The sequence below is a fragment of the Ranitomeya variabilis genome, chromosome 1 (assembly GCF_051348905.1).
Source record: "Ranitomeya variabilis isolate aRanVar5 chromosome 1, aRanVar5.hap1, whole genome shotgun sequence".
Classification (NCBI taxonomy): Eukaryota; Metazoa; Chordata; class Amphibia; order Anura; family Dendrobatidae; genus Ranitomeya; species Ranitomeya variabilis.
In genome coordinates, this window is record NC_135232.1 from 204,121,074 (window position 1) to 204,193,162 (window position 72,089).

Sequence of the window (72,089 nt, forward strand, 5' to 3'; positions counted from 1 at the left end):
ATTCATTAACAGATTACATTGGTTGCTTAGAATGTTTAGTTTGATAGCTCTCTGGCTGACTTTCAAATTTTCAAGGAAGTAATGAAGAAAAATGGCATTCATTAGAAATGTAACTTATTTTCTAATTGTGTCAGTTTGGTCCATCTTTGGATGCTTGTCACCTTCGATTGAGAACTCAACCATTAGAGTATACATAGAATCACCTTGATGTGTGATAGACTGTGGCTTTGTTAAACACGATCTAGCACCCTTATTTCAAAAACAGTTAAGATCTTTGTCTCCCAGCCCATGAAATTGCTCATTTTCCCTGTGAAATTTCTCATCTTCTCTCTTTGATTTGTCACAAGATGTGTATCACAATGTTTCTTAGAACAAATTTTATAAGCTGTGGCTTGGAGACATGAAAACATTTCTGTAGGAACATGTTTAGCTATGCCCTCTCCATGCTCACTATAATGCCATGAAAAGTGTTTACAATCCTATGACTAAACTTGAAAAAGTCCCAGTATCTTAATCAATTTTCTATGTAGGATTACTAATCCAAGTACCAACTATGGGAAAAAGTGGTTTGGACAGTTATCAGCCATATCATATTGACAGAAATATTCTTATTATTGTTAAAGAGTAACTGTAATTTAAAAAAACAATTGACATGTCATAGTGAGATGTTAGAAGTTTCAAACAGTATGTTTTGGTTGTTTAAACCTCCGACAATCATTAGAGAGCTGAAATTAGGCAATGTTAATAAAAAATCTATGAGGAGGCCAGAAGGTCATTAGCTAGACCTTCCTCTCCAGACTTCTGCCCCTTCATTTCTGGAATCAGATAACCAGTGAACACAATTTCTGACATGTCACTTACATGCCACAGTTTTTTTTAAAGTGCACATATGTTTGGTGGATTGTTAAGTGGTTGTTTTGTTAGTATTTTGCACCTGTTCTGCAATTGCTTTTATCATGGGGGCTGCTGCATACTAATAGTGTATTTGTGTTTGGATATACTGTCATTAAGTATGGCTGTCTTATTTCTATGATGTTTTTTATTGATTTATGTCCTTTTTTCAGTGAAAAACTTTTAATTTAGCATATCAGAAGAGGAACATTTGTAGAGCACCAATCAGGTGCCTTAATACGAGGTCAGCTTGGCACAGTTTTACTCAAACATCACCTGTCCACATGGGCCCAGGAAGGCACAGGTAGGGATAGAATGTTGCCCACGCAGTCACTGACGTGGCACCACACTCACTCACAACCCTGACAAGCTGAAAGGGTTCTTTGACTAGCACAAGGCAAACAGCTCCTGATCAGCCTGATAGGACTAACATCAATTCCTCGTTAGATATAAGCCCGGTCCATTAACAGGCTAGAAACCAGCCCTGGTAGCATGGAAAGTTAAGCCAAAACATGGGTGTGTGGAATCGTGGATGAAGATAAAAGTGCTCTTTTTGCCTACGGTTAAATTATATATTTAATAGCCTTAAGGGCACACTAGACAAAACCCGATATACACAATGGTATAATACATATACAATGGTCAGATGTGCAAATACAAATAGTGGTAGTACAAGAGTATAAGCAGATTATAAAAGTTATTTACAAGTCAGATGAAAGGTCTGGCTTCCAGGGGAGGAGCTGCCACATGGAAAGCTGGTGGTCCCCTGAGATCCTTGACTTCTCCCCATACGATTTGTTTTCGCTACCTTCCTAGAGAAAAAGAAATAGGCCATGCTTTACAGGAGAACTTAACCACTTTTGATCACTCCCCTCCTGCCCCCTGGACTGAACCTCAATCCTCTTCCCTTGCCTCTTGGCACTAAAAACTCTAAAACCTAAGATGAGCCATAACTCTTTAATCTAAATGTAATCAGATCCGGCTGAGCCCCTGCTACGCGTTGAGATCAAACACAGCTTTCCTAGCTGGCCCCAACTAGTCATTTTACATTTCTTCCACCCTGGGATGCTAGAACGGGTCGAGATCCTGGAAGACGTTCAGCCCATTCCAGAGATCTTGAAAATGTAACCTGTGCGTGGCGAAGACGTATGATTAGTGATGAGGGAACATGCTAGGATAAGGTGTTATCAAAAAAGCACAGAGAATTGACATACTGCAGATTAGCTCCTGCACCAAATCTGCAAGTCTAAAATACTTTACGTGTGCATGACACTTTAGGTTTTTTGTTCACTTTGATGACATCAGGTTTTGTGACAAATCCAGCCTGAAAAACCCAACAAAAATGCAGAAAATCTGCAACGTCTGCACACAGCCTAAAATTTTTAACAAGTTTTTTTGTGGGTTATATAGCAACAAAATGTACTCCAGACCACAGAATAGCCTATGGGTGAGCAATATAATACAGATGATGGTATTTGCACATATTGAGTAAAGTTTCTGAACCATTCTGCATCTGGCAGGAAAAACACAGCTGCAAAAACGCACATTTTTTGAGCGTTTTTGATTGATTTGAGCGAAGATAAAGGCAAAAAATGCAGGCCACAAATGCACAGAGAATTGACATGCTGCAGATTGCATTCTGCACCAAATTTGCAAGTTTAAAATAGTTCACATGTGTCTGACACTTTAGGTTTCTCATTCATTTTGCTGGCATCACTTTCTGTGACAAATCTGTACCGAAAAAACGTGACAAAAATGCACCAAATCTGCAATGTGTTCACAGAGCTTAAAATTTTGAGGGTTATGTACCAACTAGGGATGAGCGAGTATGCTCGCTACTCGGTTTTCTCCCCACATGTATTCAAGCTATGCAAAATTAGAACTCAGCCACATATGAATCCAAAACTGGATACAACAAAAACTCCCCAGCTATGTATTCAAGCTATCTAGCAGCCGCAAATCATACAGCTGTGTCGACAAACTAAATCTCCGAGAACGCTGAAATACTCAGAGACCACAAGAGCATGCTTGGAAAAACCCAAGTAATGAGCATACTCGCTCATCACTAGTACCAACTAAATGTATTCCAGACCATGGAATTATCTAAGGGTGAGAAACATAATGTTGATACATTTTTCAACAAGTTTTTTGAGGTTTATATAGCAACTAAATGAATTCCAGACCACAGATTAGTCTATAGGTGAGCAATGTTATACCGATACATTTTTCAACAATTTTTTTGAGGCTTATATAGCAACAAACTGTACCCAAGAAGATGTAATATCCTATGGATAAGCAATATAATAATGATTAAAATAAAAGTTTTTTTGAAGGTTATATACACAAGATCACATAATACTGTATGGCTGAGAAATGTAACCCATAAATTTTGAATACGTTTTTTTGAGGGCTATATTTCTTACCAACTAAATGTACTCCAGATCACAGAATAGTCTAGGGGTGAGCAATATAATACCGATACATTTTTGAAAAAGTTTTTTGAGGCTTATATAGCAACGAACTGTACCCAAGAAGATGTAATACCCTATGGATAAGCAATATAGTAACAATAAAATAAACATGTTTTTTGAATGTTATATACCAACAAAATGTACCCAAGAACACAAAATACTATATGGCTGAGAAATGTAACCCAACAAAATTTAAAAAAATGTTTTGTGTGTTATATATTGTAAAAATGTACCCCAGATCCCAGAAAAGTGTAAGGGCAAGAAATGTGTACAAACAAGCAACATTTTCAAATGCTTTTTTGTAATGTTATATATAGAGATGAGCAAATTTTTCAATATTCAGTTTGGATTACAATCGCCGAATTCACAATGTTCAACAAACATTGCCGAAAGCCATTGGAGTCAATGGGAGTAGATAGGAGCAAATAAGTTTGAAAACTATCGCCAAATATAAATTCGGCATGAATATGACACAAATATGGCACATTCGGATTCGGTGATGGTTTTTCTAAACATATTCGCTCATCTAAAGCTACAGTGGGGAAAAAATTATTTAGTCAGCCACCAATTGTGTAAGTTCTCCCACTTAAAAAGATGAAAGAGACCTGTAATTGACATCATAGGTAGACCACAACTATGAGAGTCAAAATGAGAAAACAAATTCAGAAAATCACCTTGTCTGATTTGGCAAGATTTATTTTGCAAATTATGGTGGAAAATAAGTATTTGGTCATTAGCAAAAGTTCATCTCAATATTTTGTTATATATCTTTTGTTGGCAATGACAGAGGACAAACGTTTTCTGTAAGTCTTCACAAGGTTGGCACACACTGTTGGTGGTATGTTGGCACATTCCTCCATGCAGATCTCTAGAGCAGTGATGTTTTAGGCCTGTCACTGGGCAACATGGACTTTCAACTCCCTCCAAAGGTTTTCTCTGGAGTTGAGATCTGGAGACTGGCTAGGTCACTCCAGGACCTTCATATGCTTCTTACGAAGCCACTCATTCGTTGACCTGGTGGTGTGCTTGGGATCATTATCATGCTGAAAGACCCATCCATGATTCATCTTCAATGTCCTTTTTGATGGAAGGAGGTTTGCACTCAAAATCTCACGGTACATGGCCCCATTCATTCTTTCATGTACACGGATCAGTTGTCCTGGTCCCTTTGTAGAGAAACAGCCCCAAAGCATGATGTTGCCACCCCCTTGCTTCACAGTAGGTATGGTGTTCTTTGGATGCAACTCAGCATTCTGTCTCCTCCAAACATGATGAGTTTTGTTTCTACCAAACAGTTCTACTTTGGCTTCATCAGACCATATGACATTCTCCCAATACTCTTCTGGATAATCCAAATGCTCTCTAACAAACTTCAGACAGGCTCAGACATGTACTGGCTTAAGCAGGGGGGTACGTCTAGCACTGCAGGATCTGAGTCCCTGGTGGCGAAGTGTGATACTGATGGTAGCCTTTGTTATGGTGGTCCCAGTCCTATGCAGGTCATTGACTATGTCCCCTCATGTGTTTCTGGGATTTTTGCTCACCGTTCTTGTGATCATTTTGACCCCACGGGGTGAGATCTTGTGTGGAGCCCCAGATCGAGGGAGAGATTATCAGTGATCATGTATGTCTTCTATTTTCTTATTATTGCTCCCACAGTTGTTTTCATCACACCAAGCTGCTTGCCTATTGCAGATTCAGTCTTTCCAGCCTGGTGCAGGGCTGCAATTTTGTTTCTGGTGTCCTTCAACAGCTCTTTGGTCTTCACCATAGTGGAATTTGGAGTGTGACTGTTTGAGGTTGTGGACAGGTGTCTTTTATACTGATAACAAGTTCAAACAGGTACCATTACTACAGGTCATGAGTGGAGGACAGAGGAGCCTCTTAAAGAAGTTACAGGTCTGTGAGAGCCATAAATCTTGCATGTTTTTAGGTGACCAAATACTTATTTTCCACCATAATTTGCAAAATAAATCTTGCCAAGTCAGACAAGGTGATTTTCTGGATTTGTTTTCTCATTTTGACTCTCATAGTTGTAGTCTACCTATGATGTCAATTACAGGCCTCTCTCTTCTTTTTAACCCCTTAAGCCCCGAGGGTGGTTTGCACGTTAATGACCGGGCCAATTTTTACAATTCTGACCACTGTCCCTTTATGAGGTTATAACTCTGGAACGCTTCAACGGATCTTGGCGATTCTGATATTGTTTTCTCGTGACATATTGTACTTCATGTTAGTGGTAAAATTTCTTCGATATAACTTGCGTTTATTTGTGAAAAAAACGAATATTTGGCGAAAATTTTGAAAATTTCACAATTTTCCAACTTTGAATTTTTATGCCCTTAAATCACAGACATATGTCACACAAAATACTTAATAAATAACATTTCCCACATGTCTACTTTACATCAGCACAATTTTGGAACCAAAATTTTTTTTTGTGACGGAGTTATAAGGGTTAAATTTGACCAGCAATTTCTCATTTTTACAACACCATTTTTTTTTAGGGACCACATCTCATTTGAAGTCATTTTGACGGGTCTATATGATAGAAAATACCCAAGTGTGACACAGTTTATAACGCAGAGCCGTGAAAATAAAAATTATTTTTTTTTTTCACAAAAATGATTTTTTAGCCCCCAGTTTTATATTTTCACAAGGGTATCAGGATAAATTGGACCCCAAAAGTTGTTGTCCAATTTGTCTGGAGTACGCTGATACCCCATTTGTGGGGAGGGACCACTGTTTGGGCGCATGACAGAGCTCGGAAGGGAAGGAGCGCCATTTGGAATGCAGACTTAAATGGATTGGTCTGCAGGCGTCACGTTGCATTTGCAGAGCCCCTGATGTACCCAAACAGTACAAACCCCCCACAAGTGACCCCATATTGGAAACTAGACCCCCCAAGGAACTTATCTAGATGTGTTGTGAGAACTTTGAACCCCCAAGTGTTTCACTACAGTTTACAACGCAGAGCCGTGAAAATAAAACATATTTTTTTTCCCACAAAAATGATTTGTAGCCCCCCAAATTTTTATTTTCCCAAGGATAACAAGAGAACTTGGACCCCAGAAGTTGTTGTTCAATTTGTCCCTAGTACGCTGATACCCCATATGTTGGGGTAAACCCCTTTTTGGACGCACGGGAGAGCTCGGAAGGGAAGGAGCACTGTTTTACTTTTTCAACGCAGAATTGGCTGGAATTGAGATTGGACGCCATGTCGCGTTTGGAGAGCCCCTGATGTGCCTGAACAGTGGAAACTACCCAATTCTACCTGAAACCCTACCCCTAACCGTTTACTGAACATTTTCTGACAGTCATAAGTGCCACGTATATAAGTGCCACGTATATAAGTGCCACGTATATAAGTGCCACGTATATAAGTGCCACGTATTTAAGTGCCACGTATTTAAGTGCCACGTATTTAAGTGCCACGTATTTAAGTGCCACGTATTTAAGTGCCACGTATTTAAGTGCCACGATATTTCAGTGCCACAATATTTCAGTGCCACGTATTTCAGTGCCACGTATTTCAGTGCCACGTATTTCAGTGCCACGTATTTCAGGCACTGAAAAATACGTGGCACGTAAATACTTCAGTGCCACGATATTTCAGTGCCACGTATTTACGTGCCACGTATTTCAGTGCCACGTATTTCAGGCACTGAAAAATACGTGGCACGTAAATACGTGGCACGTAAATACGTGGCACTTAAATACGTGGCACTTAAATTCGTGGCACTTAAATACGTGGCACTTAAATACGTGGCACTTATATACGTGGCCACTGAAATATCGTGGCACTTATATACGTATATACGTATATAAACGTATATTTCAGTGCCACGTATTTCAGTGCCACGTATTTCAGGTTAGGGGTAGGGTTAGGGGTAGGGTTAGGGTTTTTTGTTTTTTTCTTGTTTTCTTGTGTTTTTCTATAAAAACGCATGCGTTTTACCGCGTTTACATGCATTTTTTCACACATGCGGTTTTTTTAAAAAACGCATGCAGATAAAAACGCAAGTGTGAAACCAGACTAAAAGACGCTTTTTATAGCAAAAAAGTTTTTGCGTCTCCACATTTTGAGACCTATAATTTTTCCACATTTTGGTCCACAGAGTCATGTGAGGTCTTGTTTTTTGCGGGACGAGTTGACGTTTTTATTGGTAACATTTTCGGACACGTGACCATTTTTTATCACTTTTTATTCCGATTTTTGTGAGGCAGAATAACCAAAAACCAGCTATTCATGAATTTCTTTTGGGAGAGGCGTTTATACCGTTCTGCGCTTGGTAAAATTGATAAAGCAGTTTTATTCGTCGGGTCAGTACGATTACAGCGATACCTCATTTATATCATTTTTTTATGTTTTGACGCTTTTATACGATAAAAACTATTTTATAGAAAAAATAATTATTTTGGCATCGCTTTATTCTGAGGACTATAACTTTTTTATTTTTTTGCTGATGATGCTGTATGGCGGCTCGTTTTTTGCGGGACAAGATGACGTTTTCAGCGGTAACATGGTTATTTATATCCGTCTTTTTGATCGCATGTTATTCCACTTTTTGTTTGGCGGTATGGTAATAAAGCGTTGTTTTTTGCCTCGTTTTTTTTTTTTTTTTCTTACGGTGTTTACTGAAGGGGTTAACTAGTGGGCCAGTTTTATAGGTTGGGTCGTTACGGACGCGGCGATACTAAATATGTGTACTTTTATTGTTTTTGTTTGTTTTTTTTAGATAAAGAAATGTATTTATGGGAATAATATTTTTTTTTTATTATTATTTATTTAGGAATTATTATTTTTTTTTTTTACACATGTGGAAATTTTTTTTTTTACTTTTTTACTTTGTCCCAGGGGGGGACATCACAGATCGCAGATCTGATAGTGTGCACAGCACTCTATCAGATCTGCGATCATACTTTCATCGGAGCAGGCTGCAGCTTTCATCTGCAGCCTGCTCCGACCCGGAAGTGCTCCCTGCAGGACCCGGATACAGCCCCTCGGCCATTTTGGATCCGGGGCCTGCAGGGAGAAGACGTTCGGTACGAGGTGAGTACATCACCTTGTACCGATCGTCTCAGGGAAGCCCGCAGGGAGCCCCCTCCCTGCGCGATGCTTCCCTGTACCGCCGGTACACCGCGATCATGTTTGATCGCGGTGTGCCGGGGGTTAATGTGCCGGGGGCGGTCCGTGACCGCTCCTGGCACATAGTGCCGGATGTCAGCTGCGATATGCAGCCGACACCCGGCCGCGATCGGCCGCGCTCCCCCCATGAGCGCGGCCGATCGCGTATGACATACTATACCGTCACCGGGAATTAAGGCCCACCCCACCTCGACGGTATAGTACGTCATATGGGATTAAGGGGTTAAGTGGGAAAACTTGCACAATTGATGGCTGACTAAATGCTTTTTTCCCCACTGTATATACCACCAAAATGTAACAAAATGTGTAATACTTTATAGATACGTAATCTAATCCTGAAATATTTTTCTACACTTTTTGTAAGTTTTACATAAAACCGTAACGCAACAATAACCATGTTAAACTGTATGGATGAGTCATTGAATCCATAAAGAAATTTTGAACGAAAACATTTTGAAAGTCTAGTTGATGTACTTATGCAGTCATAAAGGTTTTGCAGAATGTGCAAAGCCAAACAGAATTTATGAGGAGAGTCATCCATACACCCTTAAAAGGCAATAACTGGTGGACCTCATTTCAATATTGAATATTACAAACACTTTATGTGCTGCACTCAGGTGGTGTGGAAAGTGTGGGCTAATCCAGGCTTTGTTCATTTTTATGAGAGTGAGTCTGTCTTCATTCTGAGTTGACAGGTGAAAATGCCTGTCTGTCATGACCTCCTCAGTGGCACTGAAAACCCACTCAGATGCGATGCAAGTAGCAGGTTAGCACAACATCTCCAAGGCATTGAGGTGCCTTGAGGTTCAAGCCAGTTGACCAGCTTTGAGACCCAATAGTTGAAAGTTGCAGCGGAATTAGGGAGTACACTTGTTAGGTCAGCCAGGTATTGCTTGACCATCTTTAAAACCTTTTCCCTTCTTGTCAAAAACACCCGGTCATCAGGCCCTGGGTGCTTTGCTGGTGTCATGAAATTGGCTCACGCCTTTGAGAATGTTTTCAACATATTTTCCACAATGACCTTCTGGTATAGCATCATTTTAGAACACCTATCCACCTCAGAAAGAAGAGATGCGTAAGTTTGTAATGTAGCATGGGTGTAGCACAGTGAACAACCAGTACTCGTTTTTGGCCAAGATTATTATTATTATTATGTATTGATATAGCACCATTAATTCCATGGTGCTGTACATGAGAAAGGGGTTACATACAGGGTTATAGATATCATTTATAGTAAACAGGTTTACAGTGACACACTGGTACAGAGGGGAGAGGACTTACATTCTATGGTGAATGAATGTAAGATTGCAAGATGAATGTAATGCAAGGGTGACAGGAAAGGCAGTGGCATATGTGCCAAGCTCCATACATCCAACACTTTCCAGTCTCCACCATGATGATGACTCACCATCTCCTCCTACGCCCTCTCTTTTTCCTCATTCACATCCTCATCCCATCCACGTAGGAGACACAAGATGAAGGTTGTGTGGCTACTAACCTCTATTGCGCTAGCCACCATCACCTGTTCCTCCTCTTCATCCTCTTCAGTGTCCACCTTCTCATTGATACCCAGTCCATGCTGAACAGATGAGATGAGGCTGGACTGGCTACAATCTCTCAGTGTTATGTCTTTCTCCATATCCACCTGCTCTGCATGCAAAGCTTCATGTGTAATTGTGAGCGACTGTTTAAGTAGGCACAGAAGTGGGATTGTTGCGCTGACTATGGTGTCATTGCCGTTCACCACAATTTTTTTGGAGTCCTCAAAGTTTTGGAGAACTGCACAAATGTCAGATATCATTTCATACTCTTCAGTTGTTATATGCGGAGGCTGACCAGAATGACAAGAGGCGTGTTGGAGCTGGTACTCAAGCATTGGACTTTTCTGCTCACAAAGCCATGCCAGCATGTGTAATGTGGAGTTCCAGTGTGTGGTGACGTCACACACCAGTTGATCTGACACTTGAAAGATGCCGAAGCACTGCCAGAGCTGTGGCAGCTGTAGCCGACTGCGGAAATGGGCACTGAGGCAGTGTACATTGACCAGAAGATCTGGCAAATCTGGGTATGTTTTCAGAAACCGCTGAACTACAGGAACTGCTGTAGAATGTGTAGGAAACCCTGACAAAATTAGGGTCAGCAATCCTTGATGTCGGGAGCAGAGATGCCGTGCATGGGTGTGACTTGGCCACAGCCTCCACAATGTTAACCCAGTGTGCAATCAGGGAAATGTAGCATCTCTGTCCATAAGTGCTTGTTCACGTGTCAGTGATTAAGTGGGCCATGCCAGTAGTTGTATTGGTAAGGGCACAAGTGATGTGCCTGGACATGTGCTTGTACACGGCACTTCCAAATCCTTGTCCCAGCACAGCATTCAGCTGTTCCTAACCCAGGCTTTGGAATGAAAAATAAAGTTCCCAGCCAAAAAAAGGCCCAAATGCTAATTGGGCAGATTTCCAGGCTTATTTCTGTGGAAATGTTGCCATTTAGGTTCGTAGGCACGGAGGATTTTTGCTGACTCATGTTGGCAGCCATTCCTTTGGCACTCAGTTCTCAGCTGCCACTTTTTCTCCCAGTGTGTGTGAATAATCATGATTGGTTAAAGCAACCAATAGCTAGACAGCGTATAATTCAGTCTCTTGAATGAGACCAATTGGGGCTAGACTATTAAGTGTAAATATCCATTTAGATTCAACTTCAGACATTTGTCCCAGATAGTCCTCTTCATTTTTTCAGGGACAGTTTGGCAAAAAAACAGGTTTCTTTACATGATTCATAGTGCTGTGATAGTGGATGGCATTTGAAACCCTTATTAATTAAGGCTGTTGAATTTAACTAAAGAACTTGAAGATCTGAATATTCAATCCATGTGTTCATCATCTAGCAAATTCACACAAATAGATTTTTGAAACTTATACAGTACTTCAATTGGATATCCATGATGAATCCAACAATTTGTGAATTTGAGTAAACAGAAGCTACCGTTATGATGTCTTGTTTTCACTTTACAGCTGTGACAATTCAATCCTGTAAAATGAACTCTTACATTAAGTGCCACAGTTTTTAAAGTCTAAAAATTTCACCAGAATTCTGGCGTAAAATGTTTTGAAAAATCATGTATTTTTTGCTGAACTCAGAATTGATCAAAATTGTTGTGACTCTTCGCATTTTCACGCCAATTTCTCCCTACTCCCAAAATGAGTGGAGCTGGGGTGAAACAGGGCAGCGATGAAGGCACGATACCATAGCTGGTCTAATTCATGATAAGTTGTGGCATTCCTTAGGTCAGAAATCTTACTTAAAGGAAAGGTGCCGCAATTTTGTTTTTGTATTAAAAATGATTGTTTATATAAACAATTATCTTTAATACAAAATTATTTTTTTTAACCTTAATATCTTTTTTATTATTAATAATTTTTGCAGCCACTGGGCGCCGCCATTTTGCTTTGCAGGAGTGTAAGAGTCCCAGCACGACATTTACACTCTGCATTTACGGCAGCCCTGTGCATAGGACTCAGCAGTCGGGAGCCGACCGCGTTATCTCCTGCTCTGATCTGGCCACGCCCCCTGGGCTGTCTCCACATCACAGCAGAGGCAGGAGGTCGGCGCCATGTTTCTTCAGCCCACAGTGTGTGAGCTCCACTGTGACTGAGAGCTGTGCTGTTGGAGGGGCAGCTCCAGCTGCCTCTCCTTTCACACTGTCAGCAGTCGGCCGTTCCCTGTCCTCTGCTGCCTGGTGCCCTGGCTCAATCTCTAGAATCGCTAGAGAGGGTGAAGTGCTGGGGTCTGATGTCCTCTATCAGGAGCTGCAGAGAGGTAACAGGGGGGGGAGGGGGAGAATCTCTGTGCTGCTCCGACCCTGCCTCTCACTGTAGCCACTGATCAAGGACATCAGACCGTGTATCTATCACTACACTGTGCTGAGCCATGTATCTAATCCTCTCCTGTATGATAGTCTGCTGTGCCATGTACCTAATCCTCTCCTGTATGATACTGTCTGCTGTGCCTTGTACCTAATCCTCTCCTGTGTGATACTATGCTGAGCCGTGTATCTAATCCTATACTGTGTGATACTGTCTGCTGAGCCATGCATCTAATCCTATACTGTGATACTATGCTGAGCCATGTATCTAATCCTATACTGTGTGATACTGTCTGCTGAGCCATGCATCTAATTTTATACTGTGATACTATGCTGAGCCATGCATCTAATTCTATCCTGTGTGATACTGACTGCTGAGCCGTGTATCTAATCCTCTCCTGTGTGATACTATGCTGAGCCGTGTATCTAATCCTATACTGTGTGATACTGTCTGCTGAGCCATGCATCTAATCCTATACTGTGATACTATGCTGAGCCATGTATCTAATCCTATACTGTGTGATACTGTCTGCTGAGCCATGCATCTAATTTTATACTGTGATACTATGCTGAGCCATGCATCTAATTCTATCCTGTGTGATACTGACTGCTGAGCCGTGTATCTAATCCTCTCCTGTGTGATACTGACTGCTGAGCCGTGTATCTAATCCTCTCCTGTGTGATACTGTCTTCTGAGCTGTGTATCTAATCTTATCCTGTGTGATACTGACTACTGAGCCGTGTATCTAATCCTATCCTGTGATACTGTCTGCTGAGCTGTGTATCTAATCTTATCCTGTGTGATACTGACTGCTGAGCCGTGTATCTAATCCTATCCTGTGATACTGTCTGCTGAGCCGTGTATCTAATCCTATCCTGTGTGATACTGACTGCTGAGCCGTGTATCTAATCCTCTCCTGTGTGATACTGTGCTGAGCCGTGCATCTAATCCTCTCCTGTGTGATACTGACTGCTGAGCCGTGTATCTAATCCTCTCCTGTGTGATACTGACTGCTGAGCCATGTATCTAATCTTCTCCTGTGTGATACTGACTGCTGAGCCGTGTATCTAATCCTCTCCTGTGTGATACTGACTGCTGAGCCGTGTATCTAATCCTCTCCTGTGTGATACTGACTGCTGAGCCGTGTATCTAATCCTCTCCTGTGTGATACTGTCTTCTGAGCTGTGTATCTAATCTTATCCTGTGTGATACTGACTACTGAGCCGTGTATCTAATCCTATCCTGTGATACTGTCTGCTGAGCCGTGTATCTAATCATATCCTGTGTGATACTGACTGCTGAGCCGTGTATCTAATCCTCTCCTGTGTGATACTGTGCTGAGCCGTGCATCTAATCCTCTCCTGTGTGATACTGACTGCTGAGCCGTGTATCTAATCCTCTCCTGTGTGATACTGACTGCTGAGCCGTGTATCTAATCCTCTCCTGTGTGATACTGACTGCTGAGCTGTGTATCTAATCCTCTCCTGTGTGATACTGACTGCTGAGCCGTGTATCTAATCCTCTCCTGTGTGATACTGACTGCTGAGCCGTGTATCTAATCCTCTCCTGTGTGATACTGACTGCTGAGCCGTGTATCTAATCCTCTCCTGTGTGATACTGACTGCTGAGCCGTGTATCTAATCCTATCCTGTGTGATACTGTCTGGTGAACCGTGTATCTAATCCTCTCAGGCACTCCTCTCCCCCCTGCATATCTTTCCCCATTACACACACAACTCAATGCATGCGATAACAGGAGCTGCAGGGGTCATGCTGTATTATGGCATTATGTGAGATCTATATGACGGTATTATGTGATCTGTATGGTGGTGATTATGCTTGATCAGTATTGTGAGAATTATACGGTGGTATTGTGTGTGATCTATATGGTGGTATTATGTTAGAACACTGGCAGTATTATGTGTGATCTATATGGCGGTATGTGAGAACACTGGCGGTATTATGTGTGATCTATATGGTGGTATTATGTGAGAACACTGGCAGTATTATGTGTGATCTATATGGCGGTATGTGAGAACACTGGCGGTATTATGTGTGATCTATATGGTGGTATGTGAGAACACTGGCGGTATTATGTGTGATCTATATGGTGGTATTATGTGAGAACACTGGCGGTATTATGTGTGATCTATATGGTGGTATTATGTGAGAACACTGGCAGTATTATGTGTGATCTATATGGCGGTATGTGAGAACACTGGCGGTATTATGTGTGATCTATATGGTGGTATTATGTGAGAACACTGGCGGTATTATGTGTGATCTATATGGTGGTATTATGTGAGAACACTGGCGGTATTATGTGTGATCTATATGGTGGTATTATGTGAGAACACTGGCAGTATTATGTGTGATCTATATGGCGGTATGTGAGAACACTGGCGGTATTATGTGTGATCTATATGGTGGTATTATGTGAGAACACTGGCAGTGTTATGTGTGATCTATATGGTGGTATGTGAGAACTGTATGATGGTATTGTGTGTGATCCATATGGCTGTATTATGTGTGCTCTATATGGTGGTATGTGAGAACTGTATGACAGTATTGTGTGTGATCTATTTGATGGTATTGTGTGTGATGTATATGGCGGTATTATGTGTGAGCTATATGGCAGTATTATGTGAGAACACTATGGCAGTATTATCTTCAGAAAGCGGACCCATTCTATGGTGGTTCTGGCTGAGCACCTGCTCGCGGGTCTGGGGTAATAGAAGGGGCAGCATGACCTCCAGTTAGGTGCAGTCAGGGCTGGTCAGGCTGCTGAAGAGAGGGGTCTCATTTTTATTGTTACTATATGGCTAAATTTCCTTCCCAGTGTCACCCCGTACTTCGCCTGTCGTCTCACTTTCACACATCACCAGGACAGGATGGAGAAGACAGGATCTGAGGAGGGGAATGGGGTCTTAGCATGCAAAGTCTGGATCAGAACAGGCCATCATGAATTCACATTTAATTTCTTTGCTTGTAAAAACAGACATTTTCAAATTCCTTATTAGATCACAAATTTGGTTTGGTACAAGCCTTTCACCTATGGTAGAGAGAACAATAGTTAGGGTATTACAATTGGAGATTGTAAAAGAGTAATACCACCAAAAGTATTCAATGTGATTAGCATTTCTTCACGCTCATTTAAGAGGGTTCTCTAATATAGAAAGCTAATTTTTATGAGCCCGATTAGGTAAATTTGGGTTAATGGAAGGGGTCTTCTTTTCAGGATCCTCATTTTTGTCAGAAGGAAAAGGATCTACAAAGAGTGTCTCTCTTTCTACTGGATCTTTCCTGTCTATTATTACACAATCTACAGTGAGGGAAATAATTAGTTTATCCCTTGCTGATTTTGTAAGTTTTCCCACTGACAAAGACAGGAACAGTCTATAATTTTAAGGGTAGGTTAATTTTAACATTGAGAGATAGAATATCAAAAAGAAAATCACATTGTATAAATTATATAAATGTATTTGCATTTAGCAGTGAGAAATAAGTATTTGATCCCCTACCAACCATTAAGAGTTCTGGCTCCTACAGACCAGTTAGGCGCTCCTAATCAACTTGTTACCTGCATTAAAGACAGCTGTCTTACATAGTCACCTTTATAAAAGACTCCTGTGCACAGACTCAATTAATCAGTCAGACTCTAACCTCTACAACATGGGCAAGACCAAATAGCTTTATTAGGATGTCAGGGACAAGATCATAGACCTGCACAAAGCTGGAATGGGCTACAAAACCATAAGTAAGATGCTGGGTGAGAAGGAGAAAACTGTTGGTGCAATAGTAAGAAAATAGAAGAAATACAAAATGACTGTCAATCGACATCAATCTGGGGCACCATGCAAAATCTCACCTTGTGGGGTATCCTTGATCATGAGGAAGGTGAGTGATCAGCCTAAAACTACACGGGGGAACTTATTAATGATCTCAAGGCACCTGGGACCACAGTCACCCCTGCTCAAGAAGGCACATGTGCAGGCCCATCTCAAATTTGCCAATGAACACCTGGATGATTCTGTGAGTGATTGGGAGAAGGAGCTGTGGTCAGATGAGACAAAAATTTAGGTCTTTGGCATTAATTCATCTCGCCATATTTGGAGGAAGAGAAGTGCTGCCTATGACCCAAAGAACACCATCCCCAATATCAAGTATGGGGGTGGAAACATTATGTTTTGGGCTGTTTCTCTGCTAAGGGCACAGGACTTCTTCACTGCATCAATGGGAGAATGGATGGAGCCATGTGCCGTAAAATCCTGAGTGACAACCTCCTTCCCTCCACCAGGAGGAGTGACTAGCCAGTCTCCAGACCTTAATCCCATAGAAAGCTTATGGAGGGAGTTGAAGCTTCGAGTTGCCAAGTGACAGCCTCAAAATCTTAATGAATTAGAGATGATCTGCAAAGAGAAGTGGACCAAAATTCCTCCTGACATGTGCGCAAACCTTCTCATCAACTACCAAAAATGTCTGACTGCTGTGCTTGCCAACAAGAGTTTTGCCAACAAGTATTAAGTCTTATTTGCCAGAGGGATCAAATACTTATTTCTCACTGCAAAATGGAAATACATTTATATAATTTACATAATGTGACTTTCTGGATTTTATTTTTGATATTGTATCTCTTAATGTTAAAATTAACCTTCCCTTAAAACTATTGACTGTTCTTGTCTTTGTCAGTAGGCAAACTTACAAAATCAGCAATGGATCAAATACTTATTCCCCCCAATGTATATTTATGTAATTCACAAATTGGGAAGAACCCCGAATGAATCCCCACTAGAAGGCCTAAAATGTTACTTTTAATTTGATTTTAAAATTATGAGCAAAAGGTATAAAAATGTTAGTCCCTAATCTGCCTCTATTATTTCAATTATATTTTAACAGAGTGCCTGCTACTCTGTATTGATGAAGTGCATAGCACGGAATAGGACAGTGAATTTTATTTCAAATGTCCCTCTGACATGTTTCACCGCGTTAGCGGCGTCATCAGGTGATGGGACATAAGCTTACATGGCGGCAGGCTATACAAGCCATCTATATATAGCATTATTCTAAATTAAAAATAGATTTTTGTATCCACTATATTTGAATATCAATTTGTTCTACATAGAATATTATTTGTTACTTATAAGGGTCTCAAGAAACTCAAAACACTAAATCTGGGCCAAATTAAGAAATAGTGCATATTATAAACAAAATGAAATTACAACTATATACCCATACATTGTATTAATTTTCTGTAATTTGAAATGATAACTCCCTACACAAAATAGGTATTAGCATAGTAGAACATGGAGTTTATAGAAAACTGCTGCATGAAAAGCCCTCATTCAAGCTGGACTCATGGGGCGGAGACGATGAATCCACCTATCTGCTTCTTTTAGCAACAGTTGGTCAAGATTACCTTTTCTCTGTTTTAATACGTATTTTTGAATGCCCCAGAAGAATATAGCCAGAGGATCCAAGCTAAGATGAAATCACATATGACGTGATATAGGCGTACCATAGCCATTTTGAATTGAACTAATGTGTTACAATACATGCCTTCTAAATGGCTGGCTTGTCTAGCCCACATACAAAAGAGAACATGGGTGTCTGGCGGTATAAATGATCCCTGAGGTTGTACAGTTTAGCTTCTAAGAGAGGATAGAGACTTAAGTGACAAGCTTTCAGAATATGCTACCATTACATATCGAAGAGACCCTAACTTAAAGAATATGCTGGTACGCAGCCACTTTCCATCAAGCAACCAATCAGGCCAATTGGCTTGGAGGAGGAGGAGGATGATTCCCTATTGACTTGCATTGGGTTTTGTGTTTCGGTTGATCCCAGACTTTGCGCGATAATCGGCCGATTTCACTCGACTCGACTTATGACAAAGTCGGGTTTTGCGAAACCCGACTCGATCCTAAAAAAGTAAAAGTCGCTCAACCCTAGTAGAGTGCTGTTAAAATGTAAAAAAAAAAACCTACTAATGCTGCTCACCTATCCAGCCACCTTTAATGCTCATTGTCCCCCACAGACCCCTGATGCTTCCTCTTACCACTGCCAACAAAGACCTGTAAGTCCAGATGAGAGTAATGTGTCTCACAGAACACTGGGAACCATGGCAATACCGAAGAAAAAAAAGTGTCAGGACAACAGTTATGAAATAATTAAAAAGTATTATTTTTGTTTGAATACAAATATAAAAACACATATAAAATCCAGAAATTACAGACACACAAAGAAAAGTCCGGCGGGCAAGAAATCCATTAAGATTGTGGGCAAGCTGAGAATTCTAAAATGCAACGTTATAAGGTGACAGAAAAATATAATATAGTATAGCGGGAAGTCTCCAATATAGCTAGTCATATAGTCACCATATAGTTACACTAAGAGGCATCAAAAAGTGAAAAATATATCCCACAAACATATATAATATGATACAACTCTGGCAAAAATTAAGAGACGGCCACATCAAAACCCTGTCATGGGCAGCCCAATCTCCAGACCTGAACCCCATTGAAAACCTCTGGAATGTAATCAAGAGGATGATGGATAGTCACAAGCCATCAAACAAAGAAGAACTGCTTACATTTTTGCGCCAGGAGCAGTGTGAAAAACTGGTGGAAAGCATGCCAAGATGCATGAAAGCTGTGATTTAAAATCATCGTTATTCCACAAAATATTGATTTCTGAACTCTTCCTGAGTTAAAACATTAGTATTGTTGTTTCTAAATGATTATGAACTTGTTTTCTTTGCATTATTTGACGTATGAATGCACTGTTTTTTTTTTTTATTTTGACCATTTTTCTTTGCCAGAAAAAAAAACTAAATTTATTGGTTGGAAATTCGGAGACATGTTATCAGAAGTTTATAGAATAAAACAACAATTTACATTTTACTCAAAAATATACCTATAAAGAGCAAAATCAGACAAACTGAACATTTTGCAGTGGTCTCTTAGTTTTTGCCACAGCTGTATATTACATACATAGATAGAAGAAAAGCCGGCAATTCAGCAACCGCGGTAGTGTAAAAACACAGCAGTAGGCGACTAATACCTCAGATATATTGATATGTGTTTTTTGCACTTTTTTATCCTGCAGGGTACAGTTGGGCCCAGATTGCTCTGTTCCCACAGGATGCATTTTGGTTGGCATGGGCAGCCCGCCTGATCTAAGTGTATGGGCGTCACTAATAGACTGTAAGCCAGATGCTCTGCATCACCTGTTTGTGACTAACGCCGCATACAGATTTTTATCTTTTGTGTACTAATATATCAAACAGCCACCACCTCCATGAATTGGTTGAGACTGGCTGTTTCATTTATTTAGTTACCACATCACATTTGAAGTCACTTTCAGGGGTCTATATGACAGAAAATACCCAATAGTGACACCATTCTAAAGACTACACCCATCAAGGTGCTCAAAACCACATTTAAGAAGTTTATTAACCCTTCAAGTTGACGTTTTTATTGGCACCATTTTCAGACCCATGACATTTTTTGAACTGCTTTCTATTCCAATTTTTGTGAGGAAAAGTGAACAAAAACCAGCAATTCAGGGATTTTTTTTTCAGGGAGTTGAATTTATGGGGTTCTGAGTGTGCTCTGGGCATGATATAGCAACTTTCCTAACTCTGGTGACCTAGATGTCATCATGACGACATTGTGTCACCATGGCAACAATCGGGACCCCGCATCATGCCATGGCGTCTCCGATCCAAGGGCAGAGGGGCTATCATCCCTCTGCCAGCTCCACTAAAGCTGCGATTGACTTTGATCACAGCATTTAGGGGAATAAAAAGATGCTAGGGAACAGTGCGGGACCACTCCTGGCATTTAGCGCCGGGTGTCAGCTGTGAGAATCAGCTGACACCTGTCAGTGATCACACGCGCACAGCCTGTGTGCACACACAATCACGATGCAGTAATAGTATATCCTGTGTCAATAAGGCCCAGGGAGCGTGGACGTATTATTACTGCAAATATCGGAAAGGGATCAATGTTTAACCAGTTTAACCAGTTCAAGACCAGGTGTTTTAACCCTGTTCCTGAGCAGGCACATTTTTGGATTTTTGGTACATGCACTTTAGAGAGCTATAACAAAAATCATTTGTCATTTTTGTATCTTTTTTTGTGATACACAATTGTTCATTATTATGTAAATGTCATATTCTGTCCTTTATTTTGGAGGGGTGGGGGGCTGATATTAAAATAAGTGTCTGTTTTTCCAATGTTTTCTATTTTTTATATTTATGCAAGACAAAATACATTTAAAAAATGTATTCCCTGTTCTGCAACAAATATTTTGATATATAGAACACTTTTCATAGGGGCGTGACTAGTAAAAGTGATTTGGATTGAGAGTGGCATTATTTATTATTTATTTATCTTTGGGGGCATTTATATATTGAAATATTTTTATTTTCATCTTATTTCCCTTGTAACTGGGGCTGGCATAATAGTCTCAGTTACCTGGGAAATGCAGCCACCTGACTGCATAACAAAGTTGTCTGGGTCTCAATATGACCCAGCAGCTCCTGCTCCCTCTCAATACACGGTGAACACACAGCCGGACATAAGAGGGCACTTCCTTTTCTGGCATGCACATGGCTTTTTTAGTTCAGCGTAGACAGTGATGGTAATAAACCATCTCTGCCTTCTCTATGAGGATGCCTGACTGCCGCATCCCACCACTACATGATCACATGTAGCTGCAGTGTTGTTTGAGAACTTCTCCGCAGAGTAGGAGCAAGACCACCCAGATGTTTAAAGTTTATGGGTGATCCAGAAGCAGTTAAGGAATTGTTATGGGCCAATTGGTTGAAAATGTATAAACTACATACAGTAAGTAATGCAAAAATAAAAGATAGTTTTAACCCCTTAGTGACTGGGCCAAATCTGACCATTGACACTTTATGTGGTAATAATTCTGAAACATTTCAGCATATCCCAGTGATTTTGAGATTTTTTGGGGGACACATTATACTTTATGATAATGGTAAATTTAGGTTGATATGGTTTGTGTTTATTTATGAAAAAAAAAATCAGAAATTTGACAAAACTGTAAATAAATAGCAATTTTCAAACTTTGAATGATTATCCCTTTAATCCAGACAGTCATACCACACAAAAACATTAATAAATAACATTTCCCTCATGTTTGCTTTAAATCGGTACCAATTGTAACATTTTATTTTATTTTGGGAGCATTTTAGGAGGTTTAAAAATGTAGCTGCAATTTTTTTCCTTTTTCCAATGAAATTTACAAAATAATTTTTTTAGGGACCAATCCAGGTTTGAAGTGACGTTAGGGGTCCTATATATATTGGAAACCCCCAAATAGTGATACCATTTTAAAAACAGCACACCTTGACATATTGAAAACTGTCAGGTAGTTTATTAACCCTTCAGGTTCTTTTCAGGAATTAATGCAAAGTGACATGACAGAAATGAAAAAGTGTATTTTTACCACCTACAGTGGGTACGGAAAGTATTCGGACCCCTTTAAATTTTTCACTCTTTGTTTCATTGCAGCCATCAGGTACATTCAAAAAAGTTAATATTTTTCACACTAATGTACACTCTGCACCCCATTTTCACTAAAAACAACAGAAATGTAGAATTTTTTGCAAATTTAATAAAAAAGAAAAACTGAAATATCACATGGTCATAAGTATTCAGACCCTTTGCTTAGACACTCATATTTAACCCATTATCTACCAATGTCCTTTTTTTGGGACGCCTAACCTTTAGCTTCTAGCAAATAAGATTTTATAATTTTTATAATTAGGTCCAATTTTTTGTGTTGTGTTTGTAAAATGAATGTTTACAAAATAGGAAATCAGGTCATTGTCATTTTTTATTGAATATTGGGACGCCCTTTTCTGAAAAATCCGTACTTGAAAAAAATTTTCAAATTATGTTTCTGATTCATTAGGACCCAAATCATTAAAAATCTGTCGAGATGGTTTTACTCCTTCATTGGAGTTCAGCTGTGTTTAGTTAAACTGATAAGATTTGATTTGGAAAGGCACACACCTTTCTATATAAGACCTCACAGTTCACAATGCATGTCAGACCAAATGAGAATCGTCTGGTCAAAGGAACTGGCCAAGGAGCTCAGAGACAGAATTGTGGCAAGGCACAGATCTTGCCAAGGTTACAACAGAATTTCTGCAGTACTCAAGGTGCCTAAGAACACAGTGGCCTCCATGATCCTTAAATGGAAGAAGTTTGGGACCACCAAAAGTCTACCTAGACCTGGCCGTCCAGACAAACTGAGCAATCGTGGGAGCAGAGCCTTGGGGAGATGTTATGATTTTCCCAATGGCAGGGAAATCAAAAATAACAAACGGACTAGCTCTCGGGAGATGGAAACTAAAGTGACCGTGACCTGAACCTGACACAACACTGGAAGTAGCCGGGGAGTGTTTCCTACGATGCCCTAGACACCACGCGCCAGCCGGAGATCTAACTACCCCTATCAGAGGAATATACAGGCCTGCCTTACCTCCAGAGATGAACCCCAAAAGGAGATAGCAGGCCCCCACAAATATTGACGGTGAGTCAAGAGGAAAAGACATACGTAGGATGAACAGCAGATTTAGCACAGTGAGGTCCGCTTACTAGATAGCAGAAGTACAGGAAAGAGTTACTTCACGGTCAACTTCAAAACACTACTCAAAAACACCATCCTGAAATTACTTTAAAACTCCAGTGACAACTCATGCCACTGGAGTGGCAATTTCAGTCCACGAGAGCTTCCAGCTACAGAGAGTCACATTGCAGATAGCTGGACAAAAAATAGCATTAACTAGGAACAAAATTCAACTTAGCTGAACTGGAACTTGAGACAGGAGAATGCAACAGAATGCTACTGATACATTGTTGGCCGGCATCAGACCAGCAGCCAAGCAGGCTTAAATAGGAAACTCCCCTAATGGGTGTCAACAGGTGATCAAGGATAGAAGAAGGCAAATAAGTGGCAATACCATAAAACACCACCGGGGGAGCCCACAAACAGAATTCACAACAGTACCCCCCCCTTAAGGAGGGGGCACCGAACCCTCACCAGAACCACCAGGGCGATCTGGATGAGCACTATGGAATGCACGAACCAAATCAGGAGCATGAACATCAGATGCTGTCACCCAAGAATTATCCTCCTGGCCATAGCCTTTCCACTTAACCAGATACTGAAGTTTCCGTCTGGAAACACGGGAGTCCAAGATCTTTTCCACCACATACTCCAACTCACCCTCAACCAGCACAGGAGCAGGAGAATCAGCAGACGGAACAACCGGCACCTCATACCTCCGCAATAATGACCGATGAAAAACATTATGAATAGTAAAAGATGCTGGGAGGTCCAAACGAAAGGACACAGGATTGAGAACCTCCAGAATCCTATAAGGGCCGATAAACCGAGGCTTAAACTTAGGAGACGAGACCTTCATAGGAACAAATCGAGAAGACAACCAAACCAGGTCCCCAACACAAAGACGAGGACCGACACGCCGATGACGATTAGTGAACTGTTGAGTCTTCTCCTGGGACAACTTTAGATTGTCCACAACCTGTCCCCAAATCTGATGTATTCTATCAACCACAGCATCTACTCCAGGACAATCCGAAGACTCCAATGAACCGGACGAAAAGCGAGGGTGAAACCCTGAATTACAAAAAAATGGAGAAACCAAAGTGGCAGAACTGGCCCGATTGTTAAGGGCAAACTCTGCCAATGGCAAAAAATCAAGCCAATCGTCCTGATCAGCGGACACAAAACACCTCAAGTAAGTCTCCAAGGTCTGATTAGTACGCTCAGTCTGGCCATTAGTCTGAGGATGGAACGCAGACGAAAACGACAAGTCAATGCCCATCCTGGCACAGAACGCCCGCCAAAATCTAGACACAAACTGAGTACCCCTGTCAGACACTATATTCTCAGGAATACCATGCAAACGCACAACATTCTGAAAAAATAGAGGGACCAGCTCAGAGGAGGAGGGCAATTTGGGCAAAGGTACCAAGTGAACCATCTTGGAAAAACGGTCACACACCACCCAGATGACGGACATCCTACGAGAAACAGGAAGGTCAGAAATAAAGTCCATAGAGATGTGCGTCCAAGGCCTCTTAGGAATAGGCAAGGGCAACAACAACCCGCTGGCCCGGGAACAGCAGGGCTTAGCCCGAGCACAAACATCACAAGACTGCACAAAAATACGTACATCTCGAGACAAGGAAGGCCACCAGAAGGACCTAGACACCAGATCCCTGGTGCCAAAAATTCCAGGATGACCTGCCAACGCGGAAGAGTGAACCTCCGAAATAACTCTACTGGTCCAGTCATCAGGGACAAACAGTCTACCAGGCGGACAGCGATCAGGCCTATCCACCTGAAACTCCTGCAAAGAGCGCCGCAGGTCTGGGGAGACAGCTGACAATATCACCCCATCCTTCAGGATGCCAGTAGGTTCGGAATCACCAGGCGAGTCAGGCTGAAAACTCCTAGAGAGGGCATCCGCCCTCACATTCTTAGACCCAGGCAGATATGAGACCACAAAGTTAAATCGAGAGAAAAGCAACGACCAGCGCGCCTGTCTAGGATTCAGACGCCTGGCTGACTCAAGATAAATTAGATTTTTGTGGTCAGTCAAGACCACCACCTGGTGTCTAGCACCCTCAAGCCAATGACGCCACTCCTCAAATGCCCACTTCATGGCCAAGAGCTCCCGATTTCCAACATCATAATTTTGCTCAGCGGGCGAAAACTTTCGAGAGAAAAACGCACATGGTCTCATCACTGAGCAGTCAGGACCTTTCTGCGACAAAACTGCACCTGCTCCGATCTCGGAAGCATCTACTTCAACCTGGAACGGGAGCGAAACATCAGGCTGGCGCAACACAGGAGCAGAAGAAAAGCGGCGCTTAAGCTCCCGAAAGGCCTCCACAGCCGCAGAGGACCAATTAGCAACATCAGCACCCTTCTTGGTCAAATCAGTCAAAGGTCTAGCAATGGCAGAAAAACCCGCTATGAATCGGCGATAGAAATTAGCAAATCCCAAGAACTTCTGAAGACTCTTTAGAGAAGTAGGTTGCATCCAATCACAAATAGCCTGAACCTTAACAGGGTCCATCTCCATAGATGAAGGGGAAAAAATATATCCCAGAAAGGAAATTCTCTGAACCCCAAAAATACACTTTGAGCCCTTCACAAATAGAGAATTAGCTCGTAAAACCTGAAAAACTCTCCTGACCTGTTGAACATGAGATTCCCAGTCCTCCGAAAAAATCAAAATATCATCCAAATACACAATCATAAATTTATCCAGATATTCACGGAAAATATCGTGCATAAAGGACTGAAAGACGGAAGGGGCATTCGCGAGACCGAAAGGCATTACCAAATACTCAAAATGGCCTTCAGGCGTATTAAATGCGGTCTTCCACTCATCCCATTTAGTAAGCACCGACCATTTACGAAATTTTTGGCAGTATATCTCAGCTTCATCTTGCCCTTGGGAAAGAGCTATCAAGGCTTTCTCAGCCAAAATCTCTAAATTAGGTTCTTCATAAAGCAACCCCAAAGCCAGAAAAAACGCATCTACATTTAATAACGCAGGATCCCCTGGCGACAATGCAAATGCCCAACTTTGTGGGTCACCCCGCAATAGAGAAATAACAATTTTAACCTGTTGCGCAGGATCACCAGCAGAGTGAGATTTCAGAGACAAAAACAATTTACAATTCTCTCTGAAATTCAAAAAACGGGATCTGTCTCCGGTAAAAAATTCAGGCATAGGAATCTTAGGTTCAGACATTGGAGCACGTATAACAAAATCTTGTACGTTCTGGACCTTTGTAGCCAGGTTATTCAGACCTGCAACCAAACTCTGTGGATCCATGATTCAAACAGGTGTAACCAAAGCCATTCAGAGATTAAGAGGAGAGGAAGGAAAAAAAAAAAAGGCTGAAGACTGCAGTTTAAGCAAGGAGTACAAATAAGCACTAAGGTGCACTTTCCAAACACAGAAGGAAAAAAAAACCTTTTCATATCCTTTCCTGCTTTAGTGCATAGTTTTAACACATGGGCCGGCCAAACTGTTATGATTTTCCCAATGGCAGGGAAATCAAAAATAACAAACGGACTAGCTCTCGGGAGATGGAAACTAAAGTGACCGTGACCTGAACCTGACACAACACTGGAAGTAGCCGGGGAGTGTTTCCTACGATGCCCTAGACACCACGCGCCAGCCGGAGATCTAACTACCCCTATCAGAGGAATATACAGGCCTGCCTTACCTCCAGAGATGAACCCCAAAAGGAGATAGCAGGCCCCCACAAATATTGACGGTGAGTCAAGAGGAAAAGACATACGTAGGATGAACAGCAGATTTAGCACAGTGAGGTCCGCTTACTAGATAGCAGAAGTACAGGAAAGAGTTACTTCACGGTCAACTTCAAAACACTACTCAAAAACACCATCCTGAAATTACTTTAAAACTCCAGTGACAACTCATGCCACTGGAGTGGCAATTTCAGTCCACGAGAGCTTCCAGCTACAGAGAGTCACATTGCAGATAGCTGGACAAAAAATAGCATTAACTAGGAACAAAATTCAACTTAGCTGAACTGGAACTTGAGGCAGGAGAATGCAACAGAATGCTACTGATACATTGTTGGCCGGCATCAGACCAGCAGCCAAGCAGGCTTAAATAGGAAACTCCCCTAATGGGTGTCAACAGGTGATCAAGGATAGAAGACGGCAAATAAGTGGCAATACCATAAAACACCACCGGGGGAGCCCACAAACAGAATTCACAACAGGGAGAGAGGTAAAGAAGAACCCCAAGATCACTGTGGCTGAGCTCCAGAGATGCAGTAGGGAGATGGGAGAAAGCTCCACAAAGTCAACTATCACTGCAGCCCTCCACCAGTTGGGCCTTTATGGCAGAGTGGCCTTACGGAAGCCTCTCCTCAGTGCAAGACATATGAAAGCCCACATATGAAATAAGATTCTCTGGTGTGATGAGATGAAGATAGACCTTTTTTGGTGATAATTCTAAGTGGTTTGTGTTGAAAAAACCAGGCACTGCTCATCACCTGCCCACCTGCCCAATACAATCCCAACAGTGAAACACGGTGGTTGCAACATCATGCTATGGGGGTGTTTTTCAGCTGCAGGGACAGGGCAACTGGTTGTCATTGAAGAAAACATGAATGCGGCCAAGTACAGAGATATCCTGGATGAAATCCTCTTCTAGAGTGCTCTGGACCTCAGACTTGGCCGAAGTTTCAGCTTCCAACAAGACAATGACCCTAAGCACACAGCTAAAATAACAAAGGAGTGGCTTCAGAACAATTTTGGGACCATTCTTGACTGGTCCAGCCAGAACCTTGACCTAAACTCAATTGAGCATCTCTGGAGAGACCTGAAAATGGCTGTCCACCAACGTTCACCATCCAATCTGATGGAACTGGAGAGGTTCTGCAAGGATGAATGGCAGATTCAGGTGTGAGAAACTTGTTGCCTCATTCCCAAGACGACTCGTGGCTGTACTCAGGGCTGCAACTTGAAATTTCGGAGCCCCATACTGGCAAAATTTCATGGGTCCCCTTGAGACTCTGCCCAGGCTCCACTTCAGCCCCGCCACCACCCCTCGAATTGTTCACAGTCCCACTGCTCTCTCTTGGAAAAACTCCACTTCTCATCAATCACATGTTAACAGTTCCCATACCAGATCACACATATAGCCAGCAGCCGCAACCACGACAATGGAGACTCTTTTGGCCTGACTCTATTCTATGCTAACCTATTAAACATTTGTTAAAATATCAAATACAATTTAGGTATATTTTTACTTATTTTTCAATTTTTATCACAGTAATATCACATACAAGAGATAAATACCACCGCACCATGACCAGACCACATATTACCCCAACAGTGACCAAATAATAGCACATACAAGGAACAAATACCGCCACACCATGGCCAGACAACATATTACCACCACATAGTGACTGATTACTGCAATACTGATCATTAATAAAAAAACACAATACTAATATCACCATAAGTGCCATTATACACAGGAGATCTGTACTTAGTATGCAGTGTCTGTGTACAGGTAATACAGTGATCACCAGTGACATTATACATAGGAGCTCTGTATACAGTGTCAGTGTGCAAGGTAATACAGTGATCACTGGTGAGGTGACATTATACACATGAGCGCTGCATATATTGTACAGGTTATACAGTGATCAATGACATTATGCACAGGAGCTCTGTATATAGTGTAAGTGTAATACAGTGATCACTGGTGACATTGTACACAGGACCGCTGTATATAGTATACAGTGTATAGTGTCAGTGTGCGGGTAACACACTGACTCACCAATGACATCTCTAGGTGAAGTCCTTCATCTTCGCTTTTCATCTTCATCAAGCAAAGACCACCATAACTTCTTCCAGCCAGGGCTCATCTCTACAGGAAATAACACAGTTATCTAGAGCTCTGCTTGCACATTACTTAATTTTTTACCGACTTCTAAACTACACCAGATGAAGAAAAAAAGGTGACTGTAACAGGACCGTCTCCCCCATTTAAAACAGTATCCTCAAAAAATAAAATAAATACATCACTGCAGTAATATCACTTAATTAGCCCCTATGGTAATAATATCCCCATCCTGGCCCCTGTGTGTCTCATTCCTGGCCCCAGCCATATGTTCTCCCATCCAGCCCTCATGAGTATCCATTCTGCCCCCATGTGATATCCCATCCTGCCCCATCTGCCTATGATCCTGCCCCATCTGTCTCATGACCCTGCCCCATCTGTTCCATGATCCTGCACCATGTGTCTCCATCCTGCTCCATGTCTCCATCCTGCCCCATGATCCTGCACCATGTGTCTCCATCCTGCCCCATGATCCTGCCCATATTCCTGCCCCATCTGTCTCCATACTGCACTGTGTTTCCATCCTGTACCGTGTCTCCATCCTCCCCCCGTCTTTATCCTGCCCCCGTCTCCATCATGCCCCTATCTCTATTTTGCCCCTGTCTCCATTCTGCCCCTTGTGTCCATTCTGCCCCATGTCTCCATTCTGCACCATGTGTTTACATCCTGCCCCCGCATGTCTCCATCCTGCCCCCGTGTCTCCATTCTGCACCATGTCTCCATTCTGCACCATGTGTTTACATTCAGCCCCCGTGTCTTCATCCTGCCCCTATGTCTCCATTCTGCCCCGTGTCTCTATTCTGCCCTGTGTCTCCATCCTGCCCCATGTCTCCATCCTGACCTGTGTCTCTATCCTGCCCGTGTCTGCATCCTGCACCGTGCCTCCATCCTGCACCATGTCCCCATGCTGCATCGTGTCTCCATCCTACACCATGTGTTTACATCGTGCCCCCGTGTCTCCCATCCTGCTCCCATGTCTCCATCCTGCCCGTGTCTCCATCCTGCACTGTGTCTCCATCCTGCATGTGTCTCCATTCTGCCCCATGTCTCCATTCTGCACCATGTGGCTCAGTGGTTAGAACTGCAGCCTTGCAGCGCTAGAGTCCTGGGTTCAAATCCCATCAAGGACAACATCTGCAAAGAGTTTGTATGTTCTCCCTGTGTGAGACCGTGCTGAGCTCCGGTTTCCTCCCACATTCCAAAGACATACTGATAGGGAATTTAGATTGTGAGCCCCATCGGGGACAGTGATGATAATGTGTGCAAACTGTAAAGGGCTGCGGAATATGTTAGCGCTATATAAAAATAATTATGATTATTATTATTTACATCCTGCCCCTGTGTCTCCCATCCTGCCCCGTGTCTTCATCCTGCCCCCGTGTTTCCAGTCTGCCCCATTTCTCGATTCTGCCCCATGTCTCCAACCTGCCCCATGTCTCCATTCTGCCCCCGTGTCTCCATTCTGCCCCATGTCTCCACATCCTGCCTCCGTGTCTCCCATCCTGCCCGGGCTTGCCACTTTCAATAAAAATAAAAAAACCTTTCTCCTTACCTGGCCGCGCTCCTGCGGTGATGCTCCCTCCAGGCATTTGAAGTGCGGACTCGCTGGCGAGTGACAATGACATTATACGCCGGCGATGTACGTGCTGAGGTCAGCTCTTAGCCTCGGATTGGCTGGCGGTTTTTTAACTATTGCGGGCCCACACGGCAATAGAGTTTAACTGAACCGATAGAATCCTGCCACTGGGGCCCGATGTGCAGAAGAGAGGGGGCCCGATGCTCATTGGGCCCCATACACCAGTCAGGGCAATAATGCCCTGATGGCGGCCCTGGCTGTACTAGCTCAAAAGGGTGCTTCTACTCAATACTGAACAAAGGGTCTGAAGACTTATGTGATATTTCAGTTTTTCGTTTTTAATACATTTGCAAAAATTAATACATTTCTATTTTTTTCAGTCAAGATGGGGTGCAGAGTGTACATTAATGCGAAAAAAAATAACTTTTTTGAATATATCAAATGGCTGCAATGAAACAAAGAGTGAAAAATGTAAAGGGGTATGAATATTTTCCGTACCCACTGTGAATATCTGAACGTGTTTCTATAGCTGGCAGACTCTAAGGCCGCTATTTGGTCGTGAATTGCCATGGAAAACATCAGTATCTGCGAATTGAGATACTGATTTGGCTTTTATCCTGAGGCTGCCGTCACACTATTAGTATTTGATCAGTATTTTACATCAGTATTTGTAAGCCTAAACCAGGAGTGGGTGATAAATGCAAAAGTGGTGCATATGTTTCTATTATACATTTCCTCTAATTGTTCCACTCCTGGTTTTGGCTTACAAATACTGATGTAACATACTGACTAAATACTGCTAGTGTGACGGCAGCCTAAGCCATATTGCAAGACTCGTTAAAAGGTTGATTGTGACTTGTAGGATCGCTACCAACAGTGGCGCTATAGAGTTCAAGTCCTCTTTTTCTCTGAAGAGGCAATTAGCACATGGAAAACATCAGGACTACACAATCATGATCTCAGGGTGCCGATGGGGATAGATAGGAAGCCCCCACACTTTGTTAACCAATTATATGATGTAGTCAGTATTGACAGCAAACACTCATCGTGGCTGATGCAGCAAGTTGTCAGCTATAGTGTACAGCTGACAGCTGCTGGATTGTCACCTGCGTAGGGATGCTATTAGTTTATATCTCAGGTCAGTAAAAAGACGTATTGGTGGTCATTAAGGGGTTAATGTAAGTCCGCAAGGACAGGGTCCGCTCCCCTCTGTACCAGTCCGTCACTGTAAATCTGTTTACTGTAAGCGATATCTATAACCCTGTATGTAACCCTTTTCTCATGTACAGCACCATGGAATTAATGGTGCTATATAAATAAATACCGTATTTTCTGGTGTATAAGACGACTGGGCGTATAAGACGACCCCCAACTTTTCCATATAAAATATGGAATTTGGGCTATGCCCGCTGTATAAGACGGGGGTCATCTTATACGCCCGGTCATCTTACACGGCGTGTGGTTCCCAGGGTCTGAAAGAGAGGAAACTCTCCTTCATGCCCTGGGATCCATATTCATGTTAAAAATAAAGAATAAAAATAAAAAATATGGATATACTCACCCGTCTGAGAAGCCTTGCTGTCACTGCTGCAAGCGTCTGCCTCCGTTCCTAAGAATTGCAGAGCATGAAGGACCCTCGATGACGTCACGGTCAGGTGACTGGCCTGTGATTGGTCCATGACCGCTCATGTGACCGGTCACCTGACCGTGACGTCATCGAAGGTCCTTCACGCTCTGCAATTCTTAGGAACGGAGGCAGACGCTTGCAGTGGTGACAGCAAGGCTTCTCGGAGGGGTGAGTATATACATATTTTTTATTTTTATTCTTTATTTTTTACATGAATATGGATCCCAGGGCATGAAGGAGAGTCTCCTCTCCTTCAGACCCTGGGAACATCCAGGATCGCTCCCTGCACATGCCGTACCTGGCGTATAAGACGACCCCCGACTTTTGGGACAATTTTTAGGGGTTAAAAAGTCGTCTTATACGCCGGAAAATACGGTAATAATAATATTAATAATAAAACTAATCAAGCTGTTGTGTTTTAAAGCTGCTTACCCTTTATACTTTGAAAGGACTCATTCAGACATATGTGATTTTCATAACTGTTTTGGATCATATTTTCATCAGTGTTTAGTCAGTGTTTCAGTTTTTACCATCAGTGTTTTGTTAGTGATTTTCTCATATGAAAAATAAATAAATTACAAAGCTTCTCCTCTCCATTATATTGTTAAAAATGGACAGAACACAAACTGCACACTGATGCCATCTGTGTGCTGTTAGTAATTTTTCACAGACCCATAGAACTGAATGAGTCATTTTGATTTTTACTAGGAAGAAAAACAGACGTATCCATTAGTTTTGTTGACTTCTCGGCCTGCATAATAAACAATCACGTTAATAGTCACATATACTATAATGGGAAAGTGTGTTATGCATGAAACACTTTGATAAGAGATTTACATGATTTACAAATGTCCGATAAGGCTGAAGTTGCGGAAACTCTCACTTATCTGACAATGCTATATAAATAAAGCCATAATACTTTTTTCTAGTAGTTAGGCTACCTATTGATTGTTTCCAGGTAGACCATTATTTTGCTACACTGCATAGAATAATAAATCAAACTATAAGTGCATACACAGAAAAGATAATGAACATTTGTTACAAGGGTGCTAGGATTTACATTTAATGAATACATTGCCAGTGTTAATCCAAGGTCATCCCACACTTTAATACCAAGTCTGGGTGTATTACTTTGTGTATAGAGCTGAATGCACATGCACTTTATTTTCCCTGTAAATGTGAATTTGTGGTGCAGAATCCTTTGTACAGGATGCAGTAAAAGCTTTTGCTGAAAGACAATTTCCCTCAGAGCCAATCATTCTGTCAGCTTTCGTGACTCCAAATATTTTCTGTCTATGTCAAATCAGTTTACATTTTACACAATATTGATTGCTCTCTGCTCTGGGGTATGTGTGTATGTTTGTGTCATTTTCTCTTCCCTCTGGTTCTTTTTTCTTGGCATGTTTGTTTTCCATTTGCAAAGACAAAGGAGACAGAAGCCACAGTCCTAACATTCATTTAGATAAAAACTGGAATGACAATAAGCGCAATAGAGTTTTATCCAGATTGTAAAGGAAAGAATAAAACGGGATTTGTTCACCTGGGGTTTGTGAAAGGTATGATCACCGTGAAATACATTGACAAATAAAACCGCATCCATATCGCATCTGGTTTCCTATCATACATTGGATCCTCGGCAGCACAGGTCTAATATCCACTTTCATCTCCGAGTTTGCTTATAGTCCTAGCAATGGCATCGTCTTCTGCCTCTGAAAAGAAGCTGCCTCAGTCTCAGTGCAACTTAACCCTTGAAATTGACCTTGCAAAGCTAAACTTATTTGGCCATAATAGGTTAAATATTCATCAACCAAGTAATCATTATATATAAACATAGGTGACGTACTTTATGTTGTGAGTTGGGAAGAGCTAACCTGAACCGGAAAGTTTGGGTTTGTACCGGACACTTATTGTCCGGCACCGAACACAGATATTTTACTGCATGTTCGGTTTACTGTTCGGGTTCGCCAGTCTAACAAAGCTTGTTGAAAGGCTGCAGCTCAGCCAATTAACAAGTTTTTAGACTGTGGACACTTCGGGAGCCATCACAGCCATGCAGTATTGGCATGGCTGTGATTGTTCGGCACAGCACGTGACCCGGCCTATATAAAGGCTGGATCATGAGTGCTGCCACCATCATACTCTCATTAATGTAGCGATAGGATGCATATGGAGAGAGGGACAGATTCTGACTGCCAATTCTGCAAACACAATGCTCTGTGTACTCTGAAACCCATATCTGTGCTATTTCTGTGGTAAAAGCCACTTTGTATACTCTGCAAACCCATCTGTGCTAGTACTGTGCTAAAAGCCGCTGTGTATACTCTGCAGGCCCTGGCCTCTATGAGTACTATCCTTTAAGATGCTGTGCGTACTCTGCAGCGCCCACCTGTGGGAGTACTGTCTTTAAGCCGCTATCTGCACTCTGCACCCCCACATGTGGGAGTACTGTCCTTGAAGCCGATGTGTGTTCTCTGCACCCTTCTGCCTGTGGGAGTACTGTTCTTGAAGCTGCTGTTTGTACTCTGCATCTCGCCACCTGTGACAGTACTTTACTTGGAGCTGCTGTGTGCACTCTGCACCCCCAACTGTGGGAGTACTGCACTTTAAGCTGCTGTGTGTACTCTGCACCTGTGAGATGTGTGTCAGCTCACCAGGGCAGTATAACTGAAAATAAATGTAATTGTACTCACACCTGAATAATCTTTGTACTTGTTGTGATATGTCTGTAAGATGTAAAAAGGAAGGTTTTATAAAATTGAAAGACAGGAAGAGGTAGCGTGGCCATCTTGGGCAGAGTCTGCAGGAATGAGGGGTGTATGAAGCTGTGCTGGAGAGGGATATGGTGACATCCCCTCATTACAGCACCCAACTGAGTAAAGAGCAGTGACAGATTGTAGCTGAACTGAACCAGTATCTGTACCTGTCCAGATGCAAGGGAATTTCTGCTGTAAAAGTTGTTAACCCCCTTCACGACCTTGCCCCTTTCCGTTTTTTAGTTCTCGTTTTTTGCTCCCCTCCTTCCCAGAGCCATTACCTTTTTATTTTTCCGTCAGTATGGCCATGTGAGGGCTTGTTTTTTGTGGGACAAGTTGCACTTTTCAACAACATCATTGGCTTTAGCATGTCGTGTACTAGAAATCGGGAAAAAAATTCCAAGTGCTGTGAAATTGCAAAAAAGTGCAATCCCACACATGTTTTTTGTTTGGCTTTTTTGCTAGGTTCACTAAATGCTAAAAGTGACCTGCCATTTTGATTTGCTTGCTGAGCTGGCATTTTTAATGATACCATTTTGGTTCAGATTCGTTCTTTTGATCGCCCATTATTACATTTTAAGCAATGTCGCGACGACCAAAAAAAACGTAATTCTGGCGTTTCAAATTTTTATCTCGCTATGCCATTTAGCGATCAGGTTAATTTTTTTTATTGACAGTTCGGGCGATTCTGAATGCGGCGATACCAAATATGTGTAGGTTTGATTTTTTTATTGTTTTATTTTGGATGGGGCAAAAGGGGGGTGATTTAAACTTTTATATTTTTTTTAATTTTTTTCATATTTTTTAAAACATTTTTTTTTTACTTTTGCCATGCTTCAATAGCCTCCATGGGAGGCTGATCATACACCAAAAAAAGCACCAAAAACAGACCATAAAGTCCACTAAAATATACTTTTATTATGTACAAAATAGTAATTTAAATACAAGAGTAAAAGGGAAAACGTACAGGATAATAATAAAATTAAGGATGCGTATCCAGGATATTTACATATGTATCCCAATAAAAAGCAATGAGTCATATATAAATAGCCATTTTTTTGCAGGGATAAGAACCCTTTAGAATCAACAGTGTAAAACTTGTGACAGTGCAATGTGCAAATATATAAGGGAAATACAAACGAAAAAAAATGAATGAATAAGAGCCCCCAAGAAAATGTGGCATACAAGGATATATATATATAACTTACTAACAGTGAAAAAATAATGCTGTGAAAGGAAATTTATAAATTGCACATGTGCATGGACTCTGATGGGATATACGATAATAGTGAGAATCGAAGGGTCAAATAAAAGTGATAAAGGTGTATCTGTAGTGCAAAAGCTACTTACAATATGTATGCGGAACCCTGGCTCCTGGATAGCGTCCTCCCCAATGCGCGTTTCGGCACTATTGCCTTCGTCCATGGGAGGCTAGAAGCTGGCACCACTCGATCGGCTCTGCTACATAGCAGCGATCGATCATCAGATCGCTGCTATGCAGCTATAATGCAGGCTTGCTATGAGCGCCGACCACAGGGGGGCGCTCACAGCAGGCCGGCATCAGTAACCATAGAGGTCTCAAGGACCTCTATGGTTACCATCCTGATGCATCGCCGACCCCCAATCATGTGACGGGGTTCGGCGATGCGATTATTTCCGGCCGCGCGGCCAGAAGTGCCGGTTAAATGCCGCTGTCAGCGTTTGACAGCAGCATTTAACTGGTTAGTAGCGGTGGGTGAATCGCGATTTCACCCACCGCAATTGCGGGCACATGTCAGCTGTTCAAAACAGCTAAGATGTCCCGGCTTTGAGGTGGGCTCAGCGCCAGAGCCCACTTTAAAGCAGAGGACCCGACCTCCGCAGTAATAGTACTTTGGAGGTCGGGAAGGGGTTAAAGCACAGAAGGGGCCAGGGACCTTTGAAATGAAAAGTGCTGCATCCTGTGGAAGCATTATAGCACAATCCTCCTAAATATTGCTCACTGGCTGGAAGACCTTGTGTGGCGCACCAGGGTCCTTGTTGTCACAGTGGCATTGCTTTCCTCACAGGGAGAGTGATGCCACGTTTAGAGGCAAGGAAGGATAACTTTCACCAGGTAAACACAAACATGCAACATGTTCACACTCCAGACCACATGAGAGTGATATCAGGGGAGACCAGCTGCGAATTGGCTGCCTCCCTCTGAGAGGCAGATAACCGGTAGCTGGAACACCAAGGTTGTAAGGGACTCTACAACTTACAGCAGAGACCAGCAGGACAGCTGAACTGCAAGTTACCTGTCCGCCTCAATACCCAGGAGGCACAGTGACGCATAGAGCCTGGGTCATGATAGAGATCCTGTAAAAAGACTCAAGTCACCTGTCATACGGGTTTGTGTCCTATCCTATATGGGGGACAGAGAAGAACTGTGAGGACCTTATCAGAAGCCATAGGCAGTATGGGACTACAACACCACCATGCTAGAGGAAGGCTTTTAACTCCACCTGGATAAGGGGACTCCCAACTTTTCTCCAAGCCGGCCGGACTCTGCCTATCCTGTGATATGGTACTCTGGACTGTGGCTGCCTGAAGTATTCAGTAAACCAGGTAAAGAGACTGCAAACCTTTGTCCTCGTTCTTTACTGTGCCATTCACCATCTTCCATCTACATTCCGGGAGCCCTGGGGATATACTTCACCTGTGGGAAGTTATACCATCTAGCTGCCATAACATCACCCCAGAGGACTCCTTAAAGCAGCGTCGGTCCCCACTGACCGAATACCACAGGTGGCATCACGAACAATCTCTATTCACCAAACCCCTTTAAAGACTTTCCCCTTTTACATGGGCGCCCAGGGCCACGGACCAGGTCGCCGCCACTGTGACATCCCCCTGTGAACACCGGCCCCGGTACCAGGTACCCCACAGCCCTGGTGGGTGACTCACTTGCATCTGCCTACGTTTCCTGATTCTGTCCTGATTGTGTCATTCAGAGCAGACCTGGCAGTAAGAAACACTAAAAGTCCACTGTGAAGCCGCAGAAAGTAAACGTGCGCGCATCACAATATATTTTGGTGCCAAGGGACACAAGGCCGGAACAAAGCCTTTAGTTAGTTATGTATATTGACTCTATGGACCACTTTTTCCTACCAGAATCAATGGCCATAAATCCTAGATTTGACACTACGTTTTCGTGTAACTAAGGATTCTATGCTACATTTAGGTGCTGACACAGCAAACAGTGAACTCCAGGAAGGACTTGTGTTTTTCCTCTCTGTTCTCTGGAAGAGGGGTCTCTGTGGTACAATATAAGGTGGAGCACTGATTCAGCTCCAACAGACTTTGTCCACAGCACCTTCTCTGATGTGTACAGTGGGGAAAAAAGCATTTAGTCAGCCACCAATTGTGCAAGTTCTCCCACTTAAAAAGATGAAAGAGGCCTGTAATTGACATCATAGACAGACCGTAACTATGAGAAAACAAATCCAGAATATCACATTGTCTGATTTGGCAATATATATTGCAAATTATGGTTGAAAATAAGTATTTGGTCACCAAAAACATGCAATATTTCTGACTCTCACATACCTGTAACTTCTTTTTAAGAGGCTCCTCTGTCCTCCACTCATTACCTGTAGTAATGGCACCTGTTTGAACTTGTTATCAGTATAAAAGACACCTGTCCACAACCTCAAACAGTCACACTCCAAACTCCACTATGGTAAAGACCAAAGAGCTGTTGAAGGACACCAGAAACAAAATTGTAGCCCTTCACCAGGCTGGGAAAACTGCATCTCCAATAGGCAAGCAGCTTGGTGTGATGAAATCAACTGCGGGAGCAATAATAAGAAAATGGAAGACATACAAGACCACTGATAATCTCCCTTGATCTGGGGCTCCACACAAAATCACACCCCGTGGGGTCAAAATGATGACAAGAACGGTGAGCAAAAATCCCAGAACCAAATGGGGGACCTAGTGAATGTCCTGCATAGAGCTGAGTCCACCGTAGCAAAGGCTATCATCAGTAACACACTATGCCACCAGGGACTCAGATCCTCCAGTGTCAGACATGTCCCCTTGCTTACGCCAGTACATGTCTGGGCCCGTCTGAAGTTTGCTACAGAGCATTTAGATTATCCAGAAGAGTATTGAGAGAATGTCATATGGTCTGATGAAACCAAAGTAGTACTGTTTGGTAGAAACAAAACTCGTCGTGTTTGGAGGAGACAGAATGCTGAGTTGCATCCAAAGAACACCATAACTACTGTGAAGCAAGAGGGTGGCACCATCATGATTTGGGGCTGTTTCTCTGCAAAGGGACCAGGACGACTGATCCTTGTACATGAAAGAAAGAATGGGGCCATGTATCGTGAGATTTTGAGTGCAATCCTCCTTCCATCAGCAAGGGCATTGAAGATAAATGTGGATTGGTCTTTCAGCATGATAATGATCCCATGCACACCACCAGGGCATCAATGGAATGGCTTCGTAAGAAGAATATGAAGGTTTTGAAGTGGCCTAGTCAGTCTCCAGATCTCAACCCCATAGATAACCTTTGGAGGGAGTTGAGAGTCCGTGTTGCCCAGCATCAGGCCCAAAACATCACTGCTCTAGAGGAGATCTGCATGTAAGAATGGGCCAACATACCAGCAACAGTGTGTGACTTACTTACCTTGTGAAGACTTACAGAAAACGTTTGACCTCTGTCATTGCCAACAAAAGATATATAACAAAATATTGAGATGAACTTTTGTTAATGACCAAATACTTATTTTCCACCATAATTTGCAAAATAAATCTTGCCAAATCAGACAAGGTGATTTTCTGGATTTGTTTTCTCATTTTGACTCTCATAGTTGTGGACTATCTATGATTTCAATTACAGACCTCTCTCATCTTTTTAAGGGGGAGAACTTGCACAATTGGTGGCTGACTAGATACTTTTTTCCCCACTGTATATGTGTGTATGGAGCTGTGTTGTGGATTCTGTGTGGTGCGTCTTGATTTTTTGTATTTGTATCTCAGAGCCAAGGGCCATGAGTCTGGCTGCTCCCCATGTATGCACTGAGTTGCGGCCCATTGAGGCTATGTGCACACAATTTTATAATAGGATTTAATTTAAAGAGCTCCTATTGTAGTGACAAGTGAGTTTATTAAAATGTGTACTATTAAAAATAACGATACACAATATAATTATTTATTTTTTATTTATGCTCCTCAGCTGTAGATCAATGTGAAGAGATACAGTTGCCTATCCCACCACAATAAACAGAAATATGTATTTTTTCTAGTGACATTATTTACTGTAATTCTGTCAATTAGTAAACAGAAGATCAGAGATGGTGGGGGTTTTCTCATTTTGCTTGGTATCTTGTTTTTGAACCCCATGAGGAGCGTTGAACAGAAGATTTTAAAATTAATTTTTGTTTTGTTGATTAAGAAATAAATATGCAAAAATATGCTGCATAATTAGGCTAAATTAAGCTGAGATTTACATGGTTTCAAATGAACTAATTGAAAATTTTCAAAATATAAGTACATTTAGTCCATGTCTGTTTACTTCACATAGAAGCAAAGTGTTGTAGTGGACTTGTGTGATCAGGTGTAACTAATGGTACAATAATTTGAACATCTGTACATCCATCTGTAGCTTGATTAACATATATTCATTTTGCGCAGTCACATAAGAATTCATTTATCTTTTGAAAGACTGAATAGATTTTAAGTTTGATGTTAAAGAAACCATTGTTAACATCTATATGTATATACAGTTGTGCTCAAAAGTTTACATACCCCGGCAGAATTTTTGCTTTCCTGGCCTTTCTTCAGAGAATATGAATGATAACACCAAAACTTTTTCTCCACTCATGGTTAGTGGTTGGGTGAAGCCATTTATTGCCAAACTACTGTGGTTTCTCTTTTTAAATCATAATGACAACACAAAACATCCAAATGACCCTGATCAAAAGTTTTACATACCCTATTCCTTAATACCATGTATTGCCCCCATAATGACAGCTTGAAGTCTTTTGTGGTCATTGTGGATGAGGTTCTTTTTCTCAGATGGTAAAGCTGCCCACTCTTCTTGGCAAAAAGCTTCCAGTTCCTGTAAATTCCTGGGCTGTCTAGCATGAACTGCGAGCTTGAGATCTCTACAGAGTGGTTCAATGATATTGAGGTCAGGAGACTGAGATGGCCATTCCAGAACCTTCACTTTGTTCTGCTGTAGCCAATGACAGGTCAACTTGGCCTTGTGTTTTCGATTGTTGTCATGTTGGAGCGTTCACGTACGTCCCATGCACAGCTTCCGGGCTGATGATTGCAAATTTGCCTCCAGTATTTGTTGATAAAGTGCTGCATTCATCTTTCCTTCAACCGTTTCCTGTGCCTTTGAAGCCCACACATCCCCAAATCATCAGCAATCCACTTCCATTGTTTACAGTAGGAATGGTGTTCCTTTCATCATAAGCCTTGTTGACCTATCTCCAATTGTAACGTTTATGGTTGTGACAAAAAAGTTAACTTTTGGTCTCATCACTCCAAATTACCTTGTTCCAGAAGTTTTGAGGCTTGTCTCTGTACTGTTTTGCGTATTGTAAGCGAGATACTTTGTGGCATTTGCGCAGTAATGGCTTTCTTCTGGCGACGCGACTATGCAGTCCATTTTTCTTCAAGTGTCTCCTTATTGTGCATCTTGAAACAGCCACACCGCTAGTTTTCAGAGAGTCCTGTATTTCAGCTAATCTTATTTGTGGGTTTTTCTTTGCATCCCAAACAATTTTCCTGGCAGTGGTGGATGACATTTTTGTTGGTCTACCTGACCATGGTTTTGTTTTTACAGAGCCCCTGACTTTCCATTTGTTAATCACAGTTTGAACACTGCTGACTCGCTTTATCAATTCCTTGGATATCTTTTTGTATCCCTTTCCTATTTTATACAGTTCAACTACCTTTTCCCATAGATCCATTGACAATTCTTTTACTTTTCCCATGACTCACAATCCAGAAATCCACAATCATCAGTGCCTGGATGAAAGATGCAAAAGTCTGTCTGGATCCCAGAAACTCACTCAGCTTTTATGCACACACACTGATTACAATCAAACAGGTCACAAGTGAAGAGGATGTTACCTTTAGTAGCCATTCACACACATTTGTGTCAACTTCTGCGCATGTTATCAGTCCAAAATCACCAGGGTATGTGAACTTTTGATCAGGGTCATTTGGATGTTTTGGGTTGTCATTATGATTTAAAAAGAGAAACCATAGTAGTTTGATAATAAATGGCTTTGCCCAACCACTAACCATGAGTGGAGAAAAAGTTTTGTTGTTATCATTCATATTATCTGAAAAAAGGCCAAGAAACCAAAAATTCTGCCGTGGTATGTAAACTTTTGAGCACAACTGTACACTAGAGATGAACAAAAGAGGCAATATTCGAATTTGCCTGTTTTTCCCAGAAATTTGATTTCCAGAGCAGTTATTTTCCACAAATCTAATGTTTCTTATTATGCACTGAGGTCTTTCAGACCCCAGATAATAGTAAATGTAAAATGTTAACAAATAAGAAAAATCCTTATACTTATCTTACTGCTCACCTCTCCGTTCCTCACTGTCACCAGTCCAATCCTTGTCACGTCTTCTTATGAATGCTGCAAGCATTAAAATATCTGAGCCTTTTCATGCTAGTCTAGGATTGATTAGGCCCATGAGGGTTCTGAGCAAGCATGCAAACGTCATAACATCAAGATGTGCGCTGTGATTTTGCGTTTCTATATGTAGAACCATCCTGGGCCTCATCAGAGCCAGAAGACCCAATCTAGCATGAAAATGCTCAGGGTTTTAGCTACAGCGGTAATAAGAACAAATGGGCCAGAGATTGTTAAAGGGGCAAGAGAGAGTGTGCCCTTTACTGTTCAGAAAAGAATTGGTGGCCAGAAGCCACCATTTTTCTGAATTCAGACTGAAGTGAATTGCAAAAGATCCATATTTTGGCCAAAAGAGATTTTTGTAATATTTGAGTAGAATTCAATTCCACAATTTGTTCATCTCCAATATTTACAATTGCTATTTAGGCTCTGAAGTTTCCTGGGACATAATAGGGCACTGGATGATAAAAAGAACTCAGATGCAGTTGAATGTAGACATGACTGGCACTGGGAGATCTGGCACATCAAGAAAATGTTGTCTGGAGTTAGCCTGAGTGACCACTTGATTTTTTTCTTATGCAGAAAGCCATTATTTTAACCATAACATTGGCAAACAAAGAGTAAGAAATGCTCAGGCTCAAGCATGGCCCATAAGGCTCAACTCTTTGGGCTATTTCACAATAAAAAAGGAAGCAGCTGCTAACTTATTAGCTGTGGCATGTTATGGTGATGACATAGCATGCCTACTCTATTTGCGTATTAAAATGAATGAGAATGGCCTTTCTACAAAACTACTGTAAAATGATAAGCTGATGGCAACTATATCCGTAAGCTTTCAGCTCTTTCTGGTGATAGGGTCTTTCTGTGCAAAAGAAATATAATAGTTTACAGTGCCTAAGGAGTAATATATGCTTGCACTGTATACCTTGAAAGGTGATCCCACAGAATATTTAAGACCAGTGGTCCTAATATAACCCAATCGAAAACTATAAGTATTGTCACAAAATAACCAAAATTTTGTATTAAAGTGAGCACATGAATTGCTTATACTTTGTAACATACTATACATTATGTCCTAAAGGATATACGGACTTATTAATTTTAATTGGAGAATGTCAGTGAATGAAAAATACACATTATGGGGAGTATTTCAATACTAATCTTTTTAAAAGCTCAAATAATGCTGCATATAATTGTCACCCTGTTTGAACTGAGTTTGCCACCAGAGAATATTTATTTATTTTACACACTTCTATAGCACCATTAATTTCAGAGCACTTTATATTATTTTCATCACTCTCCCCATTGGGGCTCACAATCTATATTCCCTATCAGTATGCCTTTGGAGTGTGGGAGGAAACCGGAGAACCCGGAGGAAACCCACGCAACATGGGGGGAACATACAAACTCCTTGCAGATGTTGTGCTCAATGGAATTTGAACCCAGGACCCTAACTCTGCAAGGTTTGCATGCTAACAACTGAGCCACCATGAATACACATTTTTATTCCTAAAACATGTCCCATGATGAGTAAATTTGTCATGATAACCCGATGATTAGCTTCTGATGTTTCATGTTTTAGATTTCTTTATTTATAAAAATAATAGCATATTGGAAGAATTACTCTTTATATGGTGATCAGATATTTTTTGATGGTGAAAAATAACATTCTGATGTCGTAAAGACACACACACACACTGTGTGTCTTTCAATCGATCGCCGCACGTGAAATGTAAGACAGCCAGGAAATGCACGGACACCGCAATGCTCAAGGAAAAGCAGAGCAGGACCTGGCAGATCACGTGACAGCAGGGAAGGAGCCGGGGGCGGGGCCAAGCTCCGAGAAAGGACGGGAACCAACAGCTAAGTGAACGCTGGGTACGTAGTCAGGAAAGCTGAGGTCAGAACCAGGGAAGACGAGCAGTAACCAAGGACGAGACAGAAGGATGGTGGGGAACAAGCTGAGGTCGGAAGCCAGACGGGAGTGCAGGACAAAAGAACAAGACAGACAGTGTTCAAAGACAGAGCCAGGGGTCAGAACTAAAGAGTACAGAGCGGGACCGAATCAAGAGGCAGAAACAGAGTCTAAAGGTACCTTCACACTAAGCGACGCTGCAGCGATACAGACAACGATGCCGATCGCTGCAGCGTCGCTGTTTAGTCGTTGTGTGGTCGCTGGAGAGCTGTCACACAGACCGCTCTCCAGCGACCAACGATGCCGAAGTCCCCTGGTAACCAGGGTAAACATCGGGTTACTAAGCACAGGGCCGCGCTTAGTAACCCGATGTTTACCCTGGTTACCATTGTAAAAGTAAAAAAAAAAACCACATACTCGCATTCCGGTGCCCGGCGTCCACTTCCCTGCACTCCTCCTGCATCCTGTGTCAGCACCGAACATCTCCGGCATCTCCCACAGAGCAGAGCGGTGATGTCACCGCTCTGCTTTACGGCCGGCACTTACACAGGATGCAGGAGGAGTGCAGGGAAGCAGACGCCGGGCACCGGAATGTGAGTATGTGTTTTTTTGTTTTTATTTACTTTTACAATGGTAACCAGGGTAAACATCGGGTTACTAAGCGCGGCCCTGCGCTTAGTAACCCGATGTTTACCCTGGTTACCAGTGAAGACATCGCTGGATCGGTGTCACACACACCGATTCAGCGATGTCAGCGGGAGATCCAGCGACGAAATAAAGTTCTGGACTTTCAGCAACGACCAGTGATCTCACAGCGGGATCCTGATCGCTGTAGCGTGTCAAACACAATGATATCGCTATCCAGGATGCTGCAACGTCACGGATCGCTATCGTTATCGTTGTAAAGTCGCTTAGTGTGAAGGTACCTTAAGCTGAGTCATACACTGGATACATAAGCCCACAGAGGCACAACGATATCAGAAAGATAACCTGGGTCAACAGTAAAAATATCACTGACACAGAACCAGGCCAGCAGCAGACCTAAATAGCCCTCCTTGAACCAAAGAGAGGCTAAACAATGTTAACCCCTACCTGACCAGGACAGGAGAAAAACCCCGTCCTGTTTCATGACAGTACCCCCCTCTCAATGGGGGCCACCAGACCCCCAGGTTTCCCAGGATACCTGACATGAAATGACTGGACCAAACGATCAGCATGGACGGAATGAGCCGGGACCCACGAGCAATCCTCAGGACCATACCACTTCCAATGTACCAAATACTGCAAGGTTCTGCAAACCCAATGGGAATCCACAGTGCGCCCCACCTCGTACTCCATGTGACCATCCACCAAGACTGGTTCAGCAGAAGTCAAAGGCTCTTCCTCCACTGCACTCTACGGTTTCAGAAGAGCCCTAAGAAAAACATTGGGGATCTTGAAGGAAAGTGGATGCCGCAACCTAACAACCACACCGGCTCCACAACTCGGAACACTGGTCCCGCAACTCATCTCTGCAAAGAACTTATACTTCCTCTGGGTTTTCTCGATATTCCTTTGGATCACCTGCCACAATTCTTTCAAATGCCATACCGCCCTGTCGACCCCAGGACACCCAGAGTCCAAACATGAGAACTCCCCAAAATGTGGACTAAAACCATAGTTTGCCAGGGAAGGGGACATACCAGTGGACTGACTTAAATGGTTGTTAAATGTAAACTCACCCAACGGCAATGCATCACAACAATCATCCTGTCTAGAAGTGGACAAACAGCGCAGAATTTGCTTCAAGGATTGATTGGTTCGCTCTGTCTGACCATTGGTCTCTGGATGGTATGCGGAAGAGAAGGTAATACCCAACCTTTTACAGAACACCATCCAGAACTTGGAAACAAACTGCACACCATGGTCAGACACCACATTCAACATGCACTCCATGTAAATGGACCACACGCTGCACAAACAACCTGGACAAAATTAACGCAGAGGGCAAGGCAGACAAAGGTACAAAATAAGCTTGCTTAGAAATCCTGTCCACCACCACCCACACTCAAGCATTGCCCTTGGATGGAGGGAGATTGGTGATAAAATCCATGGACAGGTGGGTCCATGGTCTATCAGGAATTGGCAAACGCACCAATTCCCTGGCCAGCCGGTTATGAGAGCTCTTAGCACGTGCATAAACCTCACAAGCAGACACAAATTTTCCAACATCAATAGCCAGTGAGAGCCACCAAAAAACCCTCACAATGGCCCCCGGGTAACCAAGATCGCAGGGTGTCCACTCAAAGCCGACTCATGGAACTCACGGAGAAGCCGGGGACGCAATTGCACCGGAACAAACAACTTACCATCAGGCATAGAGCTGGGTGCTTGAGACTGAGCCTCTTGAATCTCCCTTTCCAACTCAGACAAAATGTCAGCCACCACCACCCCTGGTTGAAGAGTGGAGGATGGAGGCTCAGGAGGAGACACCAGATCCAAACTCAGAGACAGAGCATCAGCCTTAATAGTCATAGATAGTGTTGAGCATTCCGATACCGCAAGTATCGGGTATCGGCCGATACTTGCGGGTATCGGAATTCCGATACCGAGATCCGATACTTTTGTGGTATCGGGTATCGGTATCGAAACAACATTAATGTAATAATGTGTAAAAGAGAGAATTAAAATAAAAAATATTGCTATACTCACCTCTCCGACGCAGCCTGGACCTCACCGAGGGAACCGGCAGCGTTGTTTGCTTAAAATTCGCGCGTTTACTTCCTTACTTGAAGTCCCGGCTTGTGATTGGTCGCGTGCCGCCCATGTGGCCGCGACGCGACCAATCACAGCAAGCTGTGACGTAATTTTAGGTCCTTCAGGATTTTAAAATTACGTTCTGGCTTGTGATTGGTCACGTCGCGGTCACATGGGCGACGCGACCAATCACAAGCCGGGACGTCACGGGAGGCAGGACAAGCGCGCATTTTAAAATGCGAGAAAAAAAAATGACCACCTGGCCTGCCTAGGAGACCACCTTTTGGCCTATTCAATGTAAGCCAGGTTCTTATGGTCGGTTACCAAAGTAATAGGATGAATAGCACCCTCCAAAAAATGCCTCCATTCCTCAAAATCAAGCTTAACACCAAGAAGCTTCTTGGAAAAGAAGGCACAGGGTCTCAAATTGGACAGGCCCTTGTGGCAGGCCCTTGTAACAACACTGCCCCACTCCAACCTCTGAAGCATCCACCTCAACAATAAAAGGTTTGGAAGTATCTGGTTGGACCAGAACTCGAGCAGACATGAAACTCTTTTTAATGACAGAAATGACACTACGGCTGTACTAGACCAATTTTTAACATCCGCCCTTTTATGTTTCAGATCAGTGAGGGGTTTGACCACCTGTGAAAACCCTTTGATAGTAATTAGCGAATCCCAAGAAGCACTGCAAACCCTTCAAATCTCGGGGCTGAACCCAATCAATAATGGCCTGAACCTTCTTGGGATCCATGCAAAACCCCTCCTCTGAAATGATGAACGCCAAAAATAACAGTTCCTGAACAAAAAATGAGCATTTTCCCAATTTAGCAAAGGGTTGATTCTCCCTGAGCCTCTGGAGAACCAAACGCAGATGATCAAGATGAGTTTGCTTATCTGATGAATAAATGAGGATGATATCAAGATATATTACCAAAAAACGTCCAATAAAGTCAGAGAACACAAAATTGATAAAATTCTGAAAGACTGCTGGGGCATTGGTTAAACCAAAGGGCATAACAAGATTTTCGAACAAACCCTCATAAGTGAGGAACGCCATCTTCCACTTGTCCCCCTTGCGTACCCGTATCAAAATTATAGGCCCCCTATGAATCCAGTTTAGTAAACCATTTGGCCCCAGACAGTTGGTTACACAAATCAAGAATCAGAGGAAGCGGGTATGTGTTTTGAACAGTGATCTTATTACGTTCCCAAAAGTCGAGGCAAGGGCAAAGACCATCGTCTTTCTTCATTTACAAAAAAGAAACTGGCTGCCACAGGAGAAACAGAAGGGCGAATGTGCCCTTTACGGAGACTCTCAGAAATATACTCTTTCATAGCAACCCGCTCAGGACCCGAGAGATTGAACAAATGGGCCTTGGGCAATTTGGCACCCAGAATTAGGTCAGTAGTGCAATCAAAGGGGCGGTGGGATGGCAGAGGCTGAGCCTCACTTTCAGAGAACACGTCTGCAAAGTCCTTCAGGTACTCCGGAATACCCTCCAGACTGACAGACAACACAGATATCAGACATTTATTAACACAGTTCAGACCCCACTGAACAATCTCCCGAGCTACCCAATTAATGACAGGGTTATGCATTGTAACCAGGGAAACCCCCAGAACCAACCCCGGAGGTAAATTGTCCAGAACAAAACAGGCTATGTACTCCAAGTGTGCAGAACCCACCTTGAGGAGGAATACCTCAGAAACAGAAGTGATCCCCTTCTTGGTGAGTCGATAGCTACCACTTTCATGGGAGCATTTAACCTAACAGTCCTTATCTTGCAATGAGTCACCAATTTTGAGTCAGTAAGATTCACAGATGGCCAGGAGTTCACAAAAGCCATAGCAGAAAATAGACAGTTATTCACACCAAGTTCCACTTGAAGCAACAAATTACAAGCTGAGGAAAAATGTACCTGGGGTCTGGGTAACCTTCTCAACAGTTACCCAGACCTAGGCATTCCCTGAAACCTTAGAAGACGGGGGGCAGGATGGGCAGTCCTTCCTCCAGTGTCCCGGCTCACCACAGTAGAAACAGAGCTTGTTCACCTTGCGGCATCTTCTCTCCTTCTTAACTTAAACTGCTCCAACCTCAATGGGTTCAACATACGAGGAAACTTCAGGTTTAATAGGAAACAGAGGGGCTTCCCATTGGAATACTCCCATCTCTCAAAGTCTGCGGTCCATACGGACAGCCTGTGTCATGACCTCCTCCAGGGAGTCAGGTGGCAGGTGCAGGGCCACAGCATCCTTTAGATGTTCGGACAATCCTCTGTGAAACAACCCCCTGAGGGCAGAGTCGTCCCAGGATACATCCGCGGCCCAACGCCTAAATTCAGAACAATATTTTTGGCCAAGCGCTTTCCCTGGGAAAGACTCATAATCGTGTCCTCAGCCAATCTCACACGATCAAGTTCATCATAAATCTGCCCCAGGGCCTCGAAGAACCGATCCACAGACATTCTCTCAGATGCAGTAGGAGAAAAAGAAAAAGCCCATGCCTGCAGAGACCCTCCCTCAACAGAGATATGATAATTAGTGATGAGTGAATATACTCTTTACTCGAGAATTCCCGAGCACACTCGGGTGTCGTCCGAGTATTTTTTAGTGGTCGGAGATTTAGGTTTCATCGCCGCAGCTGAATGATTTACATCTGTTAGCCAGCATAAATACATGAGGGGGTTGCCTGGTTGCTAGGGAATCCCCACATGTAATCAAGCTGGCTAAGCGATGTAAATCATTCAGCTGAGGTGAAGAAAACTAAATCTCCGAGCACTAAAAAATACTCAGAGCTCACCCGAGCGTGCTCGGGAAATCTCGAGTAACGAGTATATTCACTCATCACTAATGATAATCCCCACTCTTTGACCCTCGTTGCCCGAAGATCGAGGTCGCAGGGAAAACAACAATTTGCACCCCTGTTTAAATACCCCAAACTTATTTTTCTCCCAGAAAAAGTGTCTGGGAGTTTATTGGAGGGTTCAGGAGAAGGAATGGAGACATCAGTCACACCGCTGTCCTTATGGCCAGAGAGAGAAGCACTCCTAATGGTTTTAACCATATCCGCCATCTCCCTCTGCACCTGTTGATGAGATTGAGCAAGTGCCCTCTGCTCTACTGACAGGTTTTGCATCATTTGAGTAAGATTTGAAACCTACTCGGACAGAGTATGGAGAGGATCCATATCACACAAAAAAACAAAACAAGTGCCCCCCAAAGCATTAAATGTATAAACAGTCAGTGATAATGTGAAGATACACATACCCACTGTGTGTCTTTCAATGGATCACCGCACGTGAAATGTAGGACATCCAGGGAATGCACGGACACCGCAGTGCTTGAGGAAAAGCGGAGCAGGACCTGGCAGATCAAGTGACGGCCGGGAAGAAGCCGGGGGGCGGAGCCAAGCTCTGAGAATGGACGAGAACCAACAGCTAAGTGAATGCTGGATACGTAGTCAGGCAAGCCGAGGTCAGAACCTGGGAAGACGAGGAGTAGCCAGGGAGGAGACAGAAGGATGGTGGGGAACAAGCCGAGGTCGGTAGCCAAACGGGAGTGCAGGACAAAAAAGATATAGTGGTCAAAGATAGAGCCAGGGGTCAGAACTAGAGAGTACAGAGCAGTACCGAATCAAGAGGCAGACACAGAGTCTAAGTCGAGTCATACACTGGATACATAAGCACACAGAGGCACAATGATATCAGAAAGATAACCTGGGTCAACAACTCAAGCCAGGTAAGCAAAAATATCACTGACACAGAACCAGGCCAGCAGCAGACCAAAATAGCCCTCCCTGAACCAAAGAGAGGCTAAACAATGTTAACCCCTACCAGACCAGGATGAGAGAAAAACCCCGTCCTGTGTCATGACAGATGTACTTTGCAAGAATGTGAATAAGTGTTCATATTATATGTTCTATTCTATTTCTTTCACAAGATGCTTCATAACTAACAATGACACTTATCCTTTATTAATCCTGTAATAACTATCATGTCATAATAAATGGTATCATCCAATAGAAAATGTCAGAGCAGCCAAGTCATAAACAATAAATGCCAACTGAAACTATAACTCATTTAGAAGATGCGCTGGAAATGCTAAGTTATTGTACTAACCGCCTCTTGGCATCTCCAAGAGAGAATGGAGGAAGAAGCACCTGAGCAGCTACTAGACTCATATGAATTTAATGAGAGTTGGATAAGCCTGTCACCTCAGCTGATGGATGGACAGAAGAAGTGAAGGAATTCTCTGCCTCAATCTTTTTATTTGGCAGCCTGCTGGACTAGGAAGCAGATAAGTGACGGTATCAGTTGCTTTCTAAAATGTATTGTAAATGCTTTTTTCACTAATGTGAATTCGAAGCTATGGAGATTTGAGCATAAAATATAGTAGAAATATGTGCATACATGAACCATCAACCATAATGTATGTTAGGAGAGATCATGCATATGCATGAACATGTGGACACTTGTATGTAAATCGTTTGATGTGATGGGTACAGGGACGGACTGGGACTGAAATTCAGCCCTGGCATTTGAAATCACACAGGCCCTTGCTGACCGCACCCCCGAGCACCAGATGGTGATATATCTAATATATAAAGCTGAATGTGTGTGTAGCTCAGATGGTGATATATCTAATATATAAAGCTGAATGTGTGTGTGTATATGTGTGTGTATGTCCGGGATTGGCATCTGCACCGTCGCAGCTACTGCCACAAAAGTTTGCACAGTCACACGTCTGGACCCTGAGAGCATCATAGGCTATGTTGTAAGGCAAAATTTTAACCCCGCGCATTCCAATTCACCAAACAATTTTGCCCCTATCTACATAATGGGGAAAAAGTGAAAGGAAAAGTGTTGGAGGCAAATTGACAGCTGCCAGATGTGAACAAGGGGGACTTAAAGAATGAGAGCGATGGCGCCAAAGAGTATATACCGTACAGTTGCTAAGGTGGGGCCCCGACATGGGATACTCACCACACACAGGGATATGAACACACACACAAAATGCACCACACACGGTCTACCATGCGCTTGAACACATATCACTAGTGTTGAGCATTCCGATACCGCAAGTATCGGGTATCGGCCGATATTTGCTGTATCGGAATTCCGATACCGAGATCCGATACTTTTGTGGTATCGGGAATCGGTATCGGGATCGATATTAATGTGTAAAATAAAGAATAAAAATAAAAAATATTGATATACTCACCCTCTGACGCGCCCTGTTTGTAACCGCCAGCCTCTGTTCATAAGAATGAGCGCTTGAAAGACCTTAGATGACGTCACGGCTTGTGATTGGTCGCGTTGCGGTCACGTTGACTTGTATTGGTATCGGGTATCGGTATCGGCGATATACGATACTTTTTGGGTATCGGCCGATACTATCCGATACCGATACTTTCAAGTATCGGATGGTATCGCTCAACACTACATATCACCCTCAGCACACATTTCATCACACCAACCTTGCCACATAAAAGTCGAAACACAAAAGTCGCTGCTCAAAACTCGCCACATGCAAAACTAGGCTCACGCAAAACTCGCCACACGTGCAAAACTCACCTCATGGAAAACTCGCCACACACAAAACTTGCACACGCGGAAAAATTGCCACATGCACAAAAGTTGCAACACATGCAAAAGTTGCCTCATACAAAACTTGCACATACTCAAAACGCACCACACATAAAACTCGCCACGCGCAAAATTCACCATGCGCAAAACTTGCTGCACACAACTTGCTACACTAACCTGTCACATGCAACTCAACACACAAAAAGTTGCTACACGCATGTTGCCACACAAAACTCATCTCACAAAAGTCGCTACATGCATGTCGCCACACGCAACTCAACACACACAACTTGACACATGAAACTCACCCTAAAACACACACAAGTCAGGTATTATCCTTCAAAAATAAAAATCTGATTAATAAGCAGACAAACTACAAGAGCAACAACTGTACCATATAGGAAATACGGCAGCTGTCAGTCACATGACCTGTCTATTATGTGTATGTGTGAGCTAATATATACTGCCAGGGGGGAGGCCTTCCTGTTGGCTGGGGATTTATCAGATTGCCAATTTAGCTTGCAAATACTGAGGTAAAAATTCTGACCAAATAACGTGTGAACGAGGTCTAATACAGGAGGAGATGACATACAGATATATACTATATACAGGAGGAGATGACACACAGGTATATACTATATACAGGGGAGATGACACACACATATATACTATATACAGGGGAGATGACACACAAGTATATACTATATACAGGAGGAGATGACATACAAGTACATACTATATACAGGGGAGATCACACACAGATATATACTATATACAGGAGGACATGACACACAGGTATATACTATATACAGGAGGAGATGACACACATTTATATACTATATACAGGAGGAGATGACACACAGATATATACTATATACAGGAGCAGATGACACACAGATATATACTATATACAGGAGCAGATGACACACAGGTATATACTATATACAGGAGGAGATGACACACAGGTATATACTATATACAGGAGGAGATGACATACAGGTACATACTATATACAGGAGGAGATGACACACAGGTATATACTATATACAGGAGCAGATGACACACAGGTATATACTATATACAGGAGGAGATGACTTACAGGTATATACTATATACAGGAGGAGATGACATACAGGTATATACTATATAAAAGAGGAGATGACACATAGGTATATAGAGGAGGAGATGACATACAGCAGGTATATACTATATACAGGGGAGATGGCATACAGGTATATACTATATGCAGGAGATGACATACAGGTATATACTATATATAGGAGGAGATGACATACAGGTATATAGTATATACAGAAGAGATGACATACAGGTATATTCTATATACAGGAGGAGATGACACATAGGTATATACAATATACAGGAGGAGATGACATACAGCAGGTATATACTATTTACAGGGGAGATGACATACAGGTATATACTATATACAGGAGATGATATACAGGTGTATACTATATATAATGGAGATGACAAACATGTATATACTGAGGGGAAAATGAGAGGTGTGAGGTGAAAATGAAGGGTGTGAGGTGAAAATGAAAAGGTGTGAGTGCAAAATGAGAGGAGTGAGGGAAAATAGTGGAGTGATCAGAAAATGACAGATGTGAGGTCGAAATGACAAGTGTTAGGGGGGAATGAGAGGAGGGGGAAAATAAGAGGAGTGAGGGGGAAAATGAGAGGTGTAAGGGAGAAAATGAGAGATGTGAGGGGGAAAATGATAGGCGTGATGGGAAAATAAGAGAAGTGAGGTGCTAAAACTAACCACAGATATTTACTATGCCCAGGCAACGCCGGGCTCTTCAGCTAGTTACTAATATTACTCTGCCTGGATGAAATCAAGATTTACTACAAGACCGATAATAATACCAATAATATTGCTATATAAAATCAAATAATTGTAATACCAAATAATAAATTTCAATATTACAAATACCAAGAAACCCTAACCATATATTTTCAGATTACACAATATTGATAATACCACCATACTGATCGTTAAAGGGGTTGATGTTAAATTTTAGAAAACTTCAGACTTCTGAATCATCATAGAGCACCCACTGTGAGGATTCTTCAGTGCCGGCATTGGTAGCGGGCCATCATGTGACTGCAACTAAGCAATTTTCACACTTCCGGTCACATTCCAACTAATTGTACTCTACTTTGCTATTTTCACTTGTATTGAGAGAGGCCAAGCCTGTCTAGATAGTACGTGACCGCATGTATGGAAATCACAGTAACATAATCAGGGGTGTAACTACGTTAGGTGCGAGGGTTGCAATCACATCCGGTCCCTGGAACCTAGGGAGCCAAAAAAGTCCCTTTGGGCTATATAAATGGACCAATTCTATTAAAAACATGAAATGATTTTGAGCTGTTCAAGTTATGCTACTACACATGATCACCAACTACCAGAGTCAACACTGTAGAATCCTCACAGAACGCAAGACTTTAATTTCAAGATTGGACAACTACTTTACCCAAAAACACTGTACTAAGACTGATATGACCACCATGCAGTGACCATATACATTTTTACTTTTTTAATAAATTTGCAAACATTTCTACATTTGTTTTTTTTTCAGTCAAGATGGGGTACAGAGTGTACATTAATGAGAAAAAATGAACCTTTTTGAATTTGCCAAATATCTGCAATGAAACAAAGAGTGAAAAATTTAAAGGGGTCTGAATACTTTCCATACCCACTGTAGTATGATGGTTCACCTCATAGCCCCCTATATAGTGTGACTGTCCACCTCACAGTCCCCCATATAGGATGATGGTCCTCCCAACAGCCCGCCAACAGTAGGATATTGTAACAACCCTGCTGGCATCACTGCATGGCCTCCCATCCCCTGCCTGCCTGATATGTCAACTTACTCCTGGCCATGCTGTGAGTTCTGTCTGCTGCCGACTCTATGCGGTGTTTCTCATGTCTGCCTGCTCTGTGCATGCATCCTCGCTGTGTGCATAGGGGGGCGGCGCTGTCAAATCCAGATTCTTATTGAGACTGTGTGTACCTCCCTAAGATGTCCCCGACCAATTGCCTAGAGACCTCTGATACTTAAGGCATCCACAACCTTTGGAGGATGCCTGAGCAAACTATTTCCCTCAGTATCTTGCTACAGAGCTACCAGGTCCTGTCCTGTCTCTGCCTCTGGGGGCTGCAATACCCAGGCTTGTATCCGTGTACAGTTCTTGTGTCCCTGTTTGCTCCTGTCTGTACTCTGGCCTATGTCAGTTTCTGTTGTTCCTTGCCTGTCAGTCTTTTCCATTCTGCTGTGCGTACCTTTCTTTTCACTCCCTCCTGCTTTGCACAACCTGTGGCTCTGTACCTCTCTGCTCTGCTCGCTACAACCTGTGGCTCTGCACCTCTTTGCTCTGCTTGCTGCAACCTGTGGCTTTGCGCCTCTCTGCTCTGCTCACTACAACCTGTGGCTCTGCACCTCTCTGCTCTGCTTGCCGCAACTTGAGGCTCTGTGCCCCTCTGCTCTGCTCACCACAACCTGTGGCTCTGCAACTCTCTGCTTTGCTCGCCATAACTTTTGGCTCTGCGGCTTTGCTCTGCTCTAGGCTCCACACTCTGGGGCTTTGCTCTGCTCTCGGCTCCGCACTCTGTGGCTTTGCTCTGCTCTCGTCTCCGCACTCTGTGGCTTTGCTCTGCTCTCGTCTCTGCACTCTGCGGCTATGCTATGCTCTTGGCTCTGCACTCTGCGGATCCGCTCTGCTCTCACTCTGCTACTTCGCTCTACTCTCGCTCTGTTCTCTTTGCAGTTCTCCTTGCTCTGCTCCTACGTTTCTGCTCTCAGTTCGGCCTCCTGTGGTTCTGCTTTGCATCCGCTCTTGCAGTCTTGCTCTAGCTCCACTCTCCTATCTGAACAGGTTCCTATCTGTTCCCATATACTCTCCTGTCTGAACAGGTTCCTACCAGTTCCCAAACACTCTCGTCTGTACAGGCTTCTACCTGTTCCCATATACTCTTCTGTCTGAACAGGTTCCTACCTGTTCCTATATTCTCTCCTGTCTGAACACGTTCCTACCTGTTTCCATATACCTGCTTGTATTTCGGTACCTACCTGTCCTGCCAGAGTTCCTGTCCTGTCCGCCAGTCCTGCCAGTGTGCCAGCTATGCCCGCCTGTCCTGCCTGAGGGTCACCCGTGCCGTTCTGTTCTGCCTGCCTGTCAAGTCCTGCCCATCGACACTCGCCTGCATCCGTCCGAGTGTTCCGTTCCCCAGTGGGATCAGCAGCCACAGCTAGACACCACCCTGGAGTGGTACCTGGAAGCTACCTGCCGCACAAGCCTGACCTCACCATCAGAGGCTCCAGTGAACACCAAGGTAGCTACTTAGTCACGCCCCTTGCAGGGTAGTCTGGTCAGTAGTCCAGTGGGGCCACATCCCTGCACACCCGAGCCAACCAGTCTGGGCACGAGTGTTACAGATTGCTCATGCCATGGTCCCCGCTGAGTCCCACGAGCCTTCGCTCTGGCAGCGAGAAGAACTTTCTTCTTGCCTGTATTGGCCTCCAAGAGAATTGTATACCCGATCTGAAATCCTGACTACACCTACACCAGGTCAAATTATAGTCTCTGATGAGATGTTTAATCAACTTGCTGCTTATGAAAAACTCCTTCCGAAGCCTCCGCCAAGATTTTATGGGGATCCATGGGAGTGCATGGAGTTTCTGGAGTGTTGCTTGCTGTATTTTGAATGGTATGGTTCCGATTTCCCCTCCGATCGAGCCAAGGTGAGATTCCTGATGTCCTACCTAGCAGGAGATGCGTTGAGTTGGATTAACCCTCTCTGGGAAGCAAGGAATCCTATCCTCTCTAACCTTGAGGCCTTCCTGATGGTCTTCCTTAAAGCCTTTAGGTCATGTGCACACGTTCAGTATTTTTCGTGTTTTTTTCGCGTTTTTTCGCTATAAAAACGTGATAAAAACGCGAAAAAAACGCTTAAATATGCCTCCCATTATTTTCAGTGTATTCCGCATATCTTGTGCAAATGTTGCATTTTTTTCCGCGAAAAAATCGCATCGCGGAAAAGTAAGCAACATGTTCATTAAATTTGCGGAATTGCGGGGATTCCGCACACCTAGGAATGCATTGATCTGCTTACTTTCCGCATGTGGCTATGCCCACCATGCGGGAAGTAAGCAGACCATGTGCGGTTGGTACCCAGGGTGGAGGAGAGGAGACCCTCCTCCACGGACTGGGCACCGTATAATTGGTAAAAAAAAAAGAATTAAAATAAAAAATAGTCATATACTCACCTTCGATGGCCCCCGGAGTCTTCCCGCCTCTCAGCGGTGCACGCTGCCGCTTCCGTTCCTATAGCTGGTGTGTGTGAAGGACCTGCGATGACGTCACGGTCACGTGACCGCGACATCATCAAAGGTCCTGCACACACCATCTATAGGAACGGAAGCCGCTGAGGAGATCGGCTGTCTGCAGAAGGTGAGTATAACCATTTTTTTATTTTTTTTTATTATTTTTAACATTCTATCTTTTACTATTGATGCTGCATAGGCTGCATCTATAGTAAAAAGTTGGTCACACTTGTCAAACACTATGTTTGACAAGTGTGACCAACCTGTAAATCAGTTTTCCAAGCGATGCTACAGATCGCTTGGAAAACTTTAGCATTCTGCAAGCTAATTATGCTTGCAAAATGCTAAAAAAAACGCGAAAAAAACGGGAAAAAAACGCAAAAAGAAACATGCGGATTTCTTGCAGAAAATTTCCGGTTTTCTTCAGGAAATTTCTGCAAGAAATCCTGACGTGTGCACATACCCTAAATGTGACTAAACCAGCTCCTCCTGCAAAGTCTTCCCTCTCTAGATCTCAGAGGCGGTGCAGACGGGTGAAACCCATGACGAAACCACCACGTCAGACCAAGTCCATCCAAAACCCGCCTGTTCCTCAACCTTTCCAAGCAGCAACCCAAGAAAAGCCCAAGAAGGCTGATAAAAGTGGGCTGGCTAAGCAGCAGCCCGAATCCTGTCTCAAGACGGGAATGCGGTATCGCTGCGATTGTGAGGAACATCCAGACAGTCACTGCCCTGTGAATCTTAAACTCCGAAACCCTGGGCCAGCAGGAGAGGCTGGCCTTGGCGAGAGTACTTCCTCTCCACCAAAATCAACGACCGTTTTTCTGTTTTCTGGGAGGTTTGGCATGTTAAAGACACCAGTCATTCGGAGTCGGTGTGTGGTCTCCATCCTACAGCTCCATTACCCGTGAGGGCATTGTTTGAAGATGGTCAAACCCTACTCAAGAGCAGTCTAGTCATCTAGTCCTACAAGGATAACTACAGCTCCAAGTCAGAGTCTTATACTCGAAGAAGTTTGTCTTCCGTATGCTGTCTGATATGCCCATGGGTCATTCTGAGCCAAGGACTCTACCACCCGCTCTGGTCTCAGCCAAATGCCTCGTTTGAATCTACCGAGTCTTGAGAAGTGTCTGGTTCCCATGCATCAAAGACAGTCAGCAGTGTTATCTTCTTCTTCAACTGGTCTGCTAGTCGTAAAGGTGTTCTGACGTCTCCAAAGATGGGGAAGCGGTGATGATTTCTCCACACATCTCCAACGACTATACCAGTAATCTGATCCTAGGAACATCCCCGTCTCTTGGACGTTTTCTTCTGGATAACGGACAGAAGATGGTTCCTATGTGGATACCTTCAGCGACCATTTGGTTGGTTGGTAAAGATTCCGAAACAGAAGTTTCCTCCTCTAAGCTTTTCTCTGACCCGGTGGAGGTGTTGTTCTCCTCACTCATCTCCAATTACTTTTCCTGTGTTCTGTACCCAAGAACATCTCTGCTATCAGGAAGTTTGTCTCTGGATATCAGGCTGAAGATGGACACTGTGAGAGTTCCCTCAGCTTCCGTGTGGCCGGCTGGTGAAGATACCAATATGGAGGGTTTCTTATCTCTGATTTCCCCTGATCTGGAAGAGGAGGTCCAGTTTTCTCGGGATTACGGGCTGAAGTTGAACCCTGTAAGAGGGTTTCCAGTTTCCAAGTGTCTGGTTGATGCAGATGTCAAGACAGTAGCATCCAACTCCCTGCTTCCTATCCACCTAGAGGAAGTGGTCCAGTTCATTGTGGAAGCTAACCCTGTTGGGCACAAAGAGACTTTGCTATCTGAAATTCCTGGTGACCTGTCTGCTTTGTTCTACCCTAAAGGTGTCCTGATGACTTGGACTGTGAGTGGACCTTTTCTTCTTCTACAAATCATTCTGGCGGGTTTGAAGAAGAGGGGCCATAAAGGAGGGGGTATGGTAACAACCCTACCGGCATCACTGCATGGCCTCCCAACCCCCACCTGCCTGATACATCAACTTACTCACTCCGGGCCATGCTGTGAGTTCTGTCTGCTGCCGGCTCCATGCGGTGTTTCTCATGTCTGCCTGCTCTGTGCACGCTTCCTTGCTGTGTGCATAGGGGGCGTGGCTGGCAAATCCAGATTCTTATTGAAACTGTGCGCACCTCCCTAAGGTGTCCCCAGTTTATTGCCCAGAGGCCTCTGATACTTAAGGCATCCTCACCCATTGGAGGATGCCTGAGCAAACTATTTTCCTCAGTTAGTATATTGCTACTGAGCTGCCAGGTCCTGTCCTGTCTCTGCCTCTGGGGGCTGCAATAACCAGACTTATATCCATGTCCAGTTCTTGTGTCCATGTCTGATCCTGTCTGTACTCTGGCCTATGTCCATTCCTGTTGTTCCTTGCCTGTTAGTCTTTCCCAATCTGCTGTGCGTACTGTTATGATCCGGTGACCTTGGAGCCGTATGAGAATTTCTCAGGAGTAGGTGGAACCTGTACTGACCGCAAACCCTAAACTGTCACCGCAACTAGAAGTAGCCGTGGGGTGTACCTAACACATCCTAGACACCTCGACACAGCCGGAGGACTAAATACCCCTATAGATGGAAATGGGAATTCTATCTTGCCTCAGAGCAGAACCCCAAAGGATAGGCAGCCCCCCACAAATATTGACTGTGAGTATTAGAGGAAAGACACACGCAGGCAGAAATCAGGATTTAGCAAAAGAGGCCACACTAGCTAAATAGGAAAGGATAGGACAGAATACTAAGCAGTCAGTATTAAAACCCTAAAATTATCCACAGCAGATAATACAAAAATTCCACCATCTAACTAAAGACATGGAATGTATATCTGCATCTCCTGAGAATCCAACTTGACTGAAATATCCAAACACAGTCTAAGCTGGACAAGAAAAAACATTGAATAGTACTGAATTGCAAAGCACACAGCATGTGCGCTGTAGAAACAAAACCAGACACTTATCTTTGCTGATTTGGCAGCAGGGCAGGAGGAACCAGACAGAGATGCAAAACCTCCAAGAAAAATGGACAACTGGCAAGGGCTAATGAATCCTGCACACCTAAATATCCCAGTCAGAGCTACAATCAGCAGGGACACCTGCCCAGGATTGCAACCCAGGGACAACCGCATTACTACCAACAACCACCGGAGGGAACTCAAGAGCAGAATTCACAACAGTACCCCCCCCTTGAAGAGGGGTCACCGAACCCTCACCAGAGCCCCCAGGCCAATCAGGACAAGCCAGATGAAAGGCACAGACCAAATCAGCAGCATGGACATCAGAGGCAAAAACCCAAGAATTATCCTCCTGGCCATAACCCTTCCATTTAACAAGGTACTGAAGCCTCCGCCTCAAAAAGCAAGAATCCAAAATCTTCTCAAACACATACTCCAACTCCCCATCAACCAACACAGGGGCCGGAGGATCAACAGAGGGAACAACGGGCACCACATATTTCCGCAATAAAGATCTATGGAAGACATTATGGATAGCAAAAGAAGCCGGAAGGGCCAATCGAAAAGACACCGGATTAATAATCTCAGAAATCCTATAAGGACCAATAAAGCGAGGCTTAAACTTAGGGGAAGAAACCTTCATAGGAACATGACGGGAAGACAACCAGACCAGATCCCCAACCCGAAGCCGGGAACCAACACACCAACGACGGTTAGCAAAACATTGAGCCTCCTCCTCAGACAATACCAAATTGTCCACCACATGAGCCCAAATCTGCTGCAACCTGTCAACCACAGAATCCACACCAGGACAGTCAGATGTTATGGTTCTCAATGGCAAGAGAACATAGCCCAGCATACATAGGAACTAGCTCTTGGAAGGATGGAAACTTAAACTGACCATGAACTAAACCTGCCGCACAACTAACAGTAGCCGGGTAGCGTAGCCTGCGTTTTATCCCCAGACGCCCAGCGCCGGCCGGAGGACTAACTAATCCTGGCAGAGGAAAATATAGTCCTGGCTCACCTCTAGAGAAATTTCCCCGAAAGGCAGACAGAGGCCCCCACATATATTGGCGGTGATTTAAGATGAAAATGACAAACGTAGTATGAAAATAGGTTTAGCAAAATCGAGGTCCGCTTACTAGATAGCCGGAAGACAGAAAGCGTACTTTCATGGTCAGCTGAAAACCCTATCAATACACCATCCTGAAATTACTTTAAGACTCTAGTATTAACTCATAACATCAGAGTGGCAATTTCAGATCACAAGAGCTTTCCAGACACAGAAACGAAACTGCAGCTGTGAACTGGAACAAAATGCAAAAAACAAACAAGGACAAAAGTCCGACTTAGCTGGAAGTTGTCTGGTAGCAGGAACATGCACAGAAAGGCTTCTGATTACAATGTTGACCGGCATGGAAGTGACAGAGGAGCAAGGTTAAATAGCGACTCCCACATCCTGATGGGAACAGGTGAACAGAGGGGATGATGCACACAAGTTCAATTCCACCAGTGGCCACCGGGGGAGCCCAAAATCCAATTTCACAACAGTACCCCCCTCAAGGAGGGGGCACCGAACCCTCACCAGAACCACTAGGGCGATCAGGATGAGCCCTATGAAAGGCACGGACCAGATCGGAGGCATGAACATCAGAGGCAGTCACCCAAGAATTATCCTCCTGACCGTAGCCCTTCCATTTGACCAGATACTGGAGTTTCCATCTGGAAACACGGGAGTCCAAGATTTTTTCCACAACGTACTCCAACTCGCCCTCAACCAACACCGGAGCAGGAGGCTCAACGGAAGGCACAACCGGTACCTCATACCTGCGCAACAATGACCGATGAAAAACATTATGAATAGAAAAAGATGCAGGGAGGTCCAAACGGAAGGACACAGGGTTAAGAATCTCCAATATCTTGTACGGGCCGATGAACCGAGGCTTAAACTTAGGAGAAGAAACCCTCATAGGGACAAAACGAGAAGACAACCACACCAAGTCCCCGACACAAAGCCGAGGACCAACCCGACGCCGGCGGTTGGCAAAAAGCTGAGTCTTCTCCTGGGACAACTTCAAATTGTCCACCACCTGCCCCCAAATCTGATGCAACCTCTCCACCACAGCATCCACTCCAGGACAATCCGAAGATTCCACCTGACCGGAGGAAAATCGAGGATGAAACCCCGAATTACAGAAAAAAGGAGACACCAAGGTGGCAGAGCTGGCCCGATTATTGAGGGCAAACTCCGCTAAAGGCAAAAAAGCAACCCAATCATCCTGATCTGCAGACACAAAACACCTCAAATATGTCTCCAAAGTCTGATTCGTCCGCTCGGTCTGGCCATTAGTCTGAGGATGGAAAGCAGACGAGAAAGACAAATCTATGCCCATCCTAGCACAGAATGCCCGCCAAAATCTAGACACGAATTGGGTTCCTCTGTCAGAAACGATATTCTCCGGAATACCATGCAAACGAACCACATTTTGAAAAAACAGAGGAACCAACTCGGAAGAAGAAGGCAACTTAGGCAGGGGAACCAAATGGACCATCTTAGAGAAACGGTCACACACCACCCAGATGACAGACATCTTCTGAGAAACAGGAAGATCCGAAATAAAATCCATCGAGATGTGCGTCCAAGGCCTCTTCGGGATAGGCAAGGGCAACAACAATCCACTAGCCCGAGAACAACAAGGCTTGGCCCGAGCACAAACGTCACAAGACTGCACAAAGCCTCGTACATCTCGTGACAGGGAAGGCCACCAGAAGGACCTTGCCACCAAATCCCTGGTACCAAAGATTCCGGGATGACCTGCCAACGCAGAAGAATGAACCTCAGAAATGACTTTACTGGTCCAATCATCAGGAACAAACAGTCTACCAGGTGGGCAACGATCAGGTCTATCCGCCTGAAAATCCTGCAAGGCCCGCCGCAGGTCTGGAGAAACGGCAGACAATATCACTCCATCCTTAAGGATACCTGTAGGTTCAGAATTACCAGGGGAGTCAGGCTCAAAACTCCTAGAAAGGGCATCCGCCTTAACATTCTTAGAACCCGGTAGGTATGACACCACAAAATTAAACCGAGAGAAAAACAACGACCAGCGCGCCTGTCTAGGATTCAGGCATCTGGCGGACTCAAGATAAATTAAATTTTTGTGGTCGGTCAATACCACCACCTGATGTCTAGCCCCCTCAAGCCAATGACGCCACTCCTCAAAAGCCCACTTCATGGCCAAAAGCTCCCGATTCCCAATATCATAATTCCGCTCGGCGGGCGAAAATTTACGAGAAAAAAAAGCACAAGGTTTCATCACGGAGCAGTCGGACCTTCTTTGCGACAAAACCGCCCCAGCTCCGATTTCAGAAGCGTCGACCTCAACCTGAAAAGGAAGAGCAACATCAGGCTGACGCAACACAGGGGCGGAAGAAAAGCGGCGCTTAAGCTCCCGAAAGGCCTCCACAGCAGCAGGGGACCAATCAGCAACATCAGCACCCTTCTTAGTCAAATCAGTCAATGGTTTAACAACATCAGAAAAACCAGCAATAAATCGACGATAAAAGTTAGCAAAGCCCAAAAATTTCTGAAGACTCTTAAGAGAAGAGGGTTGCGTCCAATCACAAATAGCCCGAACCTTGACAGGATCCATCTCGATGGAAGAGGGGGAAAAAATGTATCCCAAGAAGGAAATCTTTTGAACCCCAAAAACGCACTTAGAACCCTTCACACACAAGGAATTAGACCGCAAAACCTGAAAAACCCTCCTGACCTGCTGGACATGAGAGTCCCAGTCATCCGAAAAAATCAGAATATCATCCAGATACACGATCATAAATTTATCCAAATAATCACGGAAAATGTCATGCATAAAGGACTGAAAGACTGAAGGGGCATTTGAAAGGCCAAAAGGCATCACCAAATACTCAAAGTGGCCCTCGGGCGTATTAAATGCGGTTTTCCACTCATCCCCCTGCTTAATTCGCACCAAATTATACGCCCCACGGAGATCTATCTTAGAGAACCACTTGGCCCCCTTTATGCGAGCAAACAAATCAGTCAGCAGTGGCAACGGATATTGATATTTAACCGTGATTTTATTCAAAAGCCGATAATCAATACACGGCCTCAAAGAGCCATCTTTCTTAGACACAAAGAAAAAACCGGCTCCTAAGGGAGATGACGAAGGACGAATATGTCCCTTTTCCAAGGACTCCTTTATATATTCTCGCATAGCAGCATGTTCAGGCACAGACAGATTAAATAAACGACCCTTAGGGTATTTACTACCCGGAATCAAATCTATGGCACAATCGCACTCCCGGTGCGGAGGTAATGAACCAAGCTTAGGTTCTTCAAAAACGTCACGATAGTCAGACAAGAATTCAGGAATCTCAGAGGGAATAGATGACGAAATGGAAACCAAAGGTACGTCCCCATGCATCCCCTTACATCCCCAGCTTAACACAGACATAGCGTTCCAGTCGAGGACTGGGTTATGAGATTGCAGCCATGGCAATCCAAGCACCAACACATCATGTAGATTATACAGCACAAGAAAGCGAATAATCTCCTGATGATCCGGATTAATTCGCATAGTTACTTGTGTCCAGTATTGTGGTTTATTACTAACCAATGGGGTGTAGTCAATCCCCTTCAGAGGTATAGGAGTTTCAAGAGGCTCTAAATCATACCCACAGCGTTTGGCAAAGGACCAATCCATAAGACTCAAAGCGGCGCCAGAGTCGACATAGGCATCCGCGGTAATAGATGATAAAGAACAAATCAGGGTCACAGATAGAATAAACTTAGACTGAAAAGTGCCAATTGAAACTGACTTATCAAGCTTCTTAGTACGCTTAGAGCATGCTGATATAACATGAGTTGAATCACCACAATAAAAGCACAACCCATTTTTTCGTCTAAAATTCTGCCGTTCGCTTCTGGACAGAATTCTATCACATTGCATATTCTCTGGCATCTTCTCAGTAGACACCGCCAAATGGTGCACAGGTTTGCGCTCCCGCAGACGTCTATCGATCTGGATAGCCATTGTCATGGACTCATTCAGACCCGCAGGCACAGGGAACCCCACCATAACATCCTTAACGGCATCAGAGAGACCCTCTCTGAAATTCGCCGCCAGGGCGCACTCATTCCACTGAGTAAGCACAGACCATTTACGGAATTTTTGGCAGTATATTTCAACTTCATCTTGCCCCTGAGATAGGGACATCAAGGCTTTTTCCGCCTGAAGCTCTAAATGAGGTTCCTCATAAAGCAACCCCAAGGCCAGAAAAAACGCATCCACATTGAGCAACGCAGGATCCCCTGGAGCCAATGCAAAAGCCCAATCTTGAGGGTCGCCCCGGAGCAAGGAAATCACAATCCTGACCTGCTGAGCAGGATCTCCAGCAGAGCGAGATTTCAGGGACAAAAACAACTTGCAATTATTTTTGAAATTTTGAAAGCAAGATCTATTCCCCGAGAAAAATTCAGGCAAAGGAATTCTAGGTTCAGATATAGGAACATGAATAACAAAATCTTGTAAATTTTGAACTTTCGTGGTGAGATTATTCAAACCTGCAGCTAAACTCTGAATATCCATTTTAAACAGGTGAACACAGAGCCATTCCAGGATTAGAAGGAGAGAGAGAGAGGAAGGCTGCAATATAGGCAGACTTGCAAGTGATTCAATTGAAAGCACACTCAGAACTGAAGGAAAAAAAAAAAAAAAAAAATTTTTCAGCAGACTTCTTTTTTCTCTCCTTTCTCTGCCAATTAATTTAACCCTTTGGGGCCGGTCAAACTGTTATGGTTCTCAATGGCAAGAGAACATAGCCCAGCATACATAGGAACTAGCTCTTGGAAGGATGGAAACTTAAACTGACCATGAACTAAACCTGCCGCACAACTAACAGTAGCCGGGTAGCGTAGCCTGCGTTTTATCCCTAGACGCCCAGCGCCGGCCGGAGGACTAACTAATCCTGGCAGAGGAAAATATAGTCCTGGCTCACCTCTAGAGAAATTTCCCCGAAAGGCAGACAGAGGCCCCCACATATATTGGCGGTGATTTAAGATGAAAATGACAAACGTAGTATGAAAATAGGTTTAGCAAAATCGAGGTCCGCTTACTAGATAGCCGGAAGACAGAAAGGGTACTTTCATGGTCAGCTGAAAACCCTATCAATACACCATCCTGAAATTACTTTAAGACTCTAGTATTAACTCATAACATCAGAGTGGCAATTTCAGATCACAAGAGCTTTCCAGACACAGAAACGAAACTGCAGCTGTGAACTGGAACAAAATGCAAAAAACAAACAAGGACAAAAGTCCGACTTAGCTGGAAGTTGTCTGGTAGCAGGAACATGCACAGAAAGGCTTCTGATTACAATGTTGACCGGCATGGAAGTGACAGAGGAGCAAGGTTAAATAGCGACTCCCACATCCTGATGGGAACAGGTGAACAGAGGGGATGATGCACACAAGTTCAATTCCACCAGTGGCCACCGGGGGAGCCCAAAATCCAATTTCACAACAGTCAGAAGGCTCAACCTGCCCCGAAGAAAAACGAGGATGAAAACCAAAATTACAAAAGAAGGGCGAAACCAAGGTAGCCGAACTAGCCCGATTATTAAGGGCAAACTCGGCCAATGGCAAGAAAGCCACCCAATCATCCTGATCAGCAGACACAAAGCATCTCAGATAAGTTTCTAAAGTCTGATTAGTTCGCTCGGTCTGGCCATTTGTCTGAGGATGAAATGCGGAAGAAAAAGACAAATCAATGCCCAGCTTAGCACAAAAGGCCCGCCAAAACCGAGAAACAAACTGGGACCCTCTGTCGGACACAATATTCTCCGGAATACCATGCAAACGAACCACATGCTGAAAAAACAACGGAACCAAATCAGAAGAGGAAGGCAATTTAGGCAAAGGCACCAAATGGACCATCTTAGAGAACCGGTCACAAACAACCCAGATGACAGACATCTTCTGGGAAACCGGAAGATCAGAAATAAAATCCATAGAAATATGCGTCCAAGGCCTCTCAGGGACCGGCAAAGGCAAAAGCAACCCACTAGCATGGGAACAACAAGGCTTTGCCCGCGCACAAGTCCCACAGGACTGCACAAAAGAACCACATCACGTGACAAAGAAGGCCACCCAAAGGACCTACCAACCAAATCTCTGGTACCAAAAATACCAGGATGGCCAGCCAACACAGAACAATGAACCTCAGAAATCACTCTACTAGTCCATCTATCAGGAACAAACAGTTTCCCCACTGGACAGCGGTCAGGTTTGTCAGCCTGAAATTCCTGAAGAACCCGTCGTAAATCAGGGGAAATGGCAGAAAGGACCACCCCTTCTTTCAGAATGCCGACCGGTTAAAGGACCTCAGGAGAATCAGGCAAAAAACTCCTAGAGAGGGCATCAGCCTTAATATTCTTAGAACCCGGAAGATACGAGACCACAAAATCAAAACGGGAAAAAAACAAGGACCATCGAGCCTGTCTAGGATTCATCCGCCTGGCAGACTCGAGGTAAATCAGATTTTTATGATCGGTCAAGACCACAATATGGTGCTTAGCTCCCTCGAGCCAATGTCGCCACTCCTCAAACACCCACTTCATAGCCAACAACTCCCGATTGCCGACATCATAATTGCGTTCAGCGGGCAAAAACTTACGGGAAAAGAAGGCACACGGTTTCATCAAGGAACCAACGGGATCCCTCTGAGACAAAACGGCCCCTGCCCCAATCTCAGAAGCGTCAACCTCAACCTGAAACGGAAGAGAAACATCTGGTTGACGCAACACCGGGGCAGAAGTAAATCGACGTTTAAGCTCCTGAAAATCAGAGACAGCCGCAGAGGACCAATTCGTCACATCAGCGCCTTTCTTCGTCAAATCGGTCAAGGGTTTAACCACACTTGAGAAGTTAGCAATGAAACGGCGATAAAAATTAGCAAAGCCCAAAAATTTCTGAAGGCTCTTCACAGATGTGGGTTGAATCCAATCATGAATGGCCTGAACCTTAACCGGATCCATCTCTATAGATGAGGGAGAAAAAATAAAGCCTAAAAAAGAAACCTTCTGCACTCCAAAGAGACACTTAGACCCCTTCACAAACAAAGCATTATCAGGAAGGATCTGAAATACCATCCTGACCTGTTTCACATGAGACTCCCAATCATCGGAAAAAATTAAAATGTCATCCAAATATACAATCATGAATTTATCAAGATAAGTCCGGAAGATATCGTGCATGAAGGACTGAAAAACAGATAGAGCATTAGAGAGCCCGAATGGCATCACAAGGTATTCAAAATGGCCTTCGGGCGTATTAAACGCAGTTTTCCATTCATCACCCTGCTTAATACGAACAAGATTATATGCCCCCCGAAGGTCAATCTTAGTAAACCAACTAGCCCCCTTAATCCTAGCAAACAAATCGGAAAGCAGAGGTAAAGGGTATTGAAACTTGACCGTGATCTTATTCAAGAGGCGATAATCAATACAGGGTCTCAAGGAGCCATCCTTCTTAGCAACAAAAAAAAAACCTGCTCCCAACGGTGAAGAAGATGGCCAAATATGTCCTTTCTCCAAAGACTCCTTAACATAACTCCGCATGGCGGTATGTTCAGGCACAGACAGGTTAAAAAGTCGGCCCTTAGGAAACTTACAGCCTGGAATCAAGTCAATCGCACAATCACAGTCCCTATGCGGTGGAAGGGAACTGGACTTGGGCTCATCAAATACATCCTGAAAATCAGACAAAAACTCTGGAATTTCAGAAGTGGAAGAAGAGGAGATTGACATCAAAGAAACATCATTATGAACCCCCTGACATCCCCAACTAGTCACAGACATAGACTTCCAATTCAACACAGGATTATGTGCCTGCAACCACGGAAAACCCAGCACGATAGCATCATGTAAATTATGCAACACCAGAAATCGACAATCTTCCTGATGGGCTGGCGCCATGCACATGGTCACCTGTGTCCAGAACTGGGGCTTATTTTAGCCAAAGGTGTAGCATCAATGCCCCTTAAAGGAATAGGGTTCTGCAAAGACTGCAAGGGAAAACCACAACGCCTGGCAAACTCAAAGTCCATTAAGTTCAAGGCGGCGCCTGAATCCACAAACGCCATGACAGAAAATGATGATAATGAGCAGATCAAGGACACAGATAATAAAAATTTAGGTTGTACAGTACTGATGGTAATTGAACTAGCGATCCTTTTTGTACGCCTAGGACAGACTGAAATGACATGAGAAGCATTGCCACAATAAAAACACAACCTATTCTGATGTCTGAATCCCTGTTATTCCATTCTAGACAGAATCCTATCACACTGCATTGACTCAGGCATCTGCTCTGAGGACAACGCCACAGCGCGCACAGTTCTGTGCTCCCGCAAACGCCGATCAATCTGAATGGCCAGAGACATAGAATCACTCAGACCGAAAGGCGTGGGAAACCCCACCATAACATCTTTAACGGATTCAGAAAGACCCTTTCTGAAAATTGCCGCCAAAGTATCATCATTCCATTTAGTCAACACAGACCATTTTCTAAATTTCTGACAATACAATTCTGCCACTTCTTGACCCTGAGACAGGACCAACAAGGTCTTCTCCGCTTGATCCACAGAATTTGGTTCATCATATAATAATCCTAAAGCCTGAAAAAAGGCGTCTACATTAAGCAAGGCCGGATTCCCAGATTCCAGGGAAAATGCCCAATCCTGAGGATCACCACGCAGCAGGGAGATGACAATTTTAACCCGCTGAATGGAATAACCAGAGGATCGAGGTCTCAGAGCAAAAAACAGTTTACAGTTGTTTTTAAAACTCAAAAATTTGGACCTGTCCCCAAAAAACAAATCAGGAGTAGGAATTTTAGGCTCTAAAACTGGAGTCTGAACAATATAATCAGAAATACCCTGTACCCTAGCAGCAAGCTGGTCTACACGAGAAACTAATCCCTGAACATCCATGCTAGCACAAGACTCCTCAGCCACCCAGAGAAAAAGAGGGAAGAAAAGACAAAGCAGGCTACAGAAAAAAAATGGCTCTTTCTTCCCTTCTTCTGAGATGCATTTAACTCATTGTGGGCCAGTTGTACTCTTATGATCCGGTGACCTTGGAGCCGCATGAGACTTTCTCAGGAGTAGGTGGAACCTGTACTGACCGCAAACCCTAAACTGTCACCGCAACTAGAAGTAGCCGTGGGGTGTACCTAACACATCCTAGACACCTCGACACAGCCGGAGGACTAAATACCCCTATAGATGGAAATGGGAATTCTATCTTGCCTCAGAGCAGAACCCCAAAGGATAGGCAGCCCCCCACAAATATTGACTGTGAGTATTAGAGGAAAGACACACGCAGGCAGAAATCAGGATTTAGCAAAAGAGGCCACACTAGCTAAATAGGAAAGGATAGGACAGAATACTAAGCGGTCAGTATTAAAACCCTAAAAATATCCACAGCAGATAATACAAAAATTCCACCATCTAACTAAAGACATGGAATGTATATCTGCATCTCCTGAGAATCCAACTTGACTGAAATATCCAAACACAGTCTAAGCTGGACAAGAAAAAACATTGAATAGTACTGAATTGTAAAGCACACAGCATGTGCGCTGTAGAAACAAAACCAGACACTTATCTTTGCTGATTTGGCAGCAGGGCAGGAGGAACCAGACAGAGATGCAAAACCTCCAAGAACAATGGACAACTGGCAAGGGCTAATGAATCCTGCACACCTAAATATCCCAGTCAGAGCTGCAATCAGCAGGGACACCTGCCCAGGATTGCAACCCAGGGACAACTGCATTACTACCAACAACCACCGGAGGGAACCCAAGAGCAGAATTCACAACAGCGTACCTTTATGTTCACTCCCTCCTGCTTTGCTCAACCTGTATCTCTGCACCTTTCTGCTTTGCTCGGTGCAACCTGTGGCTCTGTGCCTCTCTGCTCTGCTTGCTGGAACCTCTGGCTCTGCACCTCTCTGCTCTGCTTGCTGCAACGTGTGGCTCTGCACCTCTCTGCTCTGCTCGTGACAAAATGTGGTT